Source organism: Squalius cephalus, assembly GCF_949319135.1.
Source record: "Squalius cephalus genome assembly, chromosome: 1".
Classification (NCBI taxonomy): Eukaryota; Metazoa; Chordata; class Actinopteri; order Cypriniformes; family Leuciscidae; genus Squalius; species Squalius cephalus.
Genome location: NC_137122.1, coordinates 27,949,226 through 28,021,314, shown reverse-complemented (window position 1 = coordinate 28,021,314; position 72,089 = coordinate 27,949,226). Strand labels below are relative to the sequence as shown.

Below are 72,089 nucleotides of genomic sequence, written 5' to 3'. Positions count from 1 at the left end.
ATCACAATTTGTAGTTGAGAGTAAAAGCATTATATTTATCTTTTTCTAAAGAAGAGAAAAAGTATTTAAGACTATACTTGCATATCTAAAATAGCACAATGACTCCGTAGCAATAAGTATGACATCTGCATCAGAAATTACGCACTAATGTAGTGTAATCCTGTGATCTGGCTTCCCTTTTTATGGGTTATGGTCTCCTCATCCCAGACATCCGAGGAAACATTGCGTAACTAGAGACAGCTTAAACCTCTTCTGATGGCTTCAATCAACACTTTCTGGTTTAGTCTAGTAATGCATAATGAATATGGCCAAAACTGTGATGTTTCCTCTCCTAATTATTGTACGATATGAATGAAGTATGTCAATAAAGTGCACTGTTAATTAAATGTAAATGATATTAAACAGGTACATTTATGGTAATTTAGGTAAGGTGCAAAGCTTAAAGAGACTCCCTCCCTGAATGACCCACTAACCTAGAAACTGGGCGGTTAGCGAGAAAAAAATGGCTCTTTTCCCTTGTGCTCAAATATAGGTCAGGAGTGCAACAGGCATCACGAGAGAGAGAGATAAAGTCAGAAAGGGAATTGAAGTGTTTGCTAAAAATAGAGAGGTGAGGGATGGATTGAGGATAAACTAAATGAAGAAGAATGAGGAAAAAAAAGAGAATACATTTTATTGAATGCCAGCTACACAAACACAGAGGAGCTTTCCAAGACACGCAACAAAAGAAAAAAAAAAATCCATCAGAGATAAGTGCCAATTTCCGAATTATCTGGGAAAACAGAAAGACTGAATCAAATGTAAACAAATGTATTAATATGGCACAGTATTCAGAGTTGTCCTAGGATGTTTGTATTATACTATGAAACATACTGTCATACTTGTGAATGAATCACTTGATTCAGTTCTTTTTAGTGGTTCAGTCAAATCGACTACTGAATCAGACTGAACTGAGCACAGGATTCATGGATAGGGAACTCATTCTCTCACTGAATCAGTTCAGATTACTCAGAAATGCCAATACTTATTTCAGGCTTACAATGAGCAGAGCACTATTACTGTTACATGCATTTTTGAATGCAACTGAAATAAATGGTATTTAATTTAAATAGAAATTTAATTATTATAAATGTAAATGCTACTGTGCCTCCTTTAAACCGGAGAAAAAGGAAGAGGCTATGAAAAAAAATAGTCAGTGGATGAGTTATTTACTCTGTCAACCACACCCATGAGTCATTAAAAAGTATGTATTTCCTTGCATTAACAACAATGCAACTAATAATTTAAATATTACATCACACACAATCAAACCATCATAAAGACTCTGACATGACACACCTGTCTGTCTGTTATTCAAAACTGCTATTATTTATCATGTGACATGGATCAATGAAATCATTTCTAATAACCGACTTCACTGGATGACATGCAATTAGATAAAACTGTAATGGGCCAATAAAACTCACTTTCACTCTTGCCCTATATATAGGACATGGGTTATATTTGCGCTTTCATCAGGGAAGAAATAGCATGTCTGGCCCACTGTAGACTTAACTTGGGCGAGGCCTGGAAACTATAATTCAGCGCAAATGTTTCATGTGTTGCTTTACAGCCGTTTCAGTAATGGAAATAATGGGTGAAGGCGGGGAGCTGGATTTCATTGTGGCCATGTAATTGACCCTGGGGCGGAATGTAATATTCGGCACGTGGGATGGGAGCTCTTTTTTTTTTGTCTTTATCTTCTCCAGTAGGAGGAGGGCAGGCCTTGGACAAGCAGGAGGAGTTCCAGGCCAACTCTTTCTATAAACACACTCATATCATCCTCTATTGAAAAAAAATAAATGCTTTGACCGAGTCCATGTGTTTCACTAGTCACATGTGCTCTCTTGCCCCACAAAACTAAACGGTAATTCGCCTCTCCCTGTTAGCCACATCGGCACAATAACGACACGCCTCCTCCCTATCTTCCTTTTTCTTTCACTAGAAAAAAATCTTGAGAAATCCACCAATTGAGTGTTTATAGCTTAAAGAGGTCAGTAAACTTGGTAACACTCAAACACCGTAAATCAAGAATGACACTGCACTAAACAAATATCCTTTTATGTGTAGCAATCGGAAAGATTTATCTGCACAATTTAACACTCTACCAATGTTTTCTTTATTTATTTTTTATATATTGTTGCTAAAGCATTTCCCAATATGCAAGATTTATCTGCACGGATCAGTAAACTGGCAGAAGCTTTGTTCTTTGTTATGGCAGACGAGGGAGTGCTTTCTCCAGGTTTATGACCTACATTCTGCGCTGGCACACAAAGCAGTTCGTCTGATGCCCCCTGATGCTTTAAAGACCCTTTGTTTTTGTTTTTATATTTAGACTTCTCATTCCTCTCAATTATGTAACTCTTTACACAAAGACTGCATTATGTAAAAAAAGGCTAGATGTCAAGCAATCTCACATCCACAAATTTTAAGCTGATCATGCATGCCATATGGTGCATGTTTTCTTACTATCTATCTATCTATCTATCTATCTATCTATCTATATATACACACACACACTTTTGTTGAATCTAAAATATGTGATGCAAGAGCTCATGCTATAAAAAATTATATTATGCATACTATTTGAAGCATTGACCGGGTGTCATCAGGGTAAAACATTTTTTTTATAAACATGTAAGATAAGGTAAATCAGTTTACATCCAGGTACAGGGAACTCTCTGATGAATAACAATAGTATAAAGTTTAAGTACAGTTTATATACAAATACCATGCGAGGGCATTAGGTGATCTGACCACGATAAATACAACAGTAACCACAAAAGTTACTAAATAACCGCTATCGCTTGCTTACCGGCAGAAAATGCCCCCAAATGTCAAAGAATTCGCACAATGTGTACCAAAATTTAATCTTAATGCATATCAATACATTAAACGAGAGTTTAGTGCAAGCATTGCATGTTTCCGACTTGTAGTGGTTGGGCATTTACATTTTAAATGCAAGAAAGTTACATTTGGTTGCCAACTGGTTTGCTCCTGTCTGGATACCAGGAAAGAGTTAACAGGTCTGACTCCTCTAACGTAAACACCCGCGTTAACCTTTACCGAGCACGGCTACACGTGACAGCGAGAAGTGTGTCCGGGATTTTTCCTCCCAAACCGCCGCATTAACCTCCTAACCCAATTGGATTGAACACTTTCATTAGGATGTCATTGTCGAACATTATTCAATAACATAATATCAAGACATTTCCGGCGATATAATGTAATTGTGTTTGTTGGTGTTTAAATCAAAGTCATAAGCGGTGCGCCCTGAACTAACTGTAACTCTTAACTGTAAAAAACTGCTTTTTTTTTTTAAATGCACTGACCAATCATAAAATAGGGTAATATCATTACTAACCCTAAATAAACAATGATTCCGAAAACTTTTGTTAATGGTGAATGAGTGTGCATGGGCAGCATTTAAAATATGTTTTGGGCATCAAGTGCTAAATGTCCTGTCAACAGTCGCGAGGGGTCCTGGCCTCGCCTTAACATTGCGAACACGCACACTGAGCAACATCCCCAATCTGTAACGTGCGTGCGTAAACACACTAAACATAAACTAACGAATTCATCTGGATGTGAGCTTGGGCCGTTGCATTACATATATAATTCTCTGATTATTTCCAGTCATCTAATTTCATAGCCGCGTAAATTTACCGCAAGATCACGCAGAAGCATCAGCCATGCAGTTGTAAACATACAGTGTGCGCGCATCTAAAAGTAGTAAAGCAAACGTACCTTTTGTGGCTTTTGTGTGTGTGTCCAAATATTTGGCGCCCGATGGTTATTATTAGTCTCTTTGTATCAGCCTCAAAGACTTGAATGGAAAGGCGAGGTGATCCACACACACGCACTACACGCTGTGTCCTGAACGCATGGATTCCGCAGCCCGTGTGTTTTTTCCCTGGTTCCTTGTGTTGTGTTGGCGAGGCGCTCCGGTATCCTGCCGCTAGCTGCTTCTGTTTAGAAATGTATGTTAGTAGGTCAGCGGTTGCATAACAGGACGCTTCGGGTGCCTCGTCACGTTTTGTTTCTCTCTTTTACCCCCACCTCCGTCCCTCCCTCATCCATCCGAAAGCCTGTGAGTGCATAACTGGGAGGGATCAGGCAGTCCGCCCGACCTACTCTCGGATATAGGACGGTGTGATATTCCTAATAAGATTGACATGTAGGCTAGAAAACATGTAGCTGTTAATTAAGGTTGCATGCAACTTTCCATTAAATATGTTAAAAATGTAATCGGGAAAATGCACATAACACTTTCCTTCAAATTTTTATTGTGATTTTTTTTTTTTTTTTTTTTTTTTTTACCCCTCCAGATTTTTCAAAAGTAGTTACTAAACAAATACAAGCAGCATATGCAATTTCATTGACCCAATTTTCCATAAACAGAACAGCTGATTTTATTTAGCTGCATGTCTGGGTGAATCCAGAGACAGCTAGACTATTTTAGGATAAATAATTTGTACAGTAGGCTATGTTAAGAAATGTCTGGGTCAAATTTCACCACGAAATCATAAGAAAAAAAAAAAGTTTTTTTTGCAAGAATATAAATGCCTTTTTGAAGAGTACTACGATATCTTGTCATTATTTTAGGACACTTTTACCTCAAATTATTACCCACAATTACTGTAATTCAGCCTGACCTTTTACTACTGTATAATATATACAGTAAAATATATAGGCATTATTTTCATTGATAATTATCATTACTTTATTACAGCATTTTAGCAATAAAACAAATTATTTTACCATGATTTCCACTTAACATTATGATATTGAGAATATTAAAATGAGATTTTTTTTATTTGTTTTTGTAATATGATAATGAAAATATAGTATTTTATTTTATTTATTATTTTATTTTAATTTATCATTTTTTATTTTTATTATTTGATTTATTTTAGTACTGGCCAGGAAAGTATTGCCTCATTTTTTCCAAAATTCTGAATCCACCTCATGCTCCTTGGATTTTTTTTCTTCTTTTTTTCTCAGTGATGGAAGTCACAAACACAATAGTATTGTGACGATGACCTTGAACTTGGCCCACTGTCCCCTCCCCCCATACCTTCCTGCTTTCATCGCCCAATCCCACCCCTCCCAGCATCGTCTGGAGGAGGTTTCCATGGCAACCGTCGCGCTACCCCCTAATGTCAGGCCCAGCCTTCCTTTGACTTGCACTGGCAGAGTGATGAAGATCAACCAGTCAGGGGTCAGTGGATTAGTGGAACAGGGCTGGCCAGGAGGGGAAATTAACTGGGAAGCAGGGATATTTGGAAGGGAAGCAGGGATATTTGGAAGTGAAGAAGGCTCATAAACACTGAAGCTCAAGAAAAGCTTTGTGTCAGTCCAGGTCTTTAAATAGACTCTCACAGCTATTTATATCTTCTTACGTCACAAGAAAGGTCTCAGAGGAGCTCAGTTCTCAGGGGATTTGGGTATATTTGGTGTCAGGTGTTTATTTTTAGAGTAAATGAAGTACAGGGAAATGTCAAGGTGTAATTTGACCTTGAATCAGGTGATGTTGTCGTACAAATCTGTGTGTGTCATGTAGTTCGGTTAATGCCGTGCATGTAAGTGCGTATGCGCTGACTGGAAATACAAAATTATTTGCTGACCTCTTGTGGATTGTGCTAGAGTTGCAACAACAAATGTGTGACGCGTTATAGACCTGTAAAATATATACTGTATATTGAAAAATAAGAGTTACAGAAGAAAATAAATATAATTGAATTATAGACAAATATATGTGTTGCTTTTGATTTGCTGTAAATAAGATTTATTTCATTTTTATTCAGGAAGCCATGCATTCTTTATTATATATGCCCCTTCAATTGTTGTGCATGCTTCATTTTTACAGATCATTTTACCCAACAATCTTTTAAGAAACATCTTGAACATATCTCAATCCACAGCACATGTACAATATATATTTATTGAATAAGGAACTGTGAATGCGTTTAAAAAAAATAAAAAAATAAAATGAACCAGCTTTCTCACGATCAACATCTGAGCTGGTATATTGAGACATCAAAGATGTCATTGCCTCCAGGGCTTTGCTTATTACTGTTAAATCTTGATGAATACCAAGCAGAGGTGATATTCTGTGAGTATGGCTTATGTGTACATGTCAAAACCTGTCCATCTGGCTGATTCTGGGAATTTGACTAATTCAGAGACAGTTCTCGTAATCGAATGCAAGAGAATTTGATGTTTCAAAAGAACATTACTTGTAAAACCACTGTTGGTTGTCTTTCAAGAAGGATAAACACACACACACACACACACACACACACACACACACACACACACACACACACACACACACAGTATTCCAGGATGACATTGTCAAGATTCATCAGGCTCAAAAATTGTGTGTAGACTTTACAAAGTGCTTGACTCTTGCATTTTCAATACAAGATCTTGACCAAAAAAGTATGCACCTCTTGGTGGAGGTTAATGCACCATCAATGCAAGAGTCCATCACTCTGTAAAGTCTCCTCCAGCACATCCCAAACACTTTCAGTGAATTTAAGGTCTGGACTCAGAGGTGCCGATTCATGTGTGAAAATGATTCTTCATGTTCCCTCACAACCATTCTTTCACAATTTGAGCCTGATGAATCATTGTCATCCTGGAATATGGCCATGATGTGTCTTCCTTTAGAAATTCTTCCATTTAAGAAATGAAAAGCTACACACTCCATTAATTAGGGTTATAAGAACTGTTGCCAAATATACAACATGCTAGAAACATAAAAATCACTGAAATAATGATCTAATCATTTGCCTATTTAAATCCAAACAGCAACTTTTTTTTTTTTTTTTTTGCCAGGCAGTGTATATATGTATGCACATATATATGTATATGTGTGTGTATATATATATATATATATATATATATATATATATATATATATATATATACAACCACATAGAGGTTAATATATTAGGCTAATCTTGTTTAATAACAAATGCACAAGAGAACAGTTAAAATATTTATTGACACAAACATATAATGTATATTTACCGTACAAATACACAAGAACTCACAAGACAACATAAATTTCACCTTCAAAATACAAGTAACAGTGTAGTTCAAATGATAATATCCTTATCCGGACAACGGCAGATAAGTGATCTGTATGAAAAAAATAAAAATTATGCAGTCATTCAGTGCTAAGTTGCTACTGGTTCATGACGATGACAATAAACAATTGCTTCCACTATTTGCCTCTTCCTGGTGTTTCCCGTTCTGCGTTAATCAGGATACATGTTGCAAAACAAAAAAGTTTCTTACACTTCATTCATGAGCCCACAGCAGTCTCCGTATAAATCTGTCAAACCACAGGAGGAACATTACAGTGTGAAGACTATCAGGCTCACGGCGTATCTCATCTCGCTGACTGACAGGTGTTTAAGTAGTGTTGGCACGTAATAAAGGAATGACGTTACGACGGAGGATGCTATGCTTCATTTTACACGTACAGTGACACAGTTCTGTGTGTGCAGACATTGTTTTACCGCCTGAGGTGTTTTTGAGCAAGATCACAGTGTTTGAGGCAAATGGAGGAACTGAACAAATTGAGGTGAGGTGTTGTAGCTGACGTGTCCCGATGCCACTGGAATGCTCTTGCACGGTCCTGAATGAGAGTTGAAGAAAAATGGGTTTAAAAAAAGTCATTATCCACCTTATTTTTAACGTAAAAGCGGGTGCGGCCATTTGTAACTTGAATGTGCGAGGTTTCCATTGTCATTCACTTCGTTCTTTTAGCTGTACAAAACCAGTCTTTTGTACTTTATTTACCTACAGTATAGTGGCTAATGAATAAGAAATGTCACACATTCACGGAAAATAGCTCTCAAAATAAGGTGGATATGCAAAGTTCGTTTGGTTATGACCGAGTGTGAAGAGGTAGTGATGCACATGCTGCTTTCTTTAGATTTTTGATCTACGGATGTTCATTGTTCATGACTTCGACTGAGATTATTTGCAATGTTCCAGTTTGCTCAAACTTTTACAATGTCTTAATTAGTTTTGGTGAGCAACTGCTCGGAAAAGAGCTTTTTGAGCTGGGCCACCTCCTCGCTGAGAGAGCTGAGCTGGGATTTGAGCATGCTGTTTTCGGCCTGGTATTGCGATTCGTTCGGGTTCATGTTGTGGCTGTAATTTCTGTGCTGCAGCTGCTGTGGTGGTGGTGTGACTTTTCGGGTGTCTTCTCCCTCCTGCTGTGTCCAGTAACCCGCTCCTTCGCTGGTACCCGAAAGGCTGTGAACTCTGGGCAGCACGGGACTTTGCCGTTCTCCAAGATTGTCGTATTCTCCGCTGCCCGGAGACTTGAACCTCAGCTTGTGCGGAAGGCTCTTCATACTATCCATCGACTCCATCCGGTTGGATGACATGGGCACGTGTCCCATTGCTAAAACATCAGTTGGAGAGTGATGGGACTCATAGCCAAGCTCATCTGCTTGATGCGGGGACAACTTTCCGTGGTCGCTCAGTCTGTCCTCAAAGAAGACGGGACTACCGACACTGGACCCACTAGGCGTGGAGAAACCCGAATCTTCTGACATACTGTTTGTATCTCTGATGTTTCTCCCAGATTGCGGCCCACTTTGAGCATTGGTCAACATTGGACCCGCATGGTGAGCGCCATCCCCACGTGGAAGGTAGTAATGCGGCGCTGAAGGATGTGGGACGCAGGTTCCTGTCGTGAGCGGAAGTATGGAAGCATTCGAAGGATCTTTAATGAGGCCGAAGCGGAATTTCAGTGCAAGCAGTTCTGCTCGTAACCTGGCGTTCTCCTCGAGCAAACCCAGCACACGGTTTTCCAGCACCATGTCATTCACACGCCGTTTCTCGCGAGAACGCTTCGCGGCTTCGTTGTTTTTCTTGCGCTTGTCCCAGTAGCCCTCATCTTTCTTCTCATGAGGAATGAACTCCCGCTTACGTCTCGCAGAGTTGGCGCTGGCTGAAGCGGCCTCTTCACGTTTGAGCGCCGACGTTCGGCCCAGAAGCGAGCGTGCGAGCAGACTACTTGACGTCAGGATGGACACGGCTTCATCAGTGAAAGACATTGTGCTGCTGGGAGTGGCCACATTTAACCCCAGCAACCCTGTGCTGGTGGAGGGTTCAACAGCCTTCAAAACTCCAGCGTTCTGCTCTCTCATCTCCTGAGATGACTCTTCATACATCTTGAAGTTATTTATTTTTCTCAATTGCAGTGTTAAAAGTCTCTGTTGTGTTTCTGAGCGTGTGGTTTTCAGGTCAGTTTCAGATGTTATTGACACAGCAGTGGCTCCACCTGGTGGCAGAAAGAACACAAGAACAGTTACGTAAGATCAGTTACAACACAATGTTATGTAATTTCATTACCTCCCAGTGGCAAAGCACAGTATGTACTACACCGCATAATATATCAGGTTAACAACTGTACAGTTATATAGCCATCTTAAGCAAAGTGACGTCAAAAAAGGAACATTCGCATGTATCATGTAAGGCATCACACTTGAATTTCTTTACATAAAACTGTATTTTTAACAACAGTAAGCAGCTACTTTATGTAAACCAGAAGTGCCGCCTCTAAGAATTCCTGTGTTGACCTATTTGCAGAACAGCTTGTGCGTGAGTGAGTCTTATCATCTTCCTGTCCCAGTGAGTCACTTTCATTATGAAATCCTGCCTTACTTAACACTCTGTTCTGTTACATTGTTACAGATAAAAAAAAGGGTTACAATTTATTTTAAGATGTAACTGTTACAGTGTAATTATATATTTAAGTACTGAGTAATATTAACAACATATGCTTACTATAGGGTTAGGGTAGGATTAGGTTGAGGGTTAGTTGCATGTAATTATGCATAATTTACTGTTATTACTATGGTAAGTACATGTAACATTATGCAACAAGGACACTGTAAAATAAAGTGTTACCAAAAATACTTTAATATACAGAAAGCTATATATTAATAACTCCTATAAAAATAAATAACTAATTAAGAAAACCTAAATCAATGGACTAAACATACGTCAATTGTTTTCTCCAATATGGAGTTAAAAAAGTGAAAAGTTCACAATAACTTTGTAATGAGCTAAAATAAACTATATTTTAGAATGCATTAAATATATATTAAATGCATTGTAAATATCCCCCAAAAAATGTAGGCCAAGTTTACCAATCATATCCAGAGCCCCCCGCACTAGAATTGCATAATGTTAACATCCCATTATCAAAATTCTTACTCATCCATGATAAAAATAAATAAATAAAATAAAAGTCCATGTTAAGTTGGTAGCTGTTTTGGAACATGTAAGCTGGTTCCTAACTGGTCTAGATGGTCCAAGTCATCTTTGGACCAGTAAATAAAGTGATAGCCTCCATTTGGACCATTAATGATAACTCACTACATCATTTGATAGGCTACGTGTCCCAAAACACCGGAACAGGATTTTCCAACTAACATTCCCAACATCTATAATTTGTCCATATTAAACATTTAAAACATAAAAAAAAAAAAAAAAAAAGGAATAAAACTAATTGAGCACAAGTCATACAACTTTTAATGAATGGCAGCAACTGTAGGTGCTATAGATTTATACACAAATATAAACATATCTTCAAACATATGAAATTACAAAAACTGATTTTACCATTATAAATCGCCGCGTGGTTAAATGTTCAAAAGGTCTTCAGTTGAAATCGTTTTCAGTGAATCAAGATCCGCAGAGAATTTGGTTCTTGGTTCTCCTCAGAAGAAAACACACGGTGTTCGGTTTCGCTTGTCGCCGGTTGAAGTCAAACACACTGTTCGCGTCGTTCAACCGTTCCGCGTCTGTTCCGCTTGCAACGCGCGCGGCCCCTATTTGTGCCTTTGCTTGACGAGGTTCAGTCGAGGACGCTCCATCACCCCGACTGAACCACATGTGTGTGTGTGAGTGGATGAACGGACCGCCCCCCTCCGTACGCACGCACGCAGGACCCTCCTCTTCTCTCTAATCTCTCCCTCGTTACAGATTTCGTCAGAATAATCTTTTCGAAAGCATTAAGTAATATTGCTCAATCTCCCCCCGCCCTTTTCACTCTCCTCGCTTGTCCTTAAAAGCGACTGTTGTCCTCAATAAAGGTACGGAAACTATATTTAGACCAGTGACGCGCGACCTGCTATCCTTTTTCAAGATAGCACTGAGGTTAATGCCACAACAAGCTATAAAAAAATTATAATATTGGTTGGATAAAGACTAAATTGCTTTGTAAAGATATGTAAGAACTGCGTGCACTGCTTTAACACAGTGTTATGCAATGGGTAAACAGAAACACTTTAACAAGAAGTGAATAGGCCTACCATTCAGTGCCATATATATATATATATATATATATATATATATATACAATCTGCTACTGTCACTTTACCATGGTACTGCCCCAGTACTAGGAATTTTGGTTATTTTCTTATCGTTTTTTTAAACTGGTTTCTAAAGCACACAGAAATTCTGCCATATCAGGCAAGTTTATTTATAAATAAATATATAGCCTAAATATAGCACATTTCATGCATAATGATAGCCTATTTAAAGACCTTTATGAAAGCATAATGAGAAAGAAAACACTTTTAATGAAATATAGCTCCTAATATAGCAAGTAATGCAATCATTCATTATAATCAAGTCATAAAAGTATTGGCTTATTAGAGAGGCATCATCATCTACAACATTTAAAGACAGTTATTTGTGAAATTATGTTAGGCGAAAGATGACGACTTTGTTTGATAAAAGTCTGTGCTTCAAAATTGACATTCCTTTATATGTTATACTGTGAAGCTTATAATCTTACATGCAATATGTGAAGCGTGTTTTTTTTACATGAAGACGCATGTGAAATCAGACAAGTTGAGTTCTTACAGGCCTATTTGGAGTAAAATCTGGGGTTGTTAGACAATAATACCTAAAATGTGACACAAAAATAAGATACAGGCTACAATTCAACATGATGCAATAAATCCAATTATCTTATAATGTACTTAGCCAAGTGAATCTGCAATATAGATTTTTTTTTTTGTCCTTCAAATTTGTTTTCTTTAATCTCATTGACCCTGATATACCTCACACTCACGCACTACTGTTCAGACAGTTTGTGCTTACACAACAGCTCTTAGCACTGAAAAACTGGAGGGAAAGCAAAACTGACAGCATGCATGTTTGTGTTGCATGCCGTGAGGAACAGCAGTATGTTCGTCTTGCTGAAACAAACAAACAACTCCGCTAATTATAGCATGGCCCTGTCTTAAAGCAGTGTGTAACCTCTTGCTCTTGATCTGCGAGAAGCCACAGTGTTTTCACACTGCATTAGAGTGATCAGATCAACTCAGGACCTTTCTGCTGTCGCAACTGACACTATACGAGGCAGATTTGTACATGAGAATTTATTGTAGCTTGTGCTTGGCATGGCCTAATCTGGGCAATGTACTCATGTAAAGATGCATTTTTGTTCTACCAAACTCTTTATTATAACAACAAGCTGACTAACACTTGACTCAGGCCATCACTAAAACACTTTGGCGCCATATGTCCTCTTTGGTATCAGAAAGAACACATGGGATTTCCATACACACTCCAATTTTGGTGACAAACATGTATCTATAAATCCATTCACCCACCCAATAAAACTGTTGTGATTGAATCATTTTAACTCCAAAATGAAAATTGTCATTTTCTTACGCTAAAGTCATTCCAAACCTCTAGGCTATACTTTTCTTCTTCTTTTTTATGTGGAACAGAAATGTAGACGTTTGGCAGAATGTCCAGAACACTGAAATAAAATACTTTCTGTGTTTTCTAAGCTAAAAAATGCCAAAAACATGGTTAAAGTACCATAAAAGTGCTCCATATGACGCTATTCCAAGTCTTCTGAAATCATAAGATAGTTTCTTGTGAAAAAATGTAAGTCACTTTAATGGTAAATTGCTAATGACAGCGAATTATTATTATCGCCCAGCTATAATAAAAGTTGGATATATAGTACATCCTAATATACCTGCATTTGCAGTATACTGTATACATGAAGCAATATATGTGCATCGTGATTTTGCCAAGTGCAACATGTTCGTGGATCAACATGTTTAGTTAAATCCTGGAACAACAATGTCTGAAATTTTGTCCTAAACCTAACGCATAACTTATTCCTAAAATCAGAGGGAAAAGAAATAAGAATGTTTAGAAGCACATAACCATAGTTTTAAGCCTAAAATTGACACAAACTCTGAACTTGTCCCTCAAATCTGATTGGTTGTTTGGAATGTTGTTCCAAGATCAACAAAATCTGGTAAATGCGACTATAAGGAAGGAAGGTATTAAGATTATAAGATTATAACAATTTACATCATATATTTCTGTAAAGCTATTTACACAGATTTACCTTTTGTATACGTAGTGTATACAGTAAATACATATTAGTTGGCAATATTATCCAGTGATATTATGATTAAACTCATATAAATATTCTGTGTTGACGCTAAAACATTTACATTTTGTACTCTCGATGGTTCACATGTTATGATAAACTTGAATGTTTCCCTGTGACCACGGTTGACTGTCATTGGTCCAATAACAACAGTGCTGTTCAGGCAGAAAAACTGGGGGAAAGGGCACCTATCTAACACTGTGGTACAGTTGAGACCAGTGAACGAGTTACAGTCTCCTTAAATAACCTTTAACCGCATTACATTCACATTTTACAATATTGCAATTCATATTTAATCTCTATCACACAACATAATTATGTTTTTACCTTTTAATGGGCTAGTTATGCAAGTTTTTAAATGCCCTAAAAAAATGCTTGTTCATTCATAAACATTCTGTTCTTCATGAAAATGTTAATACCAAGAATTCTAGGAAGAACAATCCGTTAATTAAGTAAAAGCTGGCTGTTCCGCGAATTCTGTATCTGTGTTTGTGTGTATGAGTGTGTGTTTGAGCTGTAGCAGATGCCCTGAGTTAATCCAGACCGGCTCAGGCTTTAACACATTGACACATTTCGCTACTTAACCTCAGTCTACCCTTCAAACGGACCGAGTAAACAGACACACGGGCAGGGTTATCACTGTGTGGCGAAAGAGATGCGCTGAACGCTCGAGGCATGGCAAACACGCTCTGCTTAAGCATATGTGAAGATTCTTATTGATCCAGGTCATCGCAGAAACAGGTCCAGATGTAGAGACTCCATTTGACATGACATTCCAGTCTGGTTATGCATTAACTCATCACATATAAAGAAGAGGGTCTGCATATAGCAAAAGGAATGTTTCTGAGCAAATGGTTAGATAATTTATATGTTAATAAACAAGTAGAAGGCCTCTATTTGACGTCTTGTGTTTGTTAATTGTGGAAAATGGTCAGTTTATTTACTAAAGATTTTTTTTTTTTAAGTCTGTATGAAAAAGAAGTTGCATTAGTCTTCTCTTCCCTATTATGACATATATCTGAGTAAAACGTCTTCTCGAACAAGACAAAAAGTAGGGCGGGGCTTGATTTTGTCCATGAAGAATTGATTGGATGGTTGTGGTTTGCTATTGGTGGATCAATAGCAATAGGATGTGTGACAGGATGTCTTTTTCATCAATAAGCTTTCACTATATTTGACAATGACAGTGCTGGTGCTGTAGCCTGACTACGTCAGACTTCGTACTTCCGCTCAATTTCAGTTCGCTTCTGTACTCAGTCTGAGATAGCGACCGTTTTCCCCGTTTTCCTCCGGCCTCAAAACAGCCGGCCAATCAACGAACAGATGGCGGGCTGAGAGCCGTGACGTAGACGCTGATTGTACCGTGGATGCGTAGATTTACTTCACATAATCTGCAAAAGTCGTTCACAGCCATGTTCACTCTGGTATTTCGCTCGATGGTTTTGTTTTCGCATCATACATGTGTTTACAGTGGAAGTTAGATGCGGCTGAGCATGCGCATAACACACGCCATAACCAAACGTTATGTGATTGGCTTACGGGTAACCAGTGATTTTAAACTTCAGACAAGCACCCCCCCGCGAGAAAAAACGCTTTTCAATTATGCCATGCCAGACTCTGTCTACGAAGCAAAGCGAAGTAGCAGAGTTTGGTATTACCAGGCTACTGGTGCTGCTCTTTTAGATGATTTCAGGGCAAAGAATTACTGAATCCGCAAGAATAAAAGGAATATATCCTCATTTAACCTTCCACAAGGTTTTACCAGTTCATGTGAGGGAGTGGCTTAAAAGAAAATTTGTATTGTGCAAAATGAATAGAGTGCCAATAGAGTAAGATGATTAAAACAATCAATACATTTAAAAAGAAAGTGTAAAATGAAGAATAAATGTGTTTAACAAAAGTTGTGATCAAATTGTAAAGATTATCATGATGAACTTCACATGTAAGTATCATAAACTTTTGTTGGTCACAGAGCTTATTTTCTGCAAAAATCTGAAAGCTGATGCAAATTATATTGGGTTTGTGTCGAGGGAACCAGGGCGGTGCAAACTTCTGGGTTGACATTTAAATACGTCATCACTGCAGAGCTCTATAGGCATTAGTAGATTAGAGTGTAGGGACTCGATTACGTCATTCACAATAGTGGGTGGACACAGATTTGCTATTTGGCGCAGTTCATGTAAAAACAATCTCCTGATAAATCTTTCTTGAGGTTTTATGTTATTGTTTAAATTTAGAATTTCTCTATGGAGAAAATGAATGGAATAGTTGTGCTCTATAGTCCTTATGAGAAACAAGCAGTTTCAAGAGCGCAGAATTTAGAATCTTTAGAATTTTGTCTTTAAACTTCCGTTTTTGCAGTCATTCATATTTCTATGGCATTGCTGTCGAAGAGTAATTAACTTGTGAAGTGGATTTACTTACTGTAGATTTAACGAAAGTTATCATGTGCATTGTAATGTTTGAAGCAGATGTCATAACAAATGCCAGTAGAAGGAAGATTTTAAAAACGAGCGGTTCGTTCATAAATCTGTAAGATGATAGTGGTGATCTTATATATAAGATTATAGTGATGATAAAAAATCTTGCAACAAATGCAGTAAAAATCAACACATAAACATACGCACTTTCATCTAATCCTAATTGTGATAAATGACATAAGTGTGGTTTTGTCACACACACACACACACACACACACACACACACACACACACACACACACACACACACACACACACACACACACACACACACACACACAAGCCTCCTGTTGTAAGTTCTACATTATCTCAGTTTATGTAACACCTTAAAAACAATTGCTTTAATTCAGCTTGCCACTGAAAGGCAGTGTGAACTTCTATTGTTCTCGGAAGAGAGTGTGAATCACTGATTGTTTTCTTCTCTTTGTATTTCTCCTTGCATAAGGATCTGAACTTTGAAATATGTTTCTCCTTGGATGCAATGCTATGGAGTTAAATGACAACAGCTTAACAGTCACTATCTGTTCATGAAAATGATTGGTCACACAATACAGATACACAAGAGTGGCTCTACAAACTATTGTCATTGCATTAGATGATGTTTTATTAGATGATAAAACACAAAAATGCTTACAGGTTTGGAACAACATGAGGGTGAATAAATTATGACAGAATACGTATATATATTTTTATATAAACTTTCATATTAAGTGTCCATACACTTTAGCTGCAGTATGCACAGTATGTGCAGACGTCCGGTTTAAAGAGTGGGCAGAGAGGTATATTTATGGGCTATGTACCCTATATTTTTTAATTTATGAGCATTCTCTGCAGGGCTTGAGTTGCATTTCTCAGACTATGAATAGAATCTGACTCAATCTGTTGTTTAGCTTGTACAAGAGAGTCTGTTCATCTCTTTTTTTACGTGTCCACAAAGACATTAAAATGCTTTCTCTCAATCCTCTGCCACATAACACTGTACTCTTTAACACTATATCATCTCATACACTCACACTAAAATGACCAAACAATCCGCTAAAAAGCATTGAAATCAATATATCTCCTCTATAGGCATTTCATCAGGTTAAGAGCAGATGCTTCACACCCCCCCCCCCCCCCCCCCCCCCCCCAAAAAAAAGTTTGTTACCCTGAGGAGAAGACACGGCCTGAGACGCCTTCCTCCTTTATCTTTCTATTTCTGGATCCAAAAAACGTCAACATGTTGCTATGGCAACCATCGCCAGTTGCTTGGAACTAGGAGCGTTATGAAATAATCATAAACAACTCAAAGGGGGACATTAGTATCGTCATGTACATTTAAGTGGAGCTGATAAAAATACTCTTGATGGCTTTTCGGTTTGCGTAACCGGCATGTTATGGAGGGCATTTTTGATGTTCCTCAAGGCATCCTTTGATCAAAGCCGACTTTCTTATAAAATATAATACAAGCAAAGCAAATACTACAAACTGAACAATCTAAAAGTAAATGAGTAAAGGGAAGTTAAACCAGTTTGATTGTTAATTTGAATGTAATAGATGGTTTCTTGGTGATTGATAGGACATTGCAAAGTGGTTGAAAGCAGTTTTTTCTAAACCTGGCGATTCATGGTTTTATTTTGAACAAATATTTCTGAAAAAGTTAATATGCATAAATATCCTCCATTTACATTTTTTTTTCTCTTTTCTGCATTTTGTTTCTACTAGCTTGTGGTTTAGCTCATACATTCAACTTGGCATTGTATCCTATGATTACTGTTGGCTCTTTTGACAAAAGGCTTGTGATGTTCATCATTTGGAAATTGGTTTGAATAAAGGCGTCCTCTAAATGAATAAATGTAAATGCAAACATTACATTAACCGAAGAAGTTAAGAAGCTTAACTAATTGCATTACTTGGTTACTTTTTATGTAAAGGAATGCATTACATTACTTTTGCATTACTTTTTCTTACCTGGGCTTGCTTGTTTGTTTTTTATAAAAAATAATAAAAAAAAGTTTATTTTTGGCAAGTGCAAAGGCCGTTTCACCCCAGAAGTGAAATGAATAAGCCTTAGGCTAAAGGAAATGCAAATTCACTCCTGTACAGTAGAGAGCGCAGCTCAAACAAACCTTTCAGCTGTACTGCCATTCTAGATCGTAGAAGACAATTAAACACTATTACTTCAGCAATAATAAAAAGTAACACAAATGTGATGTTTAACTTAAGTCATTTTTGCTAATTAGTATGGTTGAATTGGATCATTGAAGGTCAGCAGTAAAGACATTGGTTAATAAAGTGAGATTAAACATATATTTGTGTTATGAAACATATTTAATTGGTTTGTTTAATATTGAGTTTGCAGTTCATATTTTATATGAATACTGAATATATGTACAGTACTAAGATTTGCATTCTCAAAGGATAAGCTGTAAATGTGTTGCCATAATCCTCTGATCTTTCACATCACATTTCACACATGAAATAAATCATACATGGAATGTCTGCTTATGGTTTAAGGCTCTTGTTTGTCCTCTTATGACTTTTTTCTTCCTTTAAATACTAATCTTTTTTGTTGGCGTCGAATGGCATTTTGGGTTATGGAAGGTATTATTGTCACTCGTGTTTTGTGCGTAAAAAGCCAGCAAAATCTCATAACCCCTTGCATTTGGGAATGAGAGGGGGAACAAAAGAGACAGAGGGACTATATGAGTGCACGACTGCAGTTACGTAACAGGCGCTGTGTAACTTGCATAATACATTCATAATCAGTGGGGTAGGACAGATATAGATGACCTAATTTTCCCGCATGTGCATGTTTGAGGATTCACTGTCCGGAAGGCTCAGAACATTCTGTTCGTTGCTGATGCAATTAAATGTTTCATTTCATTACAATGGACCTTTTCATTTCAGATTTGCTGTACCCACCAAGACCGTCAGACAATGATGAGGTTATTTTAAGATTTACTGAATATATAACTTTTTGTTAAGACCTGTAGTTATGTATAAAGCTTTCAAGACAGACCTACCATGATCTCTGAGATTGTTTGGTAATGAATTTCTGTAGAAGTCATTTTTGTATTTCATTTTTAAAAATTTTGTGTTTAATTTCTGGTGGTAAACTCCACTACCCATAATCCTGAGATCCTGTGCCCTCATTATTTTTAATCAAAATAACGTCCCCTCCCTCTTTCAGCTCATCTCTCTTCTCTGATGAGGTGTTTACTGGTGTGTGGCAACCTGTCACTCACATGAGGTCAACCAATAGCAAACCACAACCATCCAAACAGCCAATCAATTCCAGATGGACAAAATCAAGCCCTTCCCTACATTTTTTCTTGTTCAAGATGCCGTTTCACTTGAATAAGTCATAATAAGGAAGAAAATAATATTGTAACTTGTTTTTGTAGTTGCCAACCTATCTATTTTTGAAGCAATTCAAAATACACTGAAAAAGAAATTCCTTCAAAAATTCCTTTAATACACTTTTTTGTCAAGCCCAAAGTGGTGAAACTTGAGATTATTAAAAAATAATGATTCTTGAAAAAAAGGAATGCTGGCATAAGAATCTTAACATAATTAACTTTTATAATTATTCCATTACAAAAAAAAAAAAAAAAAGCAAAACATTTTGTTTTAAAGTAATAATACATTTTTGAAAAAGGTGCCAGCCAAATCATTGTCAGTGTTGTTTAACAAACATTTAGGAAGCCAAGGTTATTATGTTTTTTAAAATCTTATTATTTTACCTTTTTATGAAAATACATTTTTCGTTAAGTCAAATTAAAGGTATAGCGGAGGATCTTTCCGAATTTTAGATAAGACCCGCCCTCTCCACTTTTTGAAAAGTTTGATTGATTCACCAGAATGATTGACAATTAGGAGGACCAATAGTATAGGTATTCCACCCGGAAGTAAAAAAATCCTCCGCTATACCTTTAAGTAACCACTGAATCAATTTGCAGACTGAGTGGACCCTATATAAAGATAAGTAGTAAACATCTTGTTTTCCACCTGAAGAAAATATTCTATGGCTCTCTCCTTGAAACAGCAACTATAATCAGCCTACAGCATATTAGTGTTGCTCTTGACTCTTAGTATTCCCATTGTGCTGTCTTTACACCCATGGAGCAGCATTAAGAGCACTTACATAAGGAAGATAAGTGGTAGAATAAATTTAAGCAGTGTGAAATTATCATATTATTTAAAAAGACATTTCTTGAAATGTCTGCCACAGACTTGGTGTTAAGCCTGTTTCTAGACTAGCCTTTACTCCCTTGTGTATACTAAAAAACATGCTGTCTCAGAACAACAGTTTCCTAGAAGAGTTTAGCTGAGAGTGGTGCTTGGCCCTGATCCCACCGCCAATCAAAAACCAGAGCCTTCAGCTAATTCGCATTTCATGCTGTGATTGGTCAACGGTGGTTGATGTCCCAAAATGCTCCCAGCTCAGAGCAGTTGACCTTACTTCACATGACCCAATCTGCACTGCTATGTTCCCTCTTATGAGTTTTTTAGTCTCTGTTGAACTGTGCCAGTGTAAACCACAGATTCTTACAACAATAGCATATTATAGAGCAGTGCATATCATACTTGTCTAAAGGCCCATTCACACCAAGGATGATAACTTTAACAAAAATATATTGTTTTAAAAACTTCTAAATGTGAAGGGTACACATCACAACTATGAGTAATGGCACTGTTGGAAGCACTTTCATAATGATTTTTTTTTTTTTTTTTACAGCTGATGAACGATTAAAACGTTGGCAGCCAATCAAAATTCACCCTGCTATATCTGGTTTTATTTTAAATCAGCTATTTATGGTTACTTTTTAATCCACGCAGCATATATCTATGCATATGTATTAGGAGATTACATTTGTGTAGTCATTTTGACAGTGGATTAGTGCAAAAAGATGTGCTTATATGAGAGAGAACATGGATTATATAACATCTCAAACAGGGTCTGATCCGCTCTAGGCCAGAGGGCAACCAACAAAAAACCTGGGTTCTTGTCAGTACCTTTTTAATTCAGCAGCGGCTCCACAAGCAGTGGAATCTTGTGGATGCTTGGATTGCATATACAATCAAACTATTGAGTTTAGTTGCGCAAGACAGAGAACGAAAGAGGAAAAGTAGAAAAAACAAACAGAATAAAGCAGAGAGAGCAATGTAACAAGGACAGTGGTTCACAGCAGAAGCCGTGTGAGGACTGTTTATGTGGCTCTCTTTGTTTATTCATTCAACCTCGGCCGGTATTCATATCTTATGTGTTCATGTATTCCTTTTGGTAGATGGTCTTATACAACAAGTATGGTCCGTCACTTTGACCCTTGAAAAACATCATTAAATGGAACAAAAACATGAAAGCGTACTCTGTTAATAGCGTAACCTCTGCTCTCTGAGATAAAGAGAAACGAGTATTACGTCGCTAGATGCATCCTTTTTCGCAGAATACTGAAACCTTATTGAATTACGCAGCTAAAGCCTGCCAAAAATGGGCGTGGCTACCCATCTATTTAATTTGGCATTTCGCCAAGTCGTGCAGCATGATAGCATGTCCAGCTATGCAATACTCGTTCCAGTTATCTCAGAGAACTGAGTTTACGTAAGTAACCGAGTACGTTCCCTATCAATACGGTTCACTTGTATTGCGAGCTAGACGTGGCCTATGGCCTTAGTCTTGCTGCCTTCAGGGCCCTTATCCTCAAGTGTCTTAGGCCAAGATAGGGCAAGGTACTCGTCAGAGACTCGTTAGGGACTCAGACCGCCATGTCGGAGCCACAAGGTAAAGAGTTCTACTGTGTTGAGTTTGCATAGAGGTCAAAGCCCAGCTAAACAGACAGGACCTGTGCTTGTAGAGCTGGGAAGTCCAAATTGTAAAATCTGGCGAAGGTGGATGACGAGGACCAGCTGGCTGCCTCACAGATGTCGCCAATGGATGGGCTTGGTCAAGTAGAGTACTTGACCAACCCCAGGACAAGGCCATGCCTCAGGTAGACTGGGCCTTCACGTCCAGCACAATCACGTCCATGTGGCGGGACTTAGTCCCCTCCTCTTCCTTCCTGAAGGATCAGGACGGCTTCTGTGGTACAGGATCCAGCGTTATCTTAGGAGGGGGACCCTGGCGCTTAGGAAAGGTGTAGTGCTTGGCGGAGGGAGAACGCTGTCGAGGCTCAGGCTCTGCTTTGGGCTGAGTGGTCGAAGGCACATGCTTCACGGGCTGCTGAGTCGGCATGCTTTTCTGGCAATTTGAAGCAGCTGCAGAGCTGGAGCGCTTGGGCAGGAAATGGCGCATTCCCTGCGACAAATTCTGTGCTGAGGTGAAGCGTTTGGCAAAATCATTTTGAGAAAGGCAGCCTTGTCTGCGCCATAAGTGGCGTTACAACACCACTAAGCTACCCATGGCCCTTCCGATAGACTGGGCGGTTGTCTTCGTATAAACACAACAAGGCTTTAAAAGCAGGTTAGTGAGTAGATGAGTCAGTGTTATGATATATATATATATATATATATATATATATATATATATATATATATACAGTGCTATGCATAAGTTTAGACACCCATACTAAAGTTGACTAAAAAGAGGAATAAAAAATCATCTTTTGGAAACTGAACTTAATGCCTTAATTTAAAAAATTAGGAAAAATCCAACCTTTAAGGACACCAATTTTCTTTGTGAATGAATAATGTATCGTAAATAAATAAATGTTCTTTCTTAAAATACAGGGTGCATAAGTTTTGACACCCCTATGTAAAATTCCCATAGAGGCAGGCAGATTTTTATTTTTAGTTATTTAAAAAAAAAATGTTTTTAGGATACTATGCATCCTGAGGCCAAGGGAACTTTATCAGGATGCATAGTATCCTAAAATAATAATAAAAAAAAATACTTAAAAATAAAAATCTGCCTGCCTCTATGGGAATTTAACATAGTGGTGTCCAAACTTATGCACCCTGTATTTTAAGGAAGAACATTTATTTATTTACGATACATTATTCATTCACAAAGAAAACTGGTGTCCTTAAAGGTTGGATTTTTCCTAATTTTTTAAATTAAGGCATTAAGTTCAATTTCCAAAAGATGATTTTTTAATCCTCTTTTTAGTCAACTTTAGCATGGGTATCTAAACTTATGCATAGCACTATATATATATATATATATATATATATATATATATATATATATATATATATATATATATATATATATATGTGTGTGTGTGTGTGTATACCCTAGTGAAAAAAAAGTATACTTTATTGTATTTGAAATATATTCCCTTTTTTAATTGTACATTACAAATATACTAACAATTTAGTAAAGACAAAACAACAAGTTAGTAAAGACATGGTTAAAATAGTCGAAGTGACTACAGTGGCTCAACCTTAAGTTTATCAAGCGATGAGAATACTTTTTGTGTCAGAACGTAGGCTCACTATTGACCGACGCTGGTCATGTGATGCGTGTGATGCTGGCCAATAGTGAGCCTACATTCTGACATACAACCCAGAAGCACTGCGCTGTTACATTACGTGAAAAGTATTCTCGCCGCTTGATAAACTTAAAGTTGAGCCACTAGTCACTTGGGCTATTGTAATGATGTCTTTACTAACTTTTCTGGGCTGGCAGATATCAATTACCAAGCAGCCTATGAGTGAGCCAGTTCTCAGATTTCATCAAAAATATCTTAATTAAAATAAGTCTTACGGGGTTGGAACAACATGAGGGTGAGTAATTATTGACAGAATTTTCATTTTTGGGTGAACTAACCCTTTAACAAAGACCTTTTAAAAAAGTTCCTATGGGAAAAATTAATGGAAAATGGAAAATACTTCCGGAACCAGCACCAATGAAAAAGGGGGCGGGCACTGTTGCACTCTATTGGCTGAAATGTTCTTGGAAATTACTCTGATTGGTTGAAAAGTTCCAGTATCTCGCTCTGATTGGTTGACAAGTGTTGTCAGTACCTTCATAATGACAGTCTCCTAGCGACACAATGAGGGAACCAATTGTTCATCACGTCTTAAAAGGTTATGTTCGTCGAAATTAAGTTTTGTCATGACTACTACTAGTTAGTCTGTCAAAAGCCAGGCAGAATAAACACCTTTAAGTATATCCACCCTAATAAATTGAAATGCATGTTGTATGTAATCGTTGCGAGTGTGGGTTTCTGCTGTGAATGTAAAATACACAAGATGGCTTCTTTGGGCCTGTCACGGTACAAGCGTCAAACTCAGTGTACCATGAAAATAATGGCAAGAAATGTCTTTCTATTGAGTTGTTCTCCCAGGGTTCACCCAAAAACAACATAGCCTACAACCCATCCAGTGTAGTTTGTTTCACTAATAAATAACTCATATGAGCCGGTTCTTTTTTAGTGAATCAGAATCATGCAGTGTGACTAGAGAAGTCTGATTCATGATTAAATTATTCTTATCAGTCGGTTCTCTTTAGTGAATCAAAAACATTGAGACGAGTCTGATTTCCAAACTAATATGAGACCAGTGGAATTTGATTAAACGGTAATTTTAAATTCTGTGTAAATGCCTTCATGCCATCTCAAGCATCACTATATAGCTCTGTTTAAATGTGGGATTTTTTCCCTTTTCACAGGATATGTAACTCTTCAGGCAGCTTCTATGCTGTCTTTCCATTGTAAAGATGTCATAATGCTTTTTTGAGCACTGTCTTTTGGCTTGACTGCACTACAGCAAGGAATAGAGGAGAGGCGAGCCAGTCTGTTGTGGTCAGTCTTGATGTCAACAACAGACTGAAAGCTGAAATGACTCATCTCTGAGATGTTTCTCACACACAAGCAATAAGCTCCTTTGCTTCTTGTCCTCATTTGTCCTTTGCATTTGTTTTCTTGAGGAACACATGCGAATTTGTGGAGCACTTGCAGCTGACAATACATATAAAAAGTGTCAGGACAGAGTTGTTTGTCCTTTCATTTATTTTTTTGATAATTTATTAAGTTTTATTAAAAGTAAGTGGTGGCTTGGTCAACTCTTTGTGGAAATGTGTAAAGTAAAATTATAGGCATTTTAATCCTTTGCTCAAATAACTCATTCGAAAAAATGTAAGGCCATAAATAAATCTTGGAAGACCTGCATGTTTATCAAACATATCATTCTCCAATAAAAAGTTAGGGGGGGAAAAGAGAGTCATTAAAAATACTGTAGGAAATTCTAGGCAAAGAACATATATTTGAGATTTTAAAAGAATTTGGTTCTTTTCCTTCAGGTAACTTTATATTAAATCCTTAATACAGGAGGAGATGACAGCCAACAAGATGACTCAGTTCCGGAGGCTGGCGAAGGAACGGTGCTAATTTTATACTCTTTAATGTGCGTAAGAAAGGACTGATCAAACATGAAATGTTCTCTCTCCAGATGTATCACACATGACTCATCACTCAACAGAGTTACATAAGACCGCCTGTTTTCATCATTTGTTGACAACACCCCACATTCTTGCAGTCCTTGTGCTGACTTTGAGGAACTGTCAAGTGTTCATCAGCATGTCTTGGACAGCTGGTGCCCCTTATTGGTGAAATATGAGACTAGAATTTTTCAGTTAAGTTCAGTGTCAGTTCAGTTTCTCTGTGATACAAGTACAAAGTGGGTCTGGTGCAGTAGAGTGCTTCTTCATGAACAGTTCATGCAGTGCTCCATTATTTAACCTTCAGGCCATTTTGTATATGACACTGAGTAAATGAAATGCTCATAAATGTTTAATGAAGCTGTGATATAATGCAAGCATTTGGAAATGCTTTGTGCTCTGCTTTTCATAGATGATTATGCCAATTTGGTGCAAAAGATTCAAAACAATATATATATAATATTAAGTCACCTGCTGCTATCAAGTGAGTTATGTTCATACATAATATAAAAATGCATTGATAGTAAGTCACCATGCCTGTTTCCCAGTGATGCTGAAAAAGGCAAGTTTCTTCCTTGCAACCTTTTATAGTTCTGTAAGTACAGATATATGCAAACTACTAACAAAACTGATTAAATATTTTTTTTTTCTATTTTTTTTCATATATGGGAAATTATTATAATAATATCACGACAACTCCTGGTATAGTATAGACGGATGGTGTAGTATTGACTTCTAGAATAAAGATTGTGAGGATTATATATTATATGCATAAAAATGACTTTCAGCAGTAATTACCCACTGCAATATGTGCTTTTTCTAATTTCTGTATTAGTTATATATTTGACCATTGTTGACTCTAAAACTTAGCTAGATTAAGTTACAATAAGAGAAAAAATGTACTATCCAATTTTAATTGACGTAGAGAACCAGCGTATATAAGTTAGAGTAATTGTTTGAAGCCAGAAGATACTATTTGATTTTAAAACCAAATAATTACTTAATTTCAAAGCAGATTAAACCTTCTGTGGTGTGTTATAGCTTGATTTATTACAGTTGTGCTGTATATTTTCCATACGTCCTCTTATTTAATTCACATTTAAACCATAAAGTTGACCCTCAGCTGTTGAGTTCTCATTCCCTTGCCATTACTTCTGTAATATCCTGTTCAACATCACGCCGCTGGCCACAGCTGGAATTTTCTTTCTTTAAGCTGTTCATTTTTTAAACAAGGCATTGCTCTAGGGACCTGTGTTATCACTTGTCCACTGTGTTTTCACTGATCGGATAGCTAATCTACGGATTGTGAATAGATCAGGTGAAAATGCCCTCCAAAACGCATTCAAATCTGTTTGCAATCCAAATACTCAAACCACTTCAGAAGTGTAAAATGCAGTTGTTTGTTCAATCCACATACTGTATGTAGGTTACTCCTTCCAAAACGGTTAAATAAAAATTAAGGTGCTTTAACTGTTGATATCCTATATTTTTACAATAAAACTTACGACAAACATGTCTTCTAATATCCTCAGTTGTTGCGTATACCAAGCTGCATCGAACACATTTGTAAATTACTTTCCTTGAACCCATTGTGCGAGTTCACTAATACCGCATGCTTTATATAGCCTGCATGTTGCTGCTGATTGGACTGCAGTTCTGACACACCCACCAAACAAGAGAAAACGTATCTCAAACCCCGTTGCACACCGTTTCCAGGAAACATGACGTTCAACCCGGAAGCCGTAGCAAAACGTTGCGCACCGTTTTGAATTTGAACGTGCCCCAGTTGATTTCAGCAGCTCCTCAAAAAATGTGGTCGCACAAGAAATCCAGGAGGGGGGTTTGCTGACTCTTTATCGATTACATCTACGCTAGCGGCGGTCATACTGATTGAAAGTACTTGCTTAGCATCACCCAGTTGATTCCCTCGACAAAAACCCAGTAGGATTTTTCCATTGGCTTCTGAATTATAATATATAGCCTATGGATGATAGCTTGTGTTCACCGCAGACCTTATTATGACCGCCGCTAGCGTAGCTAGCGAAAGCGGTCATATAGGGATTGTCAAAGTTTTTTTTTTCTTTTTTTCGTCATCTACTGAATTTTTTCGTCAACGATACCAGGGACACCGAAACACCGGGGAACATGAAATTTGGTGGGCATGTAGCCCCACTAGACTTTTACGGAAAAATTTCGTTTGGTCCCCGGGGGCCACTCCCCCCCCCGCGCTGGGCCCCCCCAAACCCAAAAAATGCAGTTTTTCCTAAATAACTACCTGAACCGTCGCACCGAGGATGAAGAAATTTTTATGGTATGTTGCTCTTAAGGGCCCACATCAACCTAGCCCATAATCACTCATTTGTGATTTGCGCCCCTCCCATAAAAAATGAAAATGCAATATTATTCTGCTTTAATCGCCCCTATCTTCAGTGGAGATGTTCAGAACTGCACCATATTTCATGTGTATGATTAACTTGACATCCTCTGGGGGTATGCTAAGTTTCGTAGAATTTCATCCATGGGGGGGTATAAAATAAATTCATTTATGTGCACATTTAGTGACTGTACACTCATCGGCCTGTAGATGGTGCTGTTGAGCGAAGGGTTGCTGGTTTAGGATGATACTGTCACACACACACATGCAGGAATACAAACAAACGCAAGCATGCACACACACTGACATCCACACGCACAGACTCACACACACAAACACACACGCGCACACACATGTACGCACGCATACATACACGCACACACACACACATACACACACACATACACACACACACAGACAGACATGCACATACTACTACTTTTTTTAGGTATCAGCCATATACCCGATTTACCAATACCCAATGTGTTATGCTTGGGCAGTATACTAATGAGGTGGGTGGGACATGTTTCATGCCATGTTAGATCACATCCTGAGAGTCTACGCTTTCAGAAAATATATAGTTTATATAGTTGAATCAGTTTTCTCTTCATGGTACAGACCAAAATGTATTATGTGTACACTTTCTTCACATAAATCCATAAAATCCCATTAATTTCAATGGGACATTTACTTAAGTGTTCTACTAGGTACAGTGGGAATGAGTTTAATTTTGTTAACATTGTTTTTTTAAAACTCTGGGACCAGGGCTACAAGATAAAACCACTTTTTTGGGGAAAAAATGTTTTTTATTTCAGTAAAACACAACAAACCCATGCCAAAGTCAGATAACTGACTTTTACCATCAACAGGTACCTCAACCGTTTGGCAGAGGTTTGTAGAAATTGAATGGGAGGGTCCTTTGAAAAAAAATCACAGATTTTTCATACTTAGTATGTATAAGTATATTTTTTGTGGAAAGCCAGTGCAGGCCTGAGCGGCGGTCATATTTTGTACCGCCATGCGGAACCGTCCTGCCTGGACCACTCTATTATTTATTAGACGAAGAAGATGGACGGAAGTGGAGTATAGAGTCCGGAAGATATGGAGGAAGAGATAGATGGTGGGGAAAACGAAAGAAACAAAAAGAAGAAGAGAGGAGTAAGTTTATGTTGGAAGAAAGTAATTTGAATCCTTTGAAATTGACTAAATTGCTGAAGGAAATGGTTGGAAATATTGAGAATGCTAATATGTTGAGAGATGGGAAAATTATGTTTTGCAAAGACATCAAACAACAAAAGGCTGCTCTAGGGATTAAAACTATATTAGGGCAAAAGGTTACAAGTCAAGGTATGGGAGAAAAGAAGTGGATGAGGGGAGTTATCACTGGAATACCAACAAATGTTTCTACAGATACGATTAAGAAAAGCATCTCAGGAGCGAAAGTGATAGACTGAAGGAGGTTGAAGTATACTCGAAACGAGGAGAGGATGAACACTCTTTTGAAATGAGAATTGGCAGTGATTAACCATGCTGCTTATAAGATGCTGGCTTTCTCACCCTCTGGAGTCCAAAGCTTGGGTTTTGGTCCCTGTGGTTCTTGCTGTTCGGTTGTCATGCTGGCATTCTCACCCTCTCCAGTCCAAGGCTTGATGTTGTTGTGTTTTGCATCTTTATATTTAACTTTTTGTTTGATGTAGTTATGTCTGTTTTCTTGATTAAATACTTGTTGTTTCAAATTTGATTAGAAGGATATGATTTATTTATTTCTTTCTTTCTTTCTTTCTTTCTTTCTTTCTTTCTTTCTTTCTTTCTTTCTTTCTTTCTTTCTTTTTATTCCTAATAAAAATTAAAAATCGAATTAGGCCTATTCCTTTCGTTCATCGAGGCTTCACACTCCATCCCAGTAGGAGGCGTAATGCACCTCAAGCTGGTTTGCCAACCGCCAAAAACACAAAGGAAGAAGTCGGCTGAGGTCCGTCTTGTTTCCTGTGCTGTCTGAAGTTTGCTGCGGTAAATATTCATCCAGTACAAAATAGCTCAAAAATAGGTTGATTTTGCATTTTGATAGAAGCTAACTAACAAATAAAAAAAAATAAAAAAAAAAATTAATAACTTAAACCAAACCGATTCGGTGACTGCAGTTATGAATGGCTTGAGACAAACAAATTTCAATTTGGTTTCGGTTTCGTTTTGGTTGCTTCTATTAAAGGACAAGTTCGGTATTTTACACTTAAAGCCCTGTTTACAGATAGTTTCTGATGAAATAGAACGGTTAAGATTAAAATTTGGACACATGCTGCTGTCCCGAGAATTTTAGGTTTCTTTCGCTTCTCCCCCCACCTACAGAATGGCTGCCTATGGGCACTGGAACAATCCTTCCTAAAAACGCATTAAACTTTCGTTTACAAAGACGTGAAACTCACCGAGTGGTCAGGGGTGTTCACTGATATGCTCACACAAAAATCGCTGCAAAAGATTGTTTCCAACAGGTTTTATCGTAGTTTTTGTCAAACACAAACAAACAAAAAATTGGACAAAAAGGATTGTTCCAGTGCCCATAGGCAGCCATTATATGTAGGTGGGGGGGAGAAGCGAAAGAAACCTCAAATTCTCGGGACAGCAGCATGTGTCCAAATTTTAATCTTAACCGTTCTATTTCATCAGAAACTATCTGTAAACAGGGCTTTAAGTGTAAAATAGCCTACCGAACTTGTCATTTAAGGAAAGTGAGCTCTGTAAGTCTGATAATCTTCGGAAAACCTGTAACGTCAATTAGTCTGACGTATTATTTCTCATTGAGCCAATGTTAACAGACTATTGCAACAAGAATTGCACTTGGGCCAATTAAAAAATTTAGATGTGACCAGTCACTACAAAATTTTGACTTGGAGAGGTTAGAAATTTTTTACAGTGTTTGAATGGTAGTGTACAATGTTACAAAAACTTTCTATTTCAGATAAATGCTGTTCTTTTGAACTTTCATAAAAGAATCCTGATGTTTCCATCCATTGATAATAATCAGAAATGTTTCTTGATCATCAAATCATCATATCAGAATGATTTCTGAAGGATCATGTGACACTGAAGACTGGAGTAATGATGCTGAAAATTCAGCTTTGATCACAGAAATAAATTACATTTTAAACTTTAAAAGAGACTTTTCTCAAAAACGTACATCAGTAATTACTCTCCTGTTTTTCATATGACAACTTGAAGTTAAAGACAAGTTTACAACAGATATATTTTGTAATATATAAAATTTTTATTTATTATAATAATCATATTTTAGCCATTTAATTAAAGGAACATAATGGGGAAATAATATCCTGGCTTTTCCCAGTTTTGTAATTGCATTGAATAGTGCCCGAGTTTTTGAAACTCCAAAAAGTGCTTCCATCCATCATAAAAGTAATCCATAGGACTCCAGTGGGTTAATAAATGCCTTCTGAATCGAAGCGATGGGTTTTTAGAGAAAAATATCCATATTTAAAACTTTATAAACTATAATCACTGGCTTCCAGCAAAGGCTGTATATACATGTTCATGAGAGAGTCGAGTTCTGGAGGAAGGGTGACCTCTGACCCGGTGTAGGATGGAGCTCCTCTTCTCTTATATCGAAATCCTCCGGCATTTTTTTTTCTTCAAACTTATAATTTGTGACTGGCATTTATTTTTTGCTCAAAGACCTCTGTGCTTCTGTGTTGGTTAATTCTCATGTTAGAAATTCTCACGTTAAAAACTTTACAGCACAGTAAGAGTTTAAATTAGCAATATTTTTTGTTTGCTTTTGGCATCTGATAGAGCTAAATATAAACAGTAATTGACTCTGTTTATTTATTTATAAATAAACAGAGTCTTTATTTATATTCCTCTCCAGAATGTTAATTCAAAGTTTATTTTTAACCAATGCACTTTGTGTATGATTACATAGAATTAAGTTCACATAAACCTAGTGTTTTAAAGGGATGGTTCGGAGTAAAATCAACCTAGGGTCCTTTGCACCATGACCTCGAGCCAAACACCCCCCCCCCCCCCCCCCCAGAAGCCTTTTTTCCCTTGGTCGAACATTAAAGTTAGAGCTTATTTAGATATATCAGCCGAATGGCTTAGTGCAGGCGCTAACGGATCCAAGGTTGTATCTCGTAAATTACCCCACTAATAATGTCCAGAATGGTACCAAACTTCTACAGTAGTACAAATAGGTTCTGTACACATAAAACGAGGCATTGGAAAGTTTGTAAGTACATCAGGAGTTTATTTGAATAACACTTGCCTGATGGCTTATGCTACCACTAACCCGGACGTCGAGGTCACTTCCCTTATTTGGGAAAAGCCTGTAAAGTCCTGGCAGAAAGCGATGCATAATGAGGTAGTGTAACCTATTTGTAGTACTGTATAAGTTTGGTACCATACTGGGCAAATTTACGAGATACAACCTTGGACCCATTAGCGCCTGCACTTAACCATTCAGCTGATATCTCTAAATAAGCTCTAACTTTAATAATGTTCGAACAAGGGAAAAAAGGCTTCTGGGGGGTGTTGAGGTCATGGTGCAAAGGACCCTAGTTTGATTTCACAATTTCGAACCATCCCTTTAATACTTTTTTCTATAGTACACTCTCCTGTGTGAAATTGCTCAAATGTGGAAATTTGATTAATAATTTTAATGTTGTTTGAGTAAATCTGTCTTGTACCTCAGGTTTGAAAGGCCTGCAGCATGGCTTGTTCACGGCAATCTGCTATTGAGTTCCTCAAAAACGCCAGGAGAAACCTGGTGACCCATATGGAGAACCTTCCTCTGATCATTGAGAATCTTTATCAGCAGAGGGTTTTCAATGACCATGAGGTCGATGCTCTCAAAGCTGAGAGGACAGAGTTTGATAAAGCCAGATGTATATTGGATTGGGTCACTAAAAAAGGGGAAGAGGCCAGTTATGAATTACTCAGGATTTTGGATGTCACTAAGAAGAGGACATTACATCCTGATTTACACTCCTGGATCAGCTGTTTTCCATTAAGAGTGGAAGATGAAGAGACCAGCTATTCATTTGGTAAATAGATAAATGAAAAAACATTTTGGTGAAATTAACACATTTCTAATATAAATTGTGTTTTTGTTGCTGTTTTAGGTACAAAGCCCTGTCAAAACTACCAGACAGCGCTCAAGAAGAAAGCAAAAATGATTCTGAAGGACCAAAGGGAACATTGCTGTACATATCCGGTTGACAAGGCACAAGGAAACTTCCATTTTATACCTGTTGTTTTAGAGAGAGACTCTGTGATGAAAACTCCTCAATGCAAAATAAAATGGAAAAACAAAAAATGCAAAAAGCTGCGGCCCAAAAAACTGAGAGCATACATTCCTACTGAGCAACAAGCACTTTCACCTGAGGATCTGCTGAGATGCCAAGATAAGAACATCCTCCTCATAGGCAAACCTGGAATAGGAAAGACTACAGTTGTCCAGGAAATGTTGCATCTGTGGGCAGAGAAAGATGACAGAGAGCTGGACTACATGTTTTACTTTGATGAAAGTGTTTTGGCTCACAGTTCTAGCAATGACAATTTGGAGTCTTTTTTCTTTGATGCATATTTAAAACCAATGGATAAAGACAGAAAGGACGTGTTTCAAGATATTGAGGAAAACTCGGAGAAAGTTGTCATTGTATTTGATGGCGTAGTCGATTTAGAAGAAAATTCCACCTTATGGAAGATCATGAACCACGAGCTCCTGCCTGATGCCAAGATTATAATAACATGCAGATCAGAGGTGGAATATGATCCGCTTTTCTCCGACTGGCCGACACTGAAAGTGTATGTCCAAGGATTCAGTGAGGAGTCCATCAATGCTTACTATCAGAAGATGTTGGCTCACGATCCTGTTCTTCTAGATGTTGTTTTGAAGAATCAAGAGCTGTTCAGTCTCAGCCATGTGCCAATGTATGCATTCATGATTGTAGACTTGATTCAATTTAAAAACGACGTTTTCAACCATCCACACACAGTCACGGAAATGTACATCCACATTTTCCGTTTTGCTGTGAAGACGCATGGAAAAAAAAAAAATGAGGAAATAGATGAATACCTGAGAGAGATCAAAGATCAGGTTTATTTCTTGATGAAAAGTGCATTCAATGCAACTAAGCAAAAGTGCCTGAAGTTTCTAGATATTACCAGTGTTAAGAGAGACATTTTTCAGGCTTTTCTGAAGACGATCACAATAAGAGACTCTGCAATGACGTACTGTGCTTTTCTCCACAACACAATGCAGGAATTCTTCTCAGCTTTGTGGCTTTTTGGACATCCAGATGAAATTGAGAAAGTCCTACAACTCTGTCAAACTGAGGAGAATAAACACATGAAATATGTTCTTCTTTTCCTATGTGGACTTCTGGGAGAACACAACATTAAACTCATCAAATGTCTCTTCCCAGAGGATCAGACAAAGAAAACATCTGACTGGTTCATTGAGAAGTTTTTGGAAACTTTCCTCCAACCTCAGAGTGAAAGTGAAGAGTTTGATCTTCTCTATGTGTGTCAGTGCTTGTATGAGCTCCAGTCTCCTGAAGCGTGTTTAATGTTCCTGGAGAAGATGGACCATCAGCTTGAGCCTGAAGAAGATCTCGACCCTCATCAGTGTTGTGCTTTGACTTACGTGATCGCTCAGTCCAGAGATAAAGAGGTTTATCTGAATCTGAAGGACTGTAACATGACTGACGCAGGAATGAACATGATGCTCAGCTGCGGACCCAAGATCAGGTACTAAGGAATAGGGGTGAAACGATATATAGCAATATAAATAAAAAAAAGTGACAATGTATCGTGTGTGTGAAAATCATTCGCAAATCGCAATATAGTTTTTTTTCACTCCAAGACTGAGCTTACTGTGTTTATAAGGTATTATAAATACCTTAAGAATAAATATTTATTCTTTCATCATGCACTCACCCCCCTGTCATTTTAAACCCATAAGATTTTCATTCATCACATTTTTTTATGAAACCTGAGAGATTTCTGTCCCTCTATTTAAAGTCCATTTCCCTAAAACTTAAAAGATCCAACAAGGTCATAAAAACATTATAAAAAAAAAATCAATCGATCAGTTTAATCCTAGTCTTCTGAAGAGACATGATCGCTTTATACGATGAGCAGAATTACTGATCAACAGACACACATATTGTAGTGTAAACATAGACGTTCAAATATAAGTGTGTATGTGTGTGTGATGTGCAAGAATGACATGAGGGTGAGTAAATGAAGACAGAATTTTAATTTTTGTATTAACTAACCTCTTAACGTTTGGGAATATTTATTTTGACACGTTTAAAACTGTGATGATTGATTGCGTTCATCTGAAGCACATACTCATCACACTGAAAGCACAAACATCATTTAAATCACCTTATACTACAGGGCCGTTGAATGCTTGAATCTGATTGGTTGACGAACGTTCTAAGGTGTGCATTATTTTCAGGGAAACGCACAGCTAAAGTAGTTCCAGGCAGGTCTTGACCGCATTACAGTTCCATATCACTTCGCGTAGTCAACTGTAATAACCGAAAATAGGATACAATTCATAACAAGAAAAAACATTTAGATCTGCAATTTTCAATGTCTAGCTTCACAATCAATGGAAACATGCAGTTTAATTTTAATAAATAAAGTATATTCCAATAATCAATAGAAAATTAAACTGAATATAGGCTAAATAAATGGATAGTCCTGCAGCACGGATTTTTATTGCAGATAATATAACAAATAAATAATTATTGATAGGCCTTACTTGTTAAAAGGCTTTTTTTTATTATTTATTTGGCTAGTCTACTGTCATCTGTCAATAATAGAAAAAAAGAATGAACGAATTAATTAAAACGAATTGAATTAATAAATAAATAATAATATTGACGCACATGCTTTTCTGTCTCATTATTGCAACATCTCTCTCTAATAACTGCATAAAGCCGAGCCGAGGACACACTTTAAGGCCGGTTATGAATGTAATTTGATGACTGATCATGCCCAAACGCGTGTTCAAAGTCGGTGTTTAAAATCTGCTGCGATGAAAACAGTCAGAGAATGTCAGCTAGTCGTGTGTCCCAGCATTAGTCTGCTATCAGTGGCTCAAACCTCCGTTACTAACTCTAAAATGACGTTTTGGAATTAGCAACGGAGGCATTGGATTAGACGCGTAAGAAATTAGTCCTACATACAATAGCGTTTTAATGACAAATACTTTACAAACGTCTTGAAATACATAATCTGAACAATGTTTCGAGGTGTGGTAACTGTAGTATAAGCGGAATAATTGACTTCAGGCCGTTGAATTATTAGAAAAATAATGCACACGCGAGGTGTAACGGCCACTCCGCTTCGCGTCGTGACCGCATTACCACCTCGGGTGTGCATTATTTTTCTAATAATTCAACGGCCTGTCGTCAATTATTCCTTACATATCACATTTGTAGTTTTATTATGATGATTCAAAGCTTTTTAGATGTTTTATTCTTATCATGTAAGTGCATTTATAAAGAAGGGAAATAGTGAGCAGCGCAAGAGCTGTTGTGCTTGCAACTTGTAAAGGCGGGCGTACACGGTGCGATTTTTGCTGTTTTTACGAGCTCGCAGAGGATGTTTTTCACTCGGGAGAAATCGAGTGGAATCGGTGATGCTCGCATGGTCGCGGCTCGCAGCGTGTGAGAGGAATTACGAGCCGAGCATGTAAAGCCTGGTTCACACGGCAGGATAATTAGGCCGATTTTAGTCCCGATTCACCCCTTCCGACAATCTTAAGGATGCTCCGATATCGTAAAATAATCTGATCAGATATTCCTGCCGTGTGTGGTGTGTTAAGACTGCTCTCGTCTGCTCGGAAGGACTTCGGGACAGCTCCGATCTCAAATCGGGGATATCTAACATGTTGGATTGTTTTGGCCCGATTTCTCCTCGTGTGTGGTGTCCCCCGGGGACAAACGAGCATGCAGCATTGACGGTCTCTGTGTTTAGCGCGAAAGCTCACGTGATTTCTGCCGGCTCGGGATAAAATTCGTGCAGGACAGTCTACCAGCTGCTTTGACGCGATTATCAGTTAAACTGACTCGCAACGTGTGCAATATCTCACGACCTCCCGAGTGTCCGAACTCGCACCGTGTACGCCCGCCTTAAGAGATCCAGTGAATGCCTGCATTGAAAGTGTTTTTAGTTTCAGTGACAGAACTACATTTAAATGGTATCGTTATTACAGTATTGTGTATTTTACCAAATCGCGACATGAGTGTATCTTTACACCCCTACTTTATTAAGGAAGGATCATGATATTTGACTAGTCAATCAACAACTCTTGGACTACATTTAGAGATGCGTATCTCAGATTTATAGCCTGCCAAGAGACTGACTCCACAGGACTAACTGACACACTCTACTCAAGTCATTTCTTTCACTTCAGCTACAGTGGCCATGACTTTTACCCCTAAAAGCTGCATCTAAATTTGAATTGATCACATACTTTTTAATGCAGTTCAGAAATGGCATGAATATATTTACACTGCAGTTACGATTAATTAATTAATTAATTTAATTAATTAATGGTGTAAGATTTCTTTTTTAAATTAATATTGAAATCTGAAATGTATTTTCATATTTCAATATTTAATGCTCATCTATTCTAGGCCACCCCATAAACCCACAGCAAAAAAACACACTTGCTGCAAACTTAATTTACATTACTTTTAAGAATAATAATACGAATGTTGGGAAAGTGCATGTAGGGTTTCTCTATTGCATGCAGAAGCCCTTTATCAGAGATGAGGTAAATAGGCTAATAGTGTTTCAGTCCAAACTAGAGCGGATTAATGGTTTATTATGCCCCCCAAAGCCCCCCCCCCCCATACGTTACTTTATCAATGGATAATTGCCATTTCCTCTCCTTTTTTTCAATTTTACTTTTGCTAAATTGTGACTTAAGAAATTATCTTTTTAATAATATTGAATATTTTTCCTTTTTTCTTGCATTTTGTGCTGTGTTAGCCTTTTAAACTACACTGCTCAAAAAAATTAAAGGAACACTTTGAAAACGCATCAGATCTCAATGGGGAAAAATATCATGCTGGATATCTATACTAATATGGACTGGGTATGTGTTATGAACGAAAGGATGCCACATCGTTTGATGGAAATGAAAATGATCAACCTACAGAGGATTGAATTCAAAGACACCCTGGAAATCTAAGTGAAAAAATGATGCAGCAGGCTTGTCAATTTTGCTGAAATTTCATTGCAGCAACTCAAAATGGTACTCAGTAGTTTGTATGGCCCCCACGTGCTTGTATGCATGCCTGACAACGTCGGGGCATGCTCCTAATGAGACGACGGATGGTGTCCTGGGGTATTTCCTCCCAGATCTGGACCAGCGCATCACTGAGCTCCTGGACAGTCTGAGGTGCAACCAGGTGATGTCAGATGGACCGAAACACAATGTCCCAGAGGTGTTCTATTGGATGTAGGTCAGGTGAGCGTGGTGGCCCTTCAATGGTATCATTCCTTCATCCTCCAGGAACTGCCTGCATGCTCTCGCCACATGAGGCCGGGCATTGTTGTGCACCAGGAGGAACCCAGGACCCACTGCACCAGCATAGGGTCTGACAATGGATCCAAGGATTTCATCCCGATACCTAATGGCAGTCAGGGTGCCATTGTCTAGCCTGCAGAGGTCTGTGCGTCCCTCCATGGATATGCCTCCCCAGACCATCACTGACCCACCACCAAACCGGTCATGCTGAACGATGTTACAGGCAGCATAACATTCTCCACGGCTTCTCCAGACCCTTTCCTGTCTGTCACGTGCTCAGGGTGAACCTGCTCCCATTTGTGAAAACCACAGGGCACCAGTGGCGGACCTGCCAATTCTGGTGTTCAACGGGAAATGCCAATCGAGCTCCCTGGTGCTGGGCAGTGAGCACAGGGCCCACTAGAGGATGTCGGGCCCTCAGGCCACCCTCATGAAGTCTGTTTCTGATTGTTTGGTCAGAGACATTCACACCAGTGGCCTGCTGGAGGTCATTTTGTAGGGCTCTGGCAGTGCTCATCATGTTCCTCCTCGCACAAAGGAGCAGATACCGGTCCTGCTGATGGGTTAAGGACCTTCTACGGCCCTGTCCAGCTCTCCTAGAGTAGCTGTCTTTCTTCCTGGAATCTCCTCCATGCTCTTGAGACTGTGCTGGGAGACACAGCAAACCTTCTGGCAATGGCACGTATTGATGAGCCATCCTGAAGGAGCTGGACTGCCTGCGCAACCTCTGTAGGGTCCAGGTATCGCCTCATGCTACCAGTAGTGACACTGACCCTAGCCAAATGCAAAACTGGTGAAAAACAGTCCAAAAAGATGAGTAGGGAAAAAATGTCAGTGGCCTCCACCTGTAAAACCATTCCTGTTTTGGGGGTTGTCTCACTGTTGCCCATCTAGTGCACCTGCTGTTAATTTCATTAACACTAAAGCAGCTGAAACTGATTACCAACCCCCTCTGTTACTTAACTGACCAGATCAATATCCCAGGAGTTTAACTGACTTGATGCTATTCTCTGATTAAAAAGTGTTCCCTTTATTTTTTTGAGCAGTGTCTATATGGTACAGTCCACAGCGCAAAATGCAAGAAAAAAGGGTGGGTGGGGGGCTGCCGTTATCGTTTATAGCCGACTGCGTGCTCGTTATATGCTATATAGTAGCCTATATAGTTTAAAAGGCTAACACAGAGGAACACCTTTTTTTTCACACAAAGTGCCATAGTTTTTATTGTTAAGAACTGCTAAATGTAAAGCAGGTCCGGCCAACGGGAGCAGTGTGTGAAATGGTGTCCTGGAAACTTATTTCACCCGCTGCCCAGCTCGTTTGTATTTATTTACTTATTCGTTATTACTTTATTATATTGTTGCAAGCCTGATGCACCCAAATTATTTTGGAATTCGACCATTTGATAATAAACCAAAACAAATTATGAATCCGGTAATCTTGACTTGTGGCATAGTTATAAGATAAAGCCTATCATTCGACTCATCCCGAGCGAACAGCTTCTATTGTAATGAACCGAGTTAATGACTGTGCTGAATTTAAGGGAACGAGAACAGAAGTTCAGTGTTGCCATGGAAACGAACAATGATGCCCACTAGCGAGTGAAAATATCTGCATCTGGGGAGTTTACTATGTAGGCCTAAATATTTTGTATAGGGGAGACCTGGGATGAAAGTAACACCTGGGGATAGATGTAACAATGAGAGGTCATTTGCTGAAATAAGATTCACACTATTGCATTTTTTAAGGACTCAAAAACAATTGCGAATAAAGGTGGTCCTCTGTGTTAGCCTTTTAAACTATATACTTTTCGACGTCCACACAGGAGGCAATAAACGATGTAAAACAGCCAGAAAAACGTCAGGACCGCACAAGCTAGTGGACGATGCCATCAGTGATTGTGTGCAGAACACGCTTAGCATCTTAGCCAGGGTCCAAAGTTAAAGTCACCATGAAATCAAAATGAAATATTGCAGTGTTTATTATGAAATATTTATTTGATCACATCACTTTTTTTTAAATCATGTGCCCTTGTAATCTTTATTCAAAATAACTTCCCCTCCTTCACTGACATCTCATCTCTTCTCTGATGACGTGTTTACTGGCCTGAGGACGGGAAAATAAACTCCAGCAAACTTCTGTCACTCACATGAGATCAAAGCAGTAGCAAACAACAACAATCCAACAAGCAATTCCCGTTTCACTTGGATATATGTCACAATATGGGGGAAAAAAACGGTCACAACCATTTCATCTCGACTTTTAACACTTGCCAAGAGTTTAATGTCAGTAAAAATCGTCTTCACACAAACTCTTCTCTGCTAGTGCTGTAAATTTGGGTCGCTTGTATCATGCGTTTAAAAAGGCAACATGTTTCATGTTACAAACTAAAGATAAACTCTAAGGTCTTCACCAAAATAAAAGTTTAACATTTGAAAGCAAAGAAATTAAGACATAAATATTAGTGTTATAATTTGACTGATGTTCTGTACATTTAAATACATAATGTGTTATTATTATTATCATTATTATTATTATTAAATGTCTTTATTTTACAGTACAATATAATTATTGCCATAGTAATGTATTTCTTTATTAATTTGCTTAATTGTTATAATTTCAAATTATTATTAATATTATTATTATTATTGATACATGATTTCTGTGTTGCAGATTAAAGATTTTGAAAGAACCACTGAAGCAAATCACATTCTTTCGAGAATTCTTCCATAAAGCATCTCAGTGCAGTTGCTCCTCTTTTGACATGAGACACAATAACAACCCAGAACTGTGTGATTTCCTGCTGGATCTTTACTCACATGTGAAGAACTATGAGACTCAAACAGGCAGGAGTTTCCTTCCAGCATTACAGTCAGTTTTCCAGTTACCTGATGTCTGGATCATAGATCTCTCACAGAGAAAGACCTCCGTCCTCCTGGAAGTGCTGAAACTCCAGACAGAGAAGAAACTAATGCTGAGAAGATGTTCAGAGGAAGAGAGTGAAATGAAGAGTTTCCTTCAGTGTCTGCCCTACATCTCACAGCTGAGGTACCTGAACTTTTTTTGATATTTGATTTAACTCACAGAGACCCAGACATTGATATTCATGTTGTTATTTCTTTTTTCATAATTAAACATGTTTTAGGAAGGCATTGATGAGAATATTTATTTTGATTATGTATATTTTGGATTGGGGCGTAAATTGGAAGAACATTGCTAATGTACAATGTTGATTTTTAATACAGCAAGTGAAGGTTTTGGATTCACAACACAATTCAATGCACACATCTATATGAAAAACTATATTACAATCAGTAAGGACAAATTCAGTCCTTAAAAAGTTTAGAAATTTGTCTATTTAAAGCCAAGATCTATTTTAAAATAAAAAAAAACTTCAATAAAATAAAATCAAGTTGAACAAAATAAAAGTTAAAGAATCTGTCCACAACTATTGAACCAAATGTCTTTCTCCTTTTGTCACTTACATTGAGAAAGTACATTTTTCTCCATTAATTGTTTGGTTTTAGCAGTTTTTTCCCGTTGTCTCTTATAATCAAAATAATATAAATGCTCTTCTCTGAATATAACTGTATATGTAATGTAGTAATTTAATACAAATCATTGAGATATTAAAGGAGTCATAACCTGCAATTTTCACTTTTCCACGAGAATCAATGTATGTTATGATTGCATAATGATTACACTGGCCGGGAAACCGATATTTAAAAGTGAAGCGTTTGTTTACCTCAGGGTTTGTAAAATAGCCCACGTGCACGCGCATTCAAATACGAGATTTTGATTTCTGCCCCGTCTTGACGTCAAGACGGGGCAGGATATACCATATATGGACACCGCAGACCTATGCTGCAGGAAGCCCTGCCCCTCTCCCCCTCATATTCAGTTCAGTCGAGAAAGATGCAGAAACGTAGTGCACACGTGAGTTGCTCTGTTGTTGACTGCCAGAATCAACATGTAAATGTGTTTTCTCTACCAAGAACGGACCTAGCTATCAGCGACCAGTGGATTAAATTAATTTTTAATGACGCGGTTCCTTCAACCCTTCCCACTGGCTTATCGTTAGCCTATAGGTGTCTGTGCTGTGCTAAACATTGTACGCCGGAATCCTTCACAAATTTGGGGCAATATCAGGCGAAGTTGGCATCGAAGCTCGGGAAAAGCGCCATTCCAACAATCAGAGACTTGCCTGCAATTGAAAGACTGTGTTTTTATTGCTCTACTGTGTGTAACAAACAGCAGCTAACTGCTAATGCGGCTATTGTATGCTATTGCGTCTGTCACTAGACAAATAAACGATCAAGACTCGAGGTGAAGTAATTATTTATGTTCCCTGTAAACGATTTTTGACTGCATTGTAATGATTTCTTAATTCAGAATATGATCAAGATTGCGTAGGTGGATGTGTTCGGGGAATTTGCCAGTTAATAGTAACATTTACGAAATGACTCGAAAAAAGATTTGTTCATTTTGATGAACGAGATCGAACAAGAGAGTCAATAGACACTGGTGGCCAGTGTTGCCAGATGTACGATAATTATCGTATTTGTACGATAATTTTGACCTCTGTACGATGTACGATCAATAATGGAAAAAATCCTATAATGTACGATAATTTCAGAACTGTGTGACACTTCAAATGATGGTCGTTGTAATAGGACTTCTCATTGATCCAGCCGTGGATTCTACGTCTACCGGGGGAAGAACGTGTAGAGAGAGGGAGCGAGAGACCTTGCGTGTGTGTGCTAGTGTGCCTCACGAAGCGCATGTAAGGACCCAACCAATCAATTGTAAGTGCGGGCGGGCTTTTATCTATACTCCCGAATCAGAACCGACCAACCCCAACCCCAACACCCCCCCCCCCCCCCCACTATCGTTCAATGAACGCGTTCAGGCACAACACTGGCGGGAGTATTACACTGAAAAAAGTGAAACATCAGTGCAATTCATTCAAAGTATATATTTACATTGGTCCAATGGAAAATTGTGATTTTCAGTTTATACCTTCAGTTTTCACTTTGCCTCAAAGCAAGTGTTACACCCTCTAAAATGATACTTTGGATTAACTTAAAAAAAATGATGTAATTTGTTACAGCTAATTTTTTTAGTTTTTCTCAAATTGTATTTATGATTTAATTAAAACCATAAATTTTGATTAATGTCAAACCTAAATTTTAATTTTTTTCAACTCAACGTTTTACCTTAACCCAAAGTACACAGCAAAAACTCCAGTGTAAAATTAACACTCAAGAGTGATGAAGTTAATGAGATAATTAAGTGATTAATTGAGTGATGATTGAGCATTATTGAAGACACCTGATGTTAACAAGCAGAATCACTGAAGAAGAAAATCTCAAATTGTAAGTTACCGTTATGGTGATGGGTGTTTGCTTTAGTTGGGCTCTAGACCATTATACGTTTACTTTAGATTTTGTTTGGCTGTTGTATCTGAGTTATAACTGAGAGATGAACAAAGAAAAAAAAAGTGATCTGATGGTGTTGGTTATATTATGACAATCATCATTTGAACTTGAGCTCATTAAGATCGTTATTTCTGACATAGATTTATGTTGTTGATTACAGCATAACTGTGATTCGACATAAATATCCAGAATTTTAGATATAATACAAAGGATTTCTCAAACGTTGTTTTGAAAAAAAAAAAAATCTTTCTTTTAGGCACACACAGACGTCAAGATTCAGTCAATGCATCTCAACAATGGTGAGGAGCAGAATATTCAATTAGGAAAAGTAAATTACATAGACAATTCAGATCATAATTTATTCATACAGCAATGCATGATGGGAGCCATTAATGAGTTGTGATTGGTGGCAGCCACTGCAACATGCTTTATTATTGTCACCATTGTTGAGATTCACAGACTGATTATTGATGTCTGTGTTTTAAAATAAATTAATTCAAAAGTCTTTTGATTAGAACAATGTTTATTAAATATTTTGGATTATATGAAAAATTCTGATAATCATATACTGTGGAATCACAGAGCTGCTGAAATTAACAAGTTAAACCAAACTATCTCACTAAGTCTCATTTTTCAGATCACAGCATGATTATGTGAAAACATAACCAACACTATCAGATCACACTTTTCTTTGTTCATTTAACTGTTATAAATCAATAACAGCAGACAAACAAAATCTAAAGTAAACATATAATGGTCTAGAGCCCAACTAAAGCAAACACCCATCTCCATAATGGTAACTTACAATTTGTGATTTTCTCCTTCAGTGATTCTGCTTGTTAACATCAGGTGTCTTCAGTAATGTTCAATCATCACTAAATTAATCACTTAATTATCTCATTAACTTTAACACTCTTGAGTGTTAATTTAACACTGGAGTTTTTGCTGTGCACTTTGGGTAAAGGTAAAACTTAAAATTTTGGTTTGACATAAATCAAAATTTATGGTTTTAACTAAATCATAAATGCAATTTGAGAAAATCTAAAAAAATTAGCTGTAACAAATTACATCAATTTTTTTAAGTTAATCCAAAGTATCATTTTTTTCAGTGTAGCTTCGAGGTAAACATGGGGAATGGCTGCTAACGTTACTGATGTTTATACACTGGCCGGGAAGCCGGTCGCGGCCAGGTCGGGTTCATTCCAAGCGGCAACCTCCCCGTCTCTCTCTTGAAACCAACACGGAAGCAGGATGAGGGGGGTCTGGGGGGGTCCCGGACCCTCCATAAGTCATTAGGGACCCCCCATAAGGATTTATTTTTGGATTTTGGGGGGTCCCCGACAAATATATTTTAACATTAATAATGACTGTGAAAATTATAGGTCTTTAGTGACGTTTTATATTTATAACAGTAATTAATTTATTTCCTAGCGCGAGGCAGCAATAAGGGTAGCTATTAGCCGAGTGAGTTCCTACAGCGTCACAGATTGTTGTTGTGGTGCTCCCGCAGACACGTACTGTAGCTGAACGCGGCAAAACGAAACCTCACAAAGAGTGAAATCCTGAATGAAAATCCTGTAAGTGCTTCGATTATGTTTATATCTCCATAATTGCTTATAGTAAAATAAAGTTGCATTATACCCAGTGTAATGATTAGAAGAGTACGTCAACGTTTCTTGCTGTATGTGTATGAAGCCAAATGATCTGCCAGCTAACACAGCAAACTATGGGAGCTTGTTTCCGCCACAGAGTGAAAAATAAAAAAGGTAATTGCGACTTTTTAATCTCACAATTCTGACTTTTTATCTCAGAATTAACGTTACGTGATATAAAGTCGCAATTGCAGGTTATAAAGTCATGCGTGATATAAAGTCGCAATTGCGTTGTGTGTTATTAAGTCAGAATTGCGTGATATAAAGTCGCAATTGCGTGTTATAAAGTCAGAATTATGAGATACAAACTCGCAATTGCGAGAAATATACTTTTTATCTCACAATTCTGACTTTTTTTTCTCAGAATTGCATGTTTAGGCTATATCTCGCAATTCTGACTTTATAATACGCAATTGGGAGATATAAAGTCAGAATTGCATATAATAAAGTAGCAATTGCGTGTTATAAAGTCAGAATTGTGAGATATAACTTTTCTGAGGTAAAAAAATAAAATAAAATAAAAAGTCTGTCTTTTTTCCCTTAGAATGGATTTTTTCTGAGGTAAAAAAATAAAATAAAAAGTCTGTCTTTTTTCCCTTAGAATGGATTTTATATGAGTTTATATCTCACAATTCTGAGAAAATATATCAGAATTGCGTTATAAAGTCAGAATTGCGAGAAAAGAAGTCAGAATTCTGACTTTATAACATGCAATTGTGACTTTATTTCACGCAATTCTGACTTTATATCTCGCAATTCTGAGAAATAAAGTCAGAATTTCGAGATGTAACTCAACTGTGAGATAAAAAGTTGCAATTATCTTTTAAAATGTTTTATTCTGTGGCAGAAACGAGCTTCCATAGCAGACCTAGCAGCTAGACTACAAAGCTAGCTTAACAACCTACTTGTCCAGTCAGTGATTACGAAAGATAGCCAGTCCAGGACTTAATTCAAGTCTGTGAGTTGATTAAAGTGAATGTGATTTGAGCATGAATGAGTATACATGAGAGCTTGGTAAGCTCTCTAGGAAGCTAATATTATGTTTCTTAATTTAGAATCCTGCATCATGGAGAGAAAAAGAGGAAAAAGAACTTGTAACTTTGTTGCTCCAGAGTTAGAGGTTTACCTGTTAGATTATAGCCACTTCTCCAGACACCACTACAATACTGGGCCTAGCCCAAACCATGAAAAACATCCCAAGACCATTATCCCACCTTCAACATTGGTCCATATAATTTTGCCTACAGTATATAATGTAGCAAGGTAGTCTTCAGAATTTTTAATAATTTAATCATTAAATTTTAGGGGACCCCCCAAGAGTCTTAAGTCATTTCGAACCCTGCACGGAAGTGAGTTAAACTGCAATTCATTGACTAGCCGCTTGAGGCTGTTGTCAAAAGGGAGTCAAATCTGTATGTCTCCATGTTAAAATGGCTAATTTTACAGCAGAAAAAAACGTGTTTACAGCCTGGTGTCTGTATGTGGCTTTGGTCTATACAGCTAAGTTTGCCCTTCATGACAACTGTGAGGGGGGTGAATTTTTTTATAACTCATCCGTTTAGTTGATTAATATTTAAAGTTATGCATAATTAAGGGTGTGGCGTGGCCACTTGAGTGACAGGTGGATTGCCGCTGATGTCAATGCTAGCCGTTTGTCTGCTGTTAGCCGTCACTTCACCTCAGCAAATTTTAGCTGCTGAACTTGCCATCTCTGCAGTGTTTGTGCTTTTTTTCGGGATTATTTCATACAATTTAATACACCCATTACTTCGCCCACGGCTTAGGATTCCGTCGTTGTCGTCGAGTATCGTTCGAGAGAACAACCAGCGCTGTATTTCAGTTGTTTTCCTCTGTGAACATGCACTAATGGATGTCTGACAATTTCGTTGCTTTTTGGGGTTTTCAGATTTAAAAACGTCAATAAAGGCTCGTTCGTTCTGCCCTGCCGGAACAGATAGATTATAATATGTTTATGTACCGTCAGATGAAATCATGCAGGCGTCGGCGCTTTCTCCGTCCATGCAAAAAATGCACATCCTTGAATGAGCGCGGATTTTCTAGCTCATTTACTTGATCTTCATAGGCAGTATATCTATGATTTAACCCATTTGAGAGGCGGCCAAAATCAGAATTTAAAATGTAGGCTACTGAATAAGCTCTCTACGAACTTGACGAGCGATGCCGCTGACGGACCAAAGACTATAAAAAAAAGTGACTGACATGTATGCACAAATCACTGTCACACACACACACACACACACACTCAAGAGTAATATTAACTTAAGTTACTGCATAATACATTTTCAACTAGCAGAATAGTACAGAATCACGACACAGTCTCACTTGTAGCCATGTCTTTTAACTATTATAATATTTCGAAGGGCAAAAATAGGAACTTTTAATTGGCTTTACATTACATCATCAACTGTCACTATAGCGCGAGGCCCTGTGCAGTCGCGACTTGGTACTGTAAGCAGCATAACGTTATAGCATTACCTCCCCAGCCTGAGCTAACCGACAGTGTATGATATGAGCTAACTCGATCACGTCGAGCTAGGTGGTGATTTCAGATAGACAGGCTCCTGAGCTCCACTCACGCCCCGCCTCTTTGCCCATTTTCTGTTATCCGGGAGTGACGCGAGGCCAAGATGGCGACGGCCGGCTCCGCCCACTTTAGGCTTCAAAAACGAGATGGTGCCCATGGTGCTCGATGCAGAGCCAAATGGGAGGAGCTAGAGCTCCAGCTCCTCCCCTCGCTGGAGCTCCAGCTCCACCTTGCTAAATTTAGTGAGCGGGGATTCGCTGCAGCGTCAAATGGGAGGAGCTAGAGCTCTAGCTCACTGTTGCTGGATCTAGTGCGAGTTCAACCGTGATGGAAGGACAAGTTTGTTTTGATGCGCAATATGCTGGCATACATCATATTGTATTTTTCTCTAATATTTGTCGTGATTATGATTAATATTTATCGTTTCTGTGACAAACGCGTAAACACCTAATAAGAACATTGCTCACACTGTGTGTGTGTGTGTGTGTGTGTGTGTGTGTGTGTGTGTGTGTGTGTGTGTGTGTGTGTGTGTGTGTGTGTGTGTTTCTAAAAACGGTTGAAACTTTTTATCTATGTATTATTTTATCTTTATAACGGTTTCGTTGTTTTCCTCACTTTTAAAGCTGCTTTGGACAAAAGCGTCTGCTATTATTATGTAAATTACTAGACTTAAAAGGCAACGTGAAAGCTTAGATAGTGCACCCCTATTTATTTTTTGTCCACCGCATTTACGTGTGTGTTATTTGTGAATTAATCTAAATCATCTGATTTCTGTTGAGTTGTTCAGTGTTATGATACTGTACACAGCCTATTAATACATAATGAAAATGCTTTATTTTTTTTAGACACATTTATTATCATTAGCCTTTTGCCGGTGCTTGATGCTTGAACTGCACCCAGGATTGATTAACGTGCGATATTAGTCATTGCTTAAATGAATGACTAACGTTAAAAATATTTAGTCTATTGTAGATGGCCTACATTTAATGACATAAGGCCTATTTAAGTAGCCTAGTATCCAGCTCTTTACATTAGATAGACGAGTTAGCATTTTAATAACCTAATACCAAAATAAAGTTTAAATTAAGATGCTATAACCATAGACTATGCTATTTCTATTAGGCCTTATTTCACAAAGGACTGTTTATAAGGTGATAATCCGTTATACATGTAATAGGCTGAAGATTTTTGTATCTTCTGTTATAAAGACGAAGATTGACATTTCGTTAAAGGGGGGGTGAATTGCTGTTTCATGCATACTGAGTTTTTTACACTGTTAAAGAGTTGGATTCCCATGCTAAACATGGACAAAGTTTCAAAAGTTAAGTTGTACGTTTGAAGGAGTATTTTTGTTCCAAAAATACTCCTTCCGGTTTGTCACAAGTTTCGGAAAGTTTTTTTCGAGTATGGCTCTGTCTTACGTAAGATAGAGCGGAATTTCCTTATATGGGTCCTAAGGGCACTTCTCCGCGGCCGCGCGCGCACTCGCAGACCAGAGAGAGAAGAGAGCGAAAGCAGTACGTTACCTCAAAGCGCTATGCTCGGCTTTAGGGAAGTCAATGTCACCAAAGAAGTGGGTTTTTGGTTGGCAGGGCAAGACAACCCTGCACAGATTCCCAAAGAACCCAGCGTTAAGGGAATAGTGGATGGAGTTTGTTTTTTCGAAGCATCAACGGAGGTTGTGCACGACTCTTTGTTCCCTGCATTTCGACGATGATTGTTTTATAAACAAAGCCCAGATCGTCTAATGCTTAAGGATCGAGCAGTCACGGTGAGTAAACTACTTCAAATGTCTCTCTGTGTTGTTGTTAGATCAGTTAGCACAGCTATAGCACACCGCCCACACGGCCCGCCCCCAGCCGCTCGGTTTTTTCCGGAAAGACTCGGTACAGCCAATCTTTAACTTATAAATATAATAAAACTAAAGACGTTTTGGAGATATGAAGGATGCAATACTACTCTATAGGTACTCAAGATTAACAGGAGATTGAGTGAAAATGAGCATTTCACCCCCCCTTTAAATATATTTTATATAGTCCTATAATGTTTTTTATATAATATATTAAAATGTATATTTGTTAATAGGCTATCTTCATTGCCTAGATATAATTAAACAAAAACACATCTAACAGAACATAACCTGAGTTGTTAATTTTTTACAATATGTTCTTATTTATTTTTTATTTATTTATTTTTTCATTAAAGGGGGGGTGAAATGCTCATTTTCACTCAATCTCCTGTTAATCTTGAGTACCTATAGAGTAGTATTGCATCCTTCATATCTCCAAAACGTCTTTAGTTTTATTATATTTATAAGTTAAAGATTGGCTGTACCGAGTCTTTCCGGGAAAAAACGAGCGGCTGGGGGCGGGCCGTGTGGGCGGTGTGCTATAGCTGTGCTAACTGATCTAACAACAACACAGAGAGACATTTGAAGTAGTTTACTCACCGTGACTGCTCGATCCTTAAGCATTAGACGATCTGGGCTTTGTTTATAAAACAATCATCGTCGAAATGCAGGGAACAAAGAGTCGTGCACAACCTCCGTTGATGCTTCGAAAAAACAAACTCCATCCACTATTCCCTTAACGCTGGGTTCTTTGGGAATCTGTGCAGGGTTGTCTTGCCCTGCCAACCAAAAACCCACTTCTTTGGTGACATTGACTTCCCTAAAGCCGAGCATAGCGCTTTGAGGTAACGTACTGCTTTCGCTCTCTTCTCTCTCTGGTCTGCGAGTGCGCGCGCGGCCGCGGAGAAGTGCCCTTAGGACCCATATAAGGAAATTCCGCTCTATCTTACGTAAGACAGAGCCATACTCGAAAAAAACTTTCCGAAACTTGTGACAAACCGGAAGGAGTATTTTTGGAACAAAAATACTCCTTCAAACGTACAACTTAACTTTTGAAACTTTGTCCATGTTTAGCATGGGAATCCAACTCTTTAACAGTGTAAAAAACTCAGTATGCATGAAACAGCAATTCACCCCCCCTTTAAAAATAGGGCCTCACTGATTAATTTTGCCTGGGGTTTATTTATATGTGGAAATAAATCTGATATTGGATGTGCATTTTGGACCTGCTGTGTGCGGACAGATCGTACATTCTGGCAATGATCGTAGGCTACGTCATTAACGTGATAGGCCGTTTCTTTAAGCTTTTTCCTTCTCCATATCTTCCCAAGAAACTGTGGCATATCGCTAAAATGTAAACGCATATCAAGCTGATCTTTTCTCTCTCTTTTGCTATTTATCTTGGCCTCACTGTAGAAGTAACCATGGCAACTGATAGAGTTACCACCTAAAATGGCGGCGCCTTCCCGGAATGCAACGCTGCGGGAAAAGATCGTGACGTAACTCTTTGATAGCGAGAAAGTTAACCTGCGCATGCGCGGCCCCTCCCACTAAATCCAGCGAGGGGAGGAGCTGGAGCTCCAGCGAGGGGAGGAGCTGGAGCTCTAGCTCCTCCCATTTGGCTCTGCATCGAGTACCACTTGTCAAAAACGGTCTTCAGAAACCTACGGGTGACGTCACGGATACTACGTCCATATATTTTTACAGTCTATGGTTCATTCACAACTTGCGCCATGATGTCATTTTGGAATGATATGCTAAAGCGTTACCTGCGGTGTCAACCCCCCTCCTTCCTGCAACCAATCAACGCGCCCCTCATTTGCATTATTAAAATGACCGGCGTCCACGACAGCCAAAATATCGCATCAGATCTCGCGATACAATAATGCCTTCAGAAATAAGGGTCTGAGGAGCTCTGTTTATTTTTTTCCACTTTTCTTTTTTAGAAGGGCCTGAAAGACTATAATACAGCAGTAGGTATCCAAGGTAATACTAGGTTATGACTCCTTTAACGACTTTACAAAGCATAGAAAATAGATGAACATGATTTGGAGTAGTTTATAATTGATAAATTGAATAGAGTCCATTGTTTTGCTGAGCTTAGAAAAATAGTCTCAAATGTAAGTTGATCATTTCAGGGCACATAATGTTGTTCAATAATTAAACACTTTAAGAATTAAGTTAAAAAAAGAAAGATGGTAAATACTTTTTCAAATATATTTGGTGAAAAATGGATTCATTATAAAGTTCATTGCTAGAACTGTCTGATCCTGCAGATTTGCCTTAAACAACATTAGGAGGATCAGGCCCTTCCTATCAGAGCATGATACACAACTCTTTGTCCAAGCGCTTGTTCTGTCCAGACTGGACTATTGTAATGCTCTCTTCCAGCTCGCACTGTCAAACCTCTGCAGCTGATCCAGATGCTGCAGCTAGAGAGGTCTTTATTAAATCTCATCAAATTCAAGGCACTGACATTTGCCTACAGAACAACTACTGGCCCTTTTTCTCCCTTTTACCTTAACTCATTACTCCAGACTTACGTGCCATCCAGAAACTTGCGTTCTGCAAGTGAACGTCGACTCGTGGTGCATCTCAGAGACGCACAAAATCACTTTCACTGACCTTTTCCTTAACTGTTCCCTGCTGGAATGTCGTGCTGAACTCAACCCGTGCTGCCGAGTCCGTAGCCATTTTCAAGAAACGAATGAAGACATATCTTTTTCTGCAACACTTGATTTTTTAATACTAACTCTTTCTTTTCTATTCTCTTCTACTCTATATCTATTTAAAAAAAAATTTTTAAATTACACATACTGTGTCAGACAAAACTGGAAATCATCACAGCACTTACACATTGTTGTCCTATTGTTAGTTTCACTGCTTCTATTGCTCTCCTCGTTTGTAAGTTGCTTTGGATAAAAGCGTCTGCTAAATGACTAAATGTAATGTAAAGTGTTAATTACTCTGTCAGTATTTAATGACTTGTTTGATGTGCTTTTTTTCAAGTGTTTAAAACAATGTGAGCTGAAAACAGGAAACAAACAAAACATTAATTTGTATTATTACATGGCTTGGCTGAATTCCAATGTAGAATGCGGTCTGTTATTTCTTGATAACAGACCGCTGCGAAGTATAACAGACCGTTGCCATGCAAAACAGCGCGTTGCTATGGACGCGGAACGGACTATTTTCTTTAGCGGAAGCAATACAGTCGTTTTTAAATCAATAAACTCCTTTTAAATAAATAATTTGTGTCAATTTATTTATTTATTTTGTAGGTAGCCATGTAATAAGCGGGATAATGTATAGTGAGCCGGTTGTTATAGTGAATAACAACCCCTTCAGGCTGATTCAAGATCCCTCCGCTTCGCGTCGGGATCCCGTTCAGCCTGTCGGGGTTGTTATTCACTATAACAACCGGCTCACTATACATTATCCCTTACTTATTTAGTCACGTCATAGCTATACGTTCTGTGATATCTCTATTTATTCACATTTCTCATTTCCATTTTTTTTACAGATTCTCTAATCTGAATGAAAGTGTTCAAAACCGATTTCTTCTGAGACTCTTCAGTAAAGCAGAGACTGAGACAAAGACAGGAGAGCAGAAGCTGAAACTGTTATCATCAGTCTGCACCTACAAATCTTCTTCTTATCAAGAGACTGACAGAATTAAACAGAGTGATTTCCTGCTGGATCTTTACTCACATGTGAAGAACTATGAGACTCAAACAGGCAGGAGTTTCCTTCCAGCATTACAGTCAGTTTTCCAGTCACCTGATGTCTGGATCATAGATCTCTCACAGAGAAAGACCTCCGTCCTCCTGGAAGTGCTGAAACTCCAGACAGAGAAGAAACCAGTAGATCTGAGAGGATGTTCAGAGGAAGAGAGTGAAATGATGAGTTTCCTTCAGTGTCTGCCCTACATCTCACAGCTGAGGTATTGTACAGCCTTTTGCTCAACATGTTTAAAAGCTGGAGTAGGTCTTTGTGTATTAAATGGATCATTAAAAAAAATTATGGTTTTGTGTTTACATTTGTATGCAGAAATGTGTAAAATTGTCATTCTAAGGGTCACAGAGAAGCTGGAAAATATTCAGGAAAATGAAACTGACTGGTTCTAGAAACCTCAACTAATGTTATACTGTATATGGACCTTGGGAAAAAGTGTAATAAATGTCACTAGATTTTGTCCTCTTTTATAAAGGTTTCTGTTATGTTTCTTCTTATCAGAATACTTGTTTTGTGCACTATATAGTTGATTTATAAATGCTGTATGTTGTGATTAAATTAATGAAATTTTTGATTCTCTGTATTTTATCAGGTTTAGGTTCTATAATGATGAAGAAATGAAGATGAAGTCTGCAGTGAAATTCCTGCTGAATCTCAGTGTTGCTGCTGTAGAAAATGTCACAGTTACAGGAACAAGATTCTCTACTCTGCTGTCGTCTGTGTGCAGTTACAAAACCTTCCCTTTTTTTGATCAAGGTCCTGATGATCAGTGTGATTTCCTGCTGGATCTTTGCTCACATGTGAAGAACTATGAGACTCAAACAGGCAGGAGTTTCCTTCCAGCATTACAGTCAGTTTTCCAGTCACCTGATGTCTGGATCATAGATCTCTCACAGAGAAAGACCTCCGTCCTCCTGGAAGTGCTGAAACTCCAGACAGAGAAGAAACCAGTAAAGCTGAGAGGATGTTCAGAGGAAGAGAGTGACATGATGAGTTTCCTTCAGTGTCTGCCCTACATCTCACAGCTGAGGTAAGATATTGAACAGCCTTTTGCTCAACATGTTTAAAAAATCTGGAGTTGGTCTTTGTGTATTAAATGGAACATTATTTTTATTAATTGTTTTGTATTTACCTTTAGATGCAGAAATGTGTAAAATTGATTGAATAAAAACTGTTATTCTAAGGGTCACAGAGAAGCTGGAAAATAGTCAGGAAAATTAAACTGACTGGTTCTAAAACCTCAACTTAACATTTGTAGCAAATTAGCTCAAAAAGTAAATATCACAAACAGTGAATCTTTGAGAGCCAGCAAAGAATCAAATCACCTTAAGGCAGGGGCAAACAATCTTAAACGCATCTAAATATCGATAGAAATAATACTTTAATTGATTCTTTGGTGTGTGTGTGTGTGTGTGTGCGTGCGTGCGTGCGTGTGTGTGTAGATCCCCGATGCGTGGTTCGTGAGCTTGAAGTGTTCTTTGGGTTCTTTCGGAGGGCGCGTCGTTCACGGGAAGTTTAAAAGCTTAACTTAAATGCAAAGTTGCCGAAAATCAAGATGATGTCGCATCCGAGGACAGGAAAAAGTGCGGACAGGGAAGAAGGAATGAGTAAAAATAGGATTATACAATTTATTGTAACACACTAAGTAAGGGATAATGTATAGTGAGCCGGTTGTTATAGTGAATAACAACCCCGACAGGCTGAACGGGATCCCGACGCGAAGCGGAGGGATCTTGAATCAGCCTGAAGGGGTTGTTATTCACTATAACAACCGGCTCACTATACATTATCCCGCTTATTACATGGCTACCTACAAAATAAATAAATAATTTGACACAAATTATTTATTCAAAAAGGAGTTTATTGATTTAAAAACGATTATATTGCTTCCGCTAAAAGAAAATAGTCCGTTCCGTCTCTGGTAGACTCCTGTGTCCATAGCAACGTAAACTCAGCCTACTTATTTATTAACATTAAACTGAACATTCCCGTTGATTGTGAAGTGAGACAAGGTGAATGGGACTTCTTTCGGAATATTAATGTTGACGTTTCTGTCCTCATCCATCTTGTTTCCTTCTCCAGGCGCTGTAGTTGACACACATGAAAACACAATGTTACAATTTAACGGCCGAAGTTGCTGTGTAGCCAGGCCCGGCTGCAGAATGAAATGACTGAGGGGGCATGTGAAATTTTTAAGGGGGCTTAACTTTATACCATCAATGAACAATACACACTGATAACTTACTTGCTTAGTAAAAAAAAGATAAGCCAGCGTCATTTATTATGCATATATTAACCCTTTCACGCTTGATTTTAAAGGTCCCGTTCTGCGTGATCCCATGTTTCAAACTTTAGTTAGTGTGTAATGTTGCTGTTAGAGCATAAATAATATCTGTAATTATAAAGCTCAAAGTTCAATGCCAAGCGAGATATTTTATTTAACAGAAGTTGACTACAAAAAACGGCTCGATTGGACTACATCCCTCTACTTCCTTCTTTAATGATGTCACTAGAACCGTTTCTTGACTAACCTCCGCCCACAGGAATGCTCCCTCAACTCTACTGGCTACTTGCGCACTTCTTATAACTTAGCCTACTGTGTTTACTCAGCTCTTACGGTGATTTTCTGAAGTAAAACTGACGCTTCATCTTTTGTGTGATGTACAATAAACTTTATTATACTCATCAGTACATGTTTGATCATCATTCAGACAGCAGACTTGTAGGCTATTAATAAATAATGGATACCTACAACAAGCAGATGACAAATACGTTATAATAACCGTAATTAAACTACTAAACCATACCTGTTTCATCTCTATACAGCACTCTGACTCTGTAGGCATTATTGTCCGACTCGAAATGAACGCCGTTACTGAGAGTTTCTGATATAATCATCATTCCGTGAGATGAATTTTTCCTGACAGACTGAGCGCGAGCTCATGAAGCTCCGCCCCCTGTGTCGTCCAGCAGCAGCTCATTTGCATTTAAAGGGCACACACTGAAACAGCTCGTTTTTCTGAGCCCCAAAAAATGTCAATTTAAACATGCTGTAAAAAATGATCTGTTGGGTATTTTGAGCTCAAACTTCACATACACACTCTGGGGACATCAGAGACTTATTTTACATCTTGTGAAAAGGGGCATATAACGGGACCTTTAATATTCTAACTGACTCCCCATAGTGAGATTTTTCAAGGCGACTGTTATTTTAGAATTTAGAACGTTCCCCCTTAATGTTTCCATGGCAAAGCGTCATATTTGTCACGTGACACACCGCGGATGTATCGCTTTTATTTCCTTTTCCCTTTTTTATTCAAAATATTCACAAACTTGCTTACCATGTCATCAACTATCTGATATTCCGATTCTCAAAAATGTGTTTGGTCATTTAAAAACCTTAATAAATAATCTTGATCTTGATCTATAACGTGAGATGGCTGTTTCTTTGCGGCGCAGTTCAGAGAATCCTGTGAGTCATCAACTTTTCCCGAAATACATGCAAGAAAGTGGAATAGAAGAATAGAGTAAACTACTTTATAGTTACTTCCACTGTGTTTGTCTGATATGAATAACACACGTCGGCAAATTATATTTGAATAGATTGTTATTGCTGCTTCCACAGACATCAGTGTGTATTTTACAAACTCCAAATGTATTGTTTTACTAGTGCTTAATGTGTATTTAAATGTCTGAAACCTAAAATAAACATTGTGAGGTTGAAAACACTGCATTGTTGTGATATATGACAGCGCTGAGCGCGTCCGACTCTGGCTCAGCGCCAAACAACGCGCGAAAGCACAGTTTGAATCTGGCAGTTATGTCGTCACTGAACATTCTAAATCCCATATGTGGGACCGTACTCTCAGGGGCACTGAAATAAAACATCCCATATATGGGACTGTACCGCTCAAAAGGTTAAACATTTCATTTGTAACCATGAATACAAAAATGAAACTGAGGGGGCACAAATCAGATCTGAGGGGGCAATGCCCCCTTTTGCCCCCTCGTGGCGCCGGGCCTGTGTGTAGCGATCATAAACTGCATAAAATATGTAGCGATAGGCTCTCACCAGATATGCTGCCGTTGCCTGGATTGGAAGACAGGATCTTGCTCCACTTTTCCCTATCTGTAGTGGTGGGAGCCCAGTAGCTCTTCAGGCTGCCCTCACATCTGTGCCCAGTCACAGACATTATCTCCCTACTCTCAAGACCAGCCTGAGAGAGCAGCTGGACAGCTGTGCTCCTCAAGCTGTGATTTGTATATCTCCTTGAAAGCCCGGCTGCCTGGCTGATTTGTGGTAACATTTGTCCAAGGAAATTGTGTCCCATGGGCTCACGAGAGTACCACACTGCTTGACTGTTCAGTAGCTGTTGGTCTTTTTTTAGCGGGTGAAGGTAGAAAGCACTCGCGTCAGGAGGGCAAAGGGATACATACTTTTTAAAACTAGCTACTGGGCAGTTGGGATTGCCAGGCTCAGCGAAGATGCACCCCCTGTAATTTTCTTTACATGGATCTTTGACATCCTTGTGGTTCTTGGTCTCAGCGTTGTGAGTGAAATGTACTCTATGCCATTCTCATCGCGTTTTAAAATAAAAGAGTCACTTTTCAAGTCTCGATTGCCCTCTCTGCCTCGTCTGGCTAGATGCAGCTGGACGTCGAACCACACTTTTCGGACCAGTCCGCTCGCTGTGTTGGGAGACAGCAACTCTGAACACCTGAGGAGCCCCAAATCTGTGGCTGTGATGGGGGGGTGGTGCTGGCTTACGTCTTTCCCGTTTTTGCGGAGGTTTTTGATGACCGACTTAAATACCCCGTTACTGGATTTAAATGTGGCGCTATTCATTATATCAAACCTTGTCGTGTAGTGGCGACATATCCCACACCTAATCGCAATGTAACTTGACATTGGGTATGTTTTTCCGTTAGCGTTCCTAACGGATGCATAAAATGATCGCAGCATCTGATTCAGATTTTCTTCCCCGTAACTATCAAAGTCTGCTGACATATTCTTTTGGACTAACCAGTCTTTAAACACTGCCAGAGCCCATTCCGTACTCCGTTTAGTGTTTACTTCGTGCCTGTCTTCTTCAATTTTGTCGATTTCTCTGTCATCCAGCTCTTTGTGTCTTTTACCCTCTCTTGTATCTTTTGCTTTGTTTTTTGGTTCTCTTTTCCGTTTCTTTACTGGGGACAAATTAGCCATTAACCACGATTCAAAAGTTTCATTCTCTCCATAAATATTAAAATTAATTTTAAAATCTTCCATGTTCTGACTTTTGCGGATTGATATAGCTGTCTTCCAGAGTGAACAGAACTGCGTCCATAGCAACGCGCTGCTTTTCATGGCAACGGTCTGTTATACTCCGCAGCGGTCTGTTATAAAGAAATAACAGACCGCATTCTACATTGGAATTCAGCCAAGCCATGTAATAAGTAAGGGATAATGTATAGAGAGGCGGTCGTTATAGCGAATAACAAGCCCGACAGGCTGAACGAGACCCCGACGCGAAGCGCAGCGGTCTGTTATCAAGAAATAACAGACCGCATTCTACATTGGAATTCAGCCCAGCCATGTAATAAACATCGTTATTACATGGCTGGGCTGAATTCCAATGTAGAATGCGGTCTGTTATTTCTTGATAACAGACCGCTGCGAAGTATAACAGACCGTTGCCATGAAAAACAGCGCGTTGCTATGGACGCGGAACGGACTATTTTCTTTGGCGGAAGCAATACAATCGTTTTTAAATCAATAAACTCCTTTTTAAATCAATATTTCGTGGCAAATTATTTATTTATTTTGTAGGTAGCCATGTAATAAGCGGGATAATGTATAGAGAGGCGGTCGTTATAGCGAATAACAAGCCCTTCAGGCTGTCAAGACCCCTCCGCTTCGCGTCGGGGTCTCGTTCAGCCTGTCGGGCTTGTTATTCGCTATAACGACCGCCTCTCTATACATTATCCCTTACTTAATTAAGGTGTAACGAGAGGAATATTTGGATACCAAGAAAGATATGGCTGGAAGATATCAAAGCAGAGAAACATTCTTACACTTGACTATAAGCACTTAGAGTTTAACTAACAACACAACTAGAAAGTTGTAACTACACTGTTAGACCTTACCAAGTTTTTTTACAGTAAAATACCGGCAACACTGTTGCCAGTAATATACTGTTAATTGTACAGTTATTTACTGTAATCTACAGTATGTTACTGTTAAAATGTACTAAATTAAAACTTGAGTTTACTAATTTCACTTGCAGAAACCGACTGCCTTAAATTGACCAACTGTCATTTAAATGTATTAACTAAAATTTATAATGCATAAATAATGTGAACAATGTATTACTGCACAGCAAAATCCCCAGTGTTAAATTAACACTCCTCAGTGTACATATGTGTCCACACTACAGAGTGTTAAAATTAACACTGAAGCAGTATTGAAGTTAATGAGATAATTAAGTGATTAATTAAGTGATGATTGGCCATTAGTGGTGACACCTGATGATAACAAGCAGACTCACTGAAGGAAAGAGAAACAAGAACAGAAAAAAGAGAAACACAAGAACTACTGACTTCGAGCCATTATTGCACTTATTATTTTACCAGTTTGACTTTATTTCTGTCATACATCTACACACGGTCTTATTTAGATTTAACAGAAGTTTAGATGGTAATGTTTTATGGAATGTTTCGTTTCATGTCACCATTATGGTGGTCAGTGTTTGCTTTAGTTGGGCTCTTGACCCTTTCCTTTTTAACTTTAGTTTTTCTCTGGCTGCTCCAACTCTGTGTTTATAAAGCATATGTGTTGTGGCAAGAGAAACTATGATTTGGGCTGTGTTTCCTGAAAACATCGCAAGCCTAATTTGATCGTATAGACCATTTGTTGCAGTTGGTCTGCAGTCAAGTTAGGCTTAAGATGCTTTTAGAAATGCAGCCCTGGTCATGTTTCGATGATGAAATTACTAGTGACCTGATTCAATGATGGCACCCATCATTATAAACTGATTAGCCAAATGTTTTATTAATTTTTCACTACAGTAGTTACTTCCAGCAATGTTTTAATGATCTTAAAGTTTTAAAACCACACACAGAAATCAAGAATCTACATATGAATCTCAACAATGGTGACAGTCAAACAAATGCTTAATGTTGCAGTGCATGATGGGAGCCACCAATCAGAACGCATCAATGGCTGACATCATGCATTTCAGCATGAATAAATTATGCAGCTGAATTGTCCTGTAATTTTCATTGTTTGCTTTTATTTTGCTATTGTTTTGTTCTGACTTTAGTAGCTTGTTTTGTGATGTTCAGAGTTGATCTGTTTGTCACTAGTTTGTTTATTGTCACCATTGTTGAGACTCATATGCTGATTCTTGATGTCTGTGTGTTTAAACACAATAACTTTTTTGCACAAAGTATTTTCAAAATTTTTCATATTGCTGTTGGATCTCAAACTGTATAATCTCAGAGCTACAATCACCAATACTAAAACGAGACATCAAGAATATAGTCAAAGATTTAGACTCTGAATTACATCAGTGAATCAGGTCACTACATGCTGATAATGTCATTATCATCAAAACATATTGTGAGCAGGTCATGTTTTCTCTTGCAGTAACAAATGTGCTTTATAAACACAATGTTGGAACAGTCAGAATAAGCTAACATTAAAAAATGAAAGGGTCAAGAGCCCAACTAAAGCAAACACTGACCACCATAATGGTAACTTGAAAAGAAAAATTCCATAAAACATTACCATCTAAACTTCTGTTGAATCTCAAGAACTTTTGTAGATGTATGACAGAAATAAAGTCAAACTGGTAATAATAAGTGCAACAATGTGTAATGACTCGAAGTCAGTTGTAGTTCTTGTGTTTCTCTTTTTTTTCTGTTATTGTTTTTTCTCTTTCCGTCAATGATTCTGCTTATTAACATCAGGTGTCACCACTAATGGCCAATCATCACTTAATTAATCACTTAATTATCTCATTAACTTCAACACTGCTTCAGTGTTAACTTAATTATCTCATTAACTTCAACACTGCTTCAGTGTTAATTTTAACACCCTGTAGTGTGGACACATATGTACACTGGGGATTTTGCTGTGTGTGAACTTATTTCATTTGAGACCACTAAAAAACTATTGTACATGAAGAGATTTCCACTGGACCAGCAACTACACAGTCACCGCCTGTTAAATAAAGCAACATGCAGCATTTCATCAATGTCTTTAGATCTTCTCCTGGACTGAAGGACAGGCTCTACTCTTCAGCACAATGGTGACCCCAAAAAATGCATTTTACAGTAAACTACTGGCAACAGTGTTGGAAAATCCACACTACAAAGAGTAAAAGTAACATTGATGCAGTGTTGCTGTGAGATAATTAAGTGAATATGTTGAATAATATGTAAATAAGTGAAATAAGTGAATGTTGAGCATTAGTGATGAACACCTGCTGTTAACAAGCAGAATCACTGAAGGAAAGAGGAACAAAAGAACAGAAAGTAGAGAAAAACAAGAACTACAACTGACTTCCAGCCATTACACATTATTACACTTATTACCCAGTATGACTTTATTTCTGTCATACATCTGCAGAAGTTGTTATTAAGATGTTTAATTGAACATGTTTGGTTTGATGTTACCATGAAGGAGATCAGTGTTTGCTTTAGTTGGGTTCTGGGGCCCGTTCTTCGTATGTCGCTAACTCACTTAGCTGGATTTGATTGTTGGCGATTTGGCATGATCTTGGATTGTTTGGTTCTTCAACGCTTATTTGCTGTCATAGCAACAGGTGCGCAATCTTAAACCTGCTCGGGAGCAGTGCACTTTCTGAGATATATATTTTTTCTCGTGACTCATGACGTGAGATTGTCGTTTACATTATTAATTTGTTGGAAACACACATTTATTTTCGACTTGTCGGAGTCGGCTTTAACTACAGCACAAACTGTTTGCATTGCCCTAAGATTATTTGTGAGTGGCTCTTTCCTTTACACTATTGGAGATGCGGAGATCTTGTTGAAAAGTGTTGTCTGTCGTGTAATTCGGAGTTTACCTGGCGCTTTTAGGTTTAAAAAACAGTTTTAGGTTTTTTTGTGGCATTTCCAAGCCACTGAAGACCCAATGTTGTAAAGCAGTTTTTTTATTTAGGCTATCATAATTTTTTATGAAGATCATGCAATCATGACCATGCCGATTACAGTATATGTCACTCAGACTTCACTAACGTGATTGGTACCATAGACTATAGGCTAGACCATAGACTGCCATCAAGGCCTCAATGAAGGGGATTATGTGAAAAGAAAGGGGATTCACAATGTAAATGTGCTGCCCAGTTACTATTGTGATTCTTAATATTCCAGATTAGTAATATTATATCAAATAAAAAAAAGGCAGTTGACAAATCTTCCATATCACAAATGTGAAGGCAAAATGGCCAGGATCTGTGCATTACTTAAGAATTTTCAGAGATTCACATTTATGCACATTATTTGAAAGTGGTAAGGAAAGTTCCACAATTAAATATCAAGCTCACTGTATTACATACACTTATGCTGATCCTAACAGAACTGCATTTTTTCATAGGTGATTATGACATGCTCCTGCCTGCAGACAGGTGTTTTATGACCCCCATTCCCTGATCCAAACCAGTTACAATGCAGCTCTAGCCAGGACAAGGGCACACAATGAAATGAACTTTGGCTAACTAAAGGGAAGATTTCAGTGTCTGAAAAGTCTGAGGGTTGCACACCTGACAGGGCCTGTGACATTGTTGCATGTGCCATATTACACAACATTGGCACAAAAAAAAATCACTTTTCATTAAATGTTTAATAAAAGACAAATATGCTTAGTTCCTTGAGTTTTATTTCAATTGTTCTTTGTAAAGAAAAGCCAGTGGTCAAGTGCCTGCAACAAGAGATATTAGACACATGCCTCATGCAACAAATAAAAAGGAAAAGTTGGCTATACACTGCCCACCTGTAGGTCTATGTCTCCTCTGTCTGTGCAGACTCTTCTGTAGGCCTTTCTGTAGATGTGGAATCCTGCAACTTATATTGCAGCCATAAAGCATACAAGTATAAATTGAGTAAAGTTATTTATGCACTTGCAGGTAGGCTAGTTCCTCCATATGACAGTTATCTGAGAGGGTTTATTCACTGTCCAGAGCAATGGAAACAAATGGACATTACAAAGTCGTATACTTTCTTTCCTTTGGAAAGTTAGAAAATGTCCACTTACTGCACATATTTCAGCCACCACTTTCTTGGGAACAGATACAAGTGTGTATTATGTAAAAGTGCACAAAAGAGGAAAACACAATGTCATTACAATGAACTACACTCGGGAAAAATGAGATCAATAACTCATGGCAAAATATTTTTACATTAACATAAGTTTATCAGTTTTCACTTTCACAAGTCAAAGCAACTCATCATTACTCAAGATTTAACAGTTGAAATGACTATACGGCCTTAATTTAATGCAGCAAAAAATATTTTACAGTGTAGGCTACTAAGATCTTTTCTTTCTTTTTTTCTCAGCCTTTTTCTTGGTTGCTTTTATAAACAGACAACCATTTATTTAACAGCGCCTTTTATAGAAGAGACTATAATATAACTAAAAATTACCATAATGTAGAATATTTTTGCACTTCACTTTTATTTGTTCCCATGTTCTAGTGTGGCGACTCTGACATTACAATGAACAAAGTAATTATGCAATTATTAAAATACAAAAATATAGGCTAGTAAGTGATAAAAACATCTAACATGGCCACTTCTAACGGATTTAAATTGCTACTTTTTGCCAGCCCTCTCTCCTGGCTTTTGCAGACTTTGAGGTGTTCCCTGGCGTTTTGATTAAACATTACAATTCCGAATAAACTTCGACTATTATGCTGCCTTCATGTGCTATGGAAAAGATGATATTTTCCACTTGTGAACTGGTATTTACCAGTGTGTTGTGTTCAAGTGCTTTTGTTGTCGTAATGTAGTACCCGCAAGGTCTGTGTCAGTAGAGTATCTTTTTTATCTTTACAAAAAAACAAAACAAAACAAAAAAACGTAAATGTGGTGCTATTCTGATTATTAAAACATAATTAATAATTTAAAAAAAATAAAACAACATAAAATGATTAAATATGAACCAAGGAAATTGCGGCGAAGTTGAACATTGAGTGTTAACGCATTATATTATAATTGTTAATGACACAACATTGTATAGGCTGCAAAAACTATCCGCTAACAGTATTCACGACTCTTGCGTTGCTCTCCGCCATTTTGAAAAGGTCAAAGGTTATCTCATCTCGGCAACTCGTGCATCAAAATATTCTACGAGTTGCCCAGTGGAAAATACCACGAGGGGGTGTTCATGTGCATTTTCCACGTCGGCTTTTGGTATTTACCATAATTACCATAGCACGTGAAGGCACCATAGGTTCTTGCTCTGCTGAGGAGAAAAACTGAGCGCGCTCTTTGGCCACGCTGAGCAGCCAATAGCAGCGTTGCTGATCAATGTTTCTACTATCGATACATATCCCCTTTTAACCAGCGCATGAACGCGCAATTATCTCAGATAACTCAATCCAGCTATACTAATCATAAACAACAGGTGTGTTCGAAGAACCTAATTAGCCAGATCATGATTAGCACGATGATATCATCTTGGATGTCTCATTTGATCTCGGATGTTTTAAGCAACGTACGAAGAACGGGCCCCTGGACTCTTGACTTTTTAATATTAGTTTATCAATTGGTGCTTCAACTGTGTATTTTTTGGTCACATTTGTGCACACACACGTTTGTGAATGATTGCGGTTAAATTGATCATGATGACAAAATCATCATATAGCCTGTTCATTCACTAAAGTCTCATTCAGTTTTTAATCCTGTATCAAAAGTGTTACATTACCACCACTGTGAAACTACATTAATAAGTTATGATGATGATTTTTTTTAACACATCATGCACGACCTAAAAAAGAAACAGAGCTACAATGTCTTGTAGAAACAAAAGATATAAAACTGACTTTGTATGTTTGACTGAATTGTTTGCTTTATTTGTATAGCTTCTTATACCTTTTACTTATACTTTTATCATGGCTAAAATTGATAAAACTGAAATTTAACAAAAAGAGACTGGGTTGAGTTTTGTCATTTTAAATTGTAATAATTGTATTTAAAATTTTTAAAACTGTAATGTTTACTGCAAAATCTGTTGTTTAGTACAAATGCACATATTGCCTGGGCCATATTAAAATGTTTAATGTTTTTATATTATATTTAAAACGAAAAGAGGCAGGTTTGTGTTTTATATTTTGTTTTGTTTTTTATAAATAGGCAAACGTTATGTGCAGTGAATATAATCAATACGCGTTGCATGAACCACATTTGTGTGGCTATCATGTTTAAGATTTCTTTAAATGAAAACGAAAATAGTTAGTATGGTGTTTTATCACATATTTCGTTGCCTAAAATATACACAGAGATAGCCGGAGTAGCAGAGCGAGCTGAGTGACGCGCGCTGCGTCAGAAGGTGGGCGGGGTTAGGATTTCCCAAGATTTTCCATGATGAAAGTAACCAATCATAAGAGGGTCAGTGCCCTCCTTGGTTTCCTCCCCCAAATTGTCAAAAGTCGTGTAGACTCGAGGGAGCAGAAATCAGCTGAGCGAGCAGAAATCCACTGCGCGAGCAAAACAGCACTCCGCGAGCAGAATCCCGCTGTACAAGCAGAGTTAACCTATGAGAGTATGCCAGGCGCTCGCTCGCAGCTACCTGTACACCTCTCGGTTGTTGAATTTGTGTGCGAGTACTTTTATCATGCCAGCTGAAGGTTCATTTTTGCGCGTGTGAAATAACATAATGTGCTCGTGAGCATGTCTTACACGCTCATAACTTTTGACTAAAAAATAACGCCATAAATAATATTTCAATATTCTTCAGAATAAATGATTACAGAAACATTGCTGTATTTCATGTTGTAGATTAACAGACATATGATAAACATGAAATATCCATCAATCCAAAGCTTATACACTGGTTAAGATCAGAGAATCAGACATGGCCAGGATGATTATGAAATCATCTCAACAGTCAAAAACACCTTATCATCTTCCTCTTGACTTTTTCTTGCCACAACAAATGTGTTTTATAAACTCATAGTTAAAGCAGCCAGAGAAAAAATTATAATGTAAAGCCAAGGGTCAAGAGCCCAACTAAAGCAAATACTGATCTCCATCATGGTGATAATAAGTTTATTTTATTTTTTTAATAAAACATCAACAACTAAATATCTGTTAATTCTCAACAATAACTTTTGTACGAAAGAAATAATGTCAAACTGGTTTGTAAACTGTTTTCATACTCAGTGTTGCAGTGTTTCTCTGTTTTTTTTTTTTTCTGTTCTTGTTTCTCTGTCCTTCAGTGATTCTGCTTGTCAGGTGTTCATCAGTGTCTCAATTCACTCACTTCTTTTCATTCACTCTGTCAAGTGGACTATATTAGTGAACTAATGTAGGGAATAGTGAATGAGGGTATAGGGTGTGATTATGAAAACAGCCTCTGAGTGTCGATTTTGAACACTGTTAATTTACAGTATATTCCTGCAGGCTATTTTTGTTTTCTACGGTATATTAATGTTTTAATGGAAAATGGTATGATATTGTCAGAATTTGGCCTCTTTTTCAGCAAGGGTTAACAGTGTAGGCTAATATAAGCTGGGGACATTCATACACACAGGAATATATAATATACATTCTGGGATGACTTAATTATGAGTTAAATGGAAAGAATGTCTGTATATTGGGTGTGTTTCTCCAGTTTCCAAGCCACATGTTCTTTCGTTCCTGGCGTGAGAGGGAAGTTCAGTTGATTCAGATCTTTTTGAAGCTCACAAAGGTGTTTGTTCAGCCTCTGCCAGGACACTAAAGTGACAATGAGGGCAATTTGATCCAGACTCATCGGCGCTAGGCCTGTGATTTACATGAAGTCCAAAAAGGTTAAAAGCTTTCTGAAGCTTAGAACTGAATCGGTCATCGTTCAGTCCAGACGCTACATTTTATACTGTATATGGACCTTGGAAAAAAGTGTAATAAATGTCATTAGATTCTGTCCTCTTTTATAAATGTTGCTTTTATGTTTCTTCTTATACTTGTTTTTGTGTACTATATAGTTGATTTATAAATGCTGTATGTTGTGATAAATTAATGAGATTTTTGTTTCTCTGTATTTTATTAGTTTTTGGTTTAGCGATGAAGAAATGAAGAAGTCTGCAGTGAAATTCCTGCTGAATCTCAGTGTTGCTGCTGTAGAAAATGTCACAGTTACAGGAACAAGATTCTCTACTCTGCTGTCGTCTGTGTGCAGTTACAAAACCTTCCCTTTTTTTGATCAAGAGTGGGTTGATGATTTTCCTGATGATCAGTGTGATTTCCTGCTGGATCTTTGCTCACATGTGAAGAACTATGAGACTCAAACAGGCAGGAGTTTCCTTCCAGCATTACAGTCAGTTTTCCAGTCACCTGATGTCTGGATCATAGATCTCTCACAGAGAAAGACCTCCGTCCTCCTGGAAGTGCTGAAACTCCAGACAGAGAAGAAACCAGTAGAGCTGAGAGGATGTTCAGAGGAAGAGAGTGAAATGAAGAGTTTCCTTCAGTGTCTGCCCTACATCTCACAGCTGAGGTACCTGAACTTTTGGATATTCACTTACTGTACCTACTTCTCAATCAGTTTCACTTCACTGTATCTGAATCTGTTTATGGAAAGATATGTTATTAATTTAAAATCATTTTCACAATGATTAGAGTTTTTTTTTTTTTTTTTCCCTTTCATCCGATGCACTTATTAAAGTATTTATAACAAATGAAGCTGAAATTTGCTTTCAAGCACAAATAGAAATTCTGCGTTCTTATCTTTGTCAGAATTCTGTGATCATTTTTGTCTGTTTAAAGTAATTTTTTTCTTTGGGAAACAGGTTTGACTATATGAATATCAGTGATGCAGTGAAGTTTCTTCTGAGACTCTTCAGTAAAGCAGCAGAGACTGAGACACAGACAGGAGAGCAGATGCTGAAACTGTTATCATCAGTCTGCACCTACACATCTTTTCCTTATCAAGAGACTGACAGAATTAAACAGAGTGATTTCCTGCTGGATCTTTGCTCACATGTGAAGAACTATGAGACTCAAACAGGCAGGAGTTTCCTTCCAGCATTACAGTCAGTTTTCCAGTCACCTGATGTCTGGATCATAGATCTCTCACAGAGAAAGACCTCCGTCCTCCTGGAAGTGCTGAAACTCCAGACAGAGAAGAAACCAGTAAAGCTGAGAGGATGTTCAGAGGAAGAGAGTGACATGATGAGTTTCCTTCAGTGTCTGCCCTACATCTCACAGCTGAGGTACCTGAACTTTTGGATATTCACTTACTGTACCTACTTCTCAATCAGTTTCACTTCACTGTATCTGAATCTGTTTGAATCTGCGCACATTTTATGCCTTTAAGCTCAATTTTAAAAGTCAACAAAACTATAACATATTTACGTGATGTACAGTACAAGAATGTAAAAGTGACCAAACTTCCCAGCTAGAAATGTTTTGTTCTAAAAACGTTCTGAGAACATTACCATGAAGTTCTAATAATGTTTTCAGCGGGTAGTTTTATTTTGGTTCCTAGAATGTTCTCCTAAAAGGTACACAGCAAAAACTCCAGTGATAAAAAGTTAATGAGATAATTAAGTGATTAATTTAGGGATGATTGAGTATTATTGAAGACACCTGATGTTAACAAGCAGAATCACTGAAGGAGAAAATCACTATTTTAAGTTACCATTATTGTGATCGGTGTTTAGTTGGTCTCTTGACCCTTACATATTTAACTTTAAATTTTGTTTGGCTGTTGTAACTGAGTTATAACTCTCAGATGAACAAAGTGAAAAGATGATCAGACATTGTTGATTATGTTTTGATATAATCATTATTTGACCTAAATCACAAAACTCATTTAGAGGCTAATCTCTGACTTAAATTTATATTGTTGATTACATCATCAAGTGATTCTACAACATAAGATCCAGAATTTTCTATTTATTCCAAAGGATTTATTAAAAGTTGTTTTGAAAAAATAAAAACAAAAAATTGTTTAGGCACAAACACACATCAAGATTGAGTGTATGAATCTCAACAATGGTGACAAACGAAATATTTAATTAGGAAAAGGAAATTATTAAGACAATTCAGATCATATTTTATTCATACCGCAATGCATGATGGGAGCCATGAATGAGTTTTGATTGGTGGCACCCAGAATGCACTGCAACATGCTTTATTATTGTCACCATTGTTGAGATTCACAGGCTGAATCTTGATGTCTGTGTGTCTAATTAAAATCTTTTGAACAGAACTTTTAAGAAATATTTTGGATTCTATAAAAAATGCTACAAATTGTATACTATAAAACCACCAGGCTGCTGCAATTAACAAGGCAAACCTAACTCTCTAAACTTTAGTACCATGTTTTAAGTCGCTTTGGATAAAAGTACCTGCTAAATGACTGAGTGTGAATGAGTTTAGTGTTTCAGGTCAAATGATCATTATGTCAAAACATAACCAACACCACCTGATCACATTTTATCTTTGTTCATCTGAGAGTTATAACTCAGAAACAACAGCCAGACAAAATCTAAAGTTTGTAGTTTGAGGGTCAAGAGCCCAACTAAAGCAAATGCTAATCACCATAATGGTAACTTAAAATTAGATTTTCTCCTTCAGGGATTCTGCTTGTTAACATCAGGTGTCTTCAGTAATGCTCAATCATCACACAATTAATCACTTAGTTATCTCATTCATTTTAACACTCTTCAGTGTTCATTTAACACTCATATTTTAACACTTTAGTTTTTGCTGTGTAGGATAACATTCTCTAAAAACATCCTCAAAATGTTACAGTTAAAACGTTATATCTTAGTTTACATTTAACCTTATAGAAACATTATTTGGAATGAGAAAACATCCTCAAAACATTCTTTGAACATTACATTCAAATGTTTTCTTTAAAACATTAACCAAACTTGTAGGGAATGTTAGCCAACGTTCCGAGAACGTTCCCTGCTAGCTAGGTTTTTTCTATTTTTCTTTCAATTTAATTAATGTACAATACTTTAGTTTAATAATAGCAATGGCTCAACAGGGCAAAATGAAAGATTAGATAGGGCTGAGTTTATTATACATTTTGTCCAATATGTTTAGTCTTTATTCGGTTCCACTTTATTTGCATAGTCCACTTTAGATGTTCTACTAACTATAAGTAACTTTGCAACTACATGTCAACTAACTCTCAATAGAGTATTAAGAGACTGTAGTAGACTGCTGTGAGTAGACTGTTAGGTTATGGTTAGGTGTTAGGGTTCGGGTTAGGAGAATAAGTTGACTTGTAGTTGCCAAGTTACTTATAGTCAGTAGAATGTCAGTTGGGGGAGCATCACCATAAAGTGTTAGCAGATATTAATCAGACAATCTACTAATACTCTAATGACAGTTAGTTGATGTGTAGTTGCAAAGTTACTTATAGTTAGTTGAATGTCTAAAGTGGACTATCGAAATAAAGGGTTACCCTTTATTCATGTTTAGACTTTATTTCAAGCTGTATAACTATGAATGTAAAACTAAATGTATCTTGCAGCACAGGGTGAAGTCAGTATTAACAACAATTTGGGACAAATTTTATGTAATTGAATTAAAAACTATGTTCAGTGGTGCGCCAGGATTATGAACAGTGTTGTATCTGTGCGCGCGGACAGACGCCGAGTGACGCTGCCGGTGTTCGTACACTCATAGAAAACAATGTGTTTCAATTTTAAAGACCCATCGCTGCGCTTCTCATTCGGGGTGTGTGTGTGTGTGTGTGTGTGTGTGTGTGACCCCTTTCAGAGTTCTGTGTAATGTCTATTCATATGTGCCGACTGGACCAATCAGACTCACAATTATTCATTATATTTCATTAATATTTAAATACTTATATTTCCCTTGATTGCTACACATATAGCATTTTAATTTTCTTTGGGAAACAGGTTTGTCTATAGGAATATCAGTGATGCAGTGAAGTTTCTTCTGAGACTCTCCACTAAAGCAGCAGAGACTGAGACACAGACAGGAGAGCAGATGCTGAAACTGTTATCATCAGTCTGCACCTACACATCTTTTCCTTATCAAGAGACTGACAGAATTAAACAGAGTGATTTCCTGCTGGATCTTTGCTCACATGTGAAGAACTATGAGACTCAAACAGGCAGGAGTTTCCTTCCAGCATTACAGTCAGTTTTCCAGTCACCTGATGTCTGGATCATAGATCTCTCACAGAGAAAGACCTCCGTCCTCCTGGAAGTGCTGAAACTCCAGACAGAGAAGAAACCAGTAAAGCTGAGAGGATGTTCAGAGGAAGAGAGTGAAATGAAGAGTTTCCTTCAGTGTCTGCCCTACATCTCACAGCTGAGGTACCTGAACTTTTGGATATTCTCTTACTGTACCTACTTCTCAATCAGTTTCACTTCACTGTATTTTGAATCCGTTTGAATCTG

General features: G+C 37.9%; 4 protein-coding genes and 1 long non-coding RNA gene across 5 annotated transcripts in view; 3 read left to right on the top strand and 2 right to left on the bottom strand.

The window, feature by feature from the left end:
* nfil3-2 (nuclear factor, interleukin 3 regulated, member 2) overlaps positions 1–4,140 on the bottom strand; it is an 8,848-nt gene extending 4,708 nt beyond the window's left edge. Inside the window, exon 1 of the mRNA XM_079894673.1 lies at positions 3,787–4,140. The gene's annotated coding sequence lies outside the window, so the exon portion shown is untranslated. The remainder of the gene's footprint in view (positions 1–3,786) is intronic.
* LOC307170806 overlaps positions 1–5,154 on the top strand; it is a 33,905-nt gene extending 28,751 nt beyond the window's left edge. The window contains exon 4 of the long non-coding RNA XR_013823445.1: positions 5,044–5,154. This is a non-coding gene — a long non-coding RNA (uncharacterized lncRNA). The remainder of the gene's footprint in view (positions 1–5,043) is intronic.
* A 1,878-nt stretch (positions 5,155–7,032) lies between these two features.
* Positions 7,033–11,117, bottom strand: nfil3-6 (nuclear factor, interleukin 3 regulated, member 6). The gene is made up of 2 exons (XM_079865904.1): positions 10,699–11,117; positions 7,033–9,352 (listed from the first exon to the last, which is right to left on the bottom strand). Exon 2 carries the CDS (start codon positions 9,240–9,242, stop codon positions 8,076–8,078), a length of 1,167 nt encoding a protein of 388 aa, XP_079722030.1. The 5' UTR covers positions 9,243–9,352; positions 10,699–11,117; the 3' UTR covers positions 7,033–8,075.
* An 18,543-nt stretch (positions 11,118–29,660) lies between these two features.
* On the top strand, positions 29,661–57,773 carry LOC307171490 (nucleotide-binding oligomerization domain-containing protein 1-like; the record flags this gene model as incomplete). The annotated part of the gene is made up of 7 exons (XM_079893145.1): positions 29,661–29,729; positions 32,419–32,770; positions 32,849–34,478; positions 40,954–41,328; positions 53,288–53,707; positions 54,092–54,529; positions 57,635–57,773. Exons 2-7 carry the CDS (start codon positions 32,437–32,439, stop codon positions 57,771–57,773), a joined length of 3,336 nt encoding a protein of 1,111 aa, XP_079749271.1. The 5' UTR covers positions 29,661–29,729; positions 32,419–32,436.
* A 9,986-nt stretch (positions 57,774–67,759) lies between these two features.
* Positions 67,760–72,089, top strand: part of LOC307158255 (uncharacterized protein) — a 20,278-nt gene continuing 15,948 nt past the window's right edge. Inside the window, exons 1-3 of the mRNA XM_079870680.1 lie at positions 67,760–68,200; positions 68,493–68,915; positions 71,583–72,005. Coding sequence (XP_079726806.1) covers positions 67,776–68,200; positions 68,493–68,915; positions 71,583–72,005 — 1,271 coding nt within the window. The 5' untranslated portion in view covers positions 67,760–67,775. The remainder of the gene's footprint in view (positions 68,201–68,492; positions 68,916–71,582; positions 72,006–72,089) is intronic.

Bases quoted from the DNA above. Each gene is read 5' to 3' on its own strand.
- nfil3-6 (XM_079865904.1), bottom strand. From the start codon at position 9,242: ATGTATGAAGAGTCATCTCAGGAGATGAGAGAGCAGAACGCTGGAGTT.